Source organism: Micrasema longulum, unplaced genomic scaffold (genome assembly GCF_059751315.1).
Source record: "Micrasema longulum isolate JH-2025_06_02 unplaced genomic scaffold, ASM5975131v1 h1tg001139l, whole genome shotgun sequence".
NCBI lineage: Eukaryota > Metazoa > Arthropoda > Insecta > Trichoptera > Brachycentridae > Micrasema > Micrasema longulum.
The window spans coordinates 297,395-369,483 of record NW_028278327.1 but is presented as its reverse complement, the minus strand read 5'-3'; the positions used below and the strand labels follow the sequence as shown (position 1 = coordinate 369,483).

Here is a 72,089-nt window from a genome sequence, read left to right as displayed (position 1 = left end):
ACTACTATGGTGACAGAACAATGGGTAGTGTAGTACCAAAACTGTACAATTTAATACCAGCTGAAAATCGTGAAGAAAAAAACCTAATTTCATTTTAAAAAATAGTCAAAAAATTATTAAACAGCAAGTGAAACTTAAGTGTATAAATATATTTTATTCTTTAATTATTATTAAACTATGTACTTACTTATAATTTTTTTAAAAAAAATGTAATGTAACCCGCAGACAAGCTTCGGCTTTGCGGGAACAAAAATACAATTATGTATGTTACTTATTTGTTAAAATTAATAAAACTTAATAAAAAAAATATATAAAAAAAATATGCACTCGCGCAACAGACATGTTTACAAGCAATGGTATTTTATGGGTTATGTTTTGTCAAAGTCACGTTACTTCCCTTTTGCATTAAATGTACGCGAAACAATATATTTAAAGTAGGTACATGCAAATTATTTAAATGAATATATTATGGAAGCAAACATCATATATTTCCTTACCTAGCGACCTTTACATTTCTATACTCGGAACTTAAAAAGTTTGTATTGGATGATAAAAAATACCCATCGTGATAATATCTATTTCGGGCTAGTTATCGGATTTTCCTTGTAAAAAACCAATGTCAGTCATAATGCCATGAAAGTTTATAAATGGAAACAAAAAAAGCAAAGGAATAAACGAAATTAAAACTATAAAAAAAAGCTTCAAGCCGCCCGCGTCAGAAGATCTCCGTATAGTATTTGAGTGAACGTAGAATCCATACGTCGCGTCACGCGGGACGTCATCAACCTTTTGGCCAGTTACGGGACATTTTATTTCTTTAAAACTTTAAATAGGTAATTATAAATGAAAAATTTGGCGGCCTCCGTGGTGTAGTGGTCAAGACGCTTGACTCACGCCCGGAAGGTTCCGGGTTCGATTCCCGGTGAGAACACAAAAATTAAAAATGTGATTTTTCTCAAGCCTGGTTGTTCTGTAATGTAATTCACCACTGTAATTGGGCCTCCTGGCCTGTTGTGGTGCAAAAAAAAAATATATAAAAAACATTCGTTTTAGACGTTTATAGTAAAATCATAAAAATATTATTTAAATACTCAATACATTTAAAATCATATCCTCAGTTTGTGAAAATACCCTATTCTAGCGGCGGCCGCTTGACCGATTTCACTTTCTCGACTCAATGAAAAAAAAGTTAAGATATCAAATAAACACAATCCAAAAGCAGAATCAAAATTTTTCATTAATAAAAAAGTTACAGTCAAAGAACATCGGGTGACAACTTTTGCGCCACTGTATAAGACAAATATGGTAGAATGAAAAATATATTAAAGTCCGACACCTCTACCCATTGGTATTCTTTAATCACATTTTAACATTAAATTCAAAGGAGTCTAAGTTAAAATTTGTACGAAGAAAAATGAATAATTTTAATGATTTTAGAAAAATATGTTTGCTTTAACATTTATTTTACAGGGCACATGCTGTAAATAATGCAACGCATCGCTCATTCCCAGTTGATTTTATCTTTGGTGCTGCAACATCATCCTATCAAATAGAAGGTGGTTGGAATGCATCAGGTATAATCTTTTTACATGAAAATTCGAGTTTCAAACCTTATGTAGATATAATACGAAAATTGAAAATTAATCCAAAGCTAACAGATGTAAAATTGTAATTTCAGATAAAGGTGAAAACATATGGGACCGCTTATCTCATACGCCAAATCTTGTTTTAAATAAAGACACGGGAGATGTAGCCTGCGATTCTTATAATCAATATGCGAGGGATGTTGAAATATTAAAAGAGCTTGGTGTTGATTTCTACAGATTCTCATTATCCTGGTCTAGAATTCTTCCAACAGGGTTCGATGACAAGATTAGTGTCGATGGCGTGAAATATTACAACAATCTAATAAACTTGCTTCTTGCAAATGGTATAACACCATTTATAACATTGTATCATTGGGATCTACCGCAGCCATTACAAGATATCGGAGGATGGCCTAATCCATTATTAGAAAAATACTTCACCGATTATGCCAGAGTAGCTTTTGAAGCTTTTGGAGATAGAGTATCAAACTGGCTGACTTTTAATGAGCCTCTTGAAGTTTGTAGGTCAGGGTATGCTACTAATAATAACGCTCCAGGGTTGAATTTCGCAGGTATTGCAGAGTATCTCTGTGCTCATACGTTAATCAAGGCTCACGCTAGAACTTACCACCTTTACGAAGAAGAGTTTAGATCAAAACAAAAAGGTACGCATTAAAAAAAATCAAAAGCTTGATTAAATATGAAGTAATTTTATGAAAACAACCAAGTTGGAATTCTTAAATAAATTTGCTTTTAGGAAGATTGAGTTTGACTCTAAATTCAGATTGGCATGAACCAGAAAACCCAAACTCTGCAGCGGATATTGAAGCTGCAAATACCGCTTTACAATTTGTGGTAAAGTACTTTTAACAGTTTGCATCAAATATGTAAGTCTAAATACTATGAGAATTAAAAGAAAAATATGCTGACTGATGTCGTTGAAAAGACCCATCAATGCTTGGTGAAGCAGTAGCAAATGCATGAAGAAATCTGCCAAAAGTGTAAGTGTATCAATCGATGGATTACATAAAAAAAACATGTTTTATTTACAGGCCGGATGGTATGCACATCCTATTTTCTCGAAGGATGGAGATTATCCAACTCTGATGAAAGAGCGGATAGCAGCCCGCAGCAAAGAACAGGGTTACAGCACATCTCGTCTTCCTTCTTTCACTCCTGATGAGGTGGAATATATCAAGGGAACATTCGACTTCTTCGGCCTTAACCATTACACGAGTGTAATTTCTAAGCCGCCCGGTCCCGAAGATCAATACCCTAATCCATCATTCTGGGACGACATGAGAGTTAATGAATACCAATCTAAGGATTGGCCAGCTTCACCCGTAACATCTTGGTTAAAGGTAACTGATGTAATAACATGGAACCTGTTCATCATTTTTATGCTTTGAAAATGATACATGCAGCATGATTTCGAATACTAAATACTAATTTTAAAAGAATACGTTTTAAGAAACTCAGATAAAAAAAGATAGAGGAAAGAAAATATTTGCTAAACAAAAAAAACTGGTCAAAATAATGCACGTTCTAATTCGTGTTTTACAATAAAGACAAATCATTAAAAGGGGCTTTAAGATCTCCCTAAATAATTTTACAAGTTTGGATAAAAAATGTATGATGTTGCATTTATGTAACAGGGAAATATTACATACTACGAATACCGATTAAAATATACGAAATGAATTAAGAAAAATGAATTGTGTTTTCAAAATGAATATGGGTATTGTAGATAAATGTTTTCATGCATAACTTTAAAAAAGAAATTATAAAAAAATGTCCCTGCAAAAACGCGACATGTTTGTCCCTGATAATAGTAACGTCAAGATTCGTGACGATGAGAACATCGAATCAATAATTGAAATTTAAATTGAAACGGTTACAAACAAAGTTCAAAATTTACATGTATCGTGACATATTACGGGCGTATCCGATGCGATGGCCGTTTTCGCGGGAATCAGAAATTAAAAAGCTAAAAATATTTTTCATGCTACTAATAAGTAGTAAAAAAAATTTTTTTTACTCGACTGTATTTCATAGACCCTTATTAGTTTAAAATTGTTTAAAAAATGTGATATTTCTCTATTGAAACATTGATTGGTGAGCTGTAAAAAGATTGTCAGATTATTTTTGATTGATTGATAACATTGTTAAAATAACTCAAACATATATTTTAAAATATATAATATCAACATGAAATATAAAATGTCAAAATATAACGAAATACTTGAGCGGGGAGAAAAACAAGTAAGGAATGTTTTAAACATCATGAAACCGATTTCAGGTTGTTCCATGGGGATTCAGAAATATACTCACCTGGATATCAAAAGAGTACAATGACCCAGAAATAATTGTTTTTGAGAATGGTTATACTGATTTTGGTGAAATAAACGACGTGGAGAGAGTAAATTACTATCACCAGTACTTAAATGCCATGTTGGATGCTATGGAACAGGGAGCTAAGGTGATTGGTTTCACTGCTTGGAGCCTGTTGGACAATTTTGAGTGGAGGTCGGGATACAGGTATAATATACATTATGGGCTTTTATATTTATAGTTTATAAATAAATGGGTTGGCGATTTACAATTTGCGTGGGTATTATTTAAAAGATCGTTAATCTGTGTTAATTTGTGCGGGGCTCAAAAAAATGCGTTTTTGCGATGGTGGTATATGCGGACGAAAACAGTATGCGGCCAAAAAAACCACAGCAGATAAAAATCCTACCTCTGGGAAGTGAGGAAAGGGGACCAAGGACAGGAATCCGGATGCAAGTCCTGGCTTCTGGGTAGTGTTTCATTTTTTTCGGCGAACACAGCACTGGATAATTTCACTGCATGATGGCGGGGATAAATATATATATATCGATGATTGCGGCGGCGGTCAGATTATGAAAAGGTGTGTGGATGCGGGCAGATGATTAAAAAGGCGAGTGGATGCAGGCAGATAAATTATGAACATGCGGTTGTTTGCATGACAACTATGCATAATTAATTATTATTTACGATACGAAAAATTTAAAGGAAAAAATAAACTAATAATACCACATCATTAGATGTTATTAATTATAAATTTAATTTATAAAGTATTTAAATTTTAGATCTAAAATATGTAAACAAAATGAGAAAGAAAGAAAATATTTTTAAAACATCAACAAATATCACAACAAACCAAAAATTAATAAAAATGCTTTCAAGAATGGAAGAAGTGGTCAATCTAGGACTGAGGGAGATAAGGTCATTAATACCACATGCTACGTAGACGATGCAACCAAGTGGCAGAATCAGAAGATGATTTTAGAGATTTACAACTCACGTTACACAAGTTAATTCAGAGATGTTTTCATATCATTTAATTCAGTACTATTTTCAACATTTGAGATGGAAAATACAAGTTTATGAAATTAAGAGTCCAACCTGCAGGGAATTTCTCAAAAACGACAAAAATATGTGGAGTTTTCAGTCCATGATCGATGACACATACACGTGCTAAATTATTTTACCTGAAATACAGTGCGACGACCGATGAAGCAAGTTATCATTTTATATTGAATATTGAATATGGGACTTATAGTTTTGCACATAACGACGAAATCAACCTCCTGCAGTACCTCAACATCGTTCTTACTAGGAAGACACGTAGAACAAAGGAACGCGATCTATAAAGAGACCACAGGCCGTGGTATCGCCCAGTCAGTCAGCCCCAGTCAGTTCAGTCAAGTTCAACCAGTTCAACTCCTTATAGGCGTAACACTTGCGTGACATAATTCATTATTTATTCGCCATGTAATAAATACGCATTAAACAGCAACCTCATGTCTTCTGTCAATTCTAACTGAGGTAGGAGCTCCAACTCTAAACAAGTCAAATCCTAGGTATAATGACAACATGTAATCATTTGTGACGTAAAGTGTCATTTGTTGCAGTAAAACTTTTAACTGTTATTATAATATTTTAGCAATCAAAGAAACATATCTATAATTTTAAAACTATCAATCTACCATTTTGTAAAACCTTTTTTTTCAGTCAAAAGTTTGGACTCTACCAAGTAAACTTCGATAGTCCAGAGAGGACAAGGACTCCAAAGGATTCAGTCAAATTTTATGCAGAGGTTATAAAAACTAACACCATATCCAGAACGTAACGCGTTGTCATTGCCAATAACATATAAAGAAAACCAATGCACTTTTTTACATATTAAAATAAATGCTATCACAAACAAAGTACTTATTTATACTCAGAAAAAAGTCCCATCTCTTCCTTAAATATGACTTTTTTCCTCTCCTTTTATTTCCTTTTGAATACAATTATGTTATTATACCCTTACCTTACCCTACATCAAACATTACACGAAGGTACGGTGATCGGTCTTCCGCCTCAGTTACCAGTCAAGGAACAATGAAATATTGTATTAAACCACCCTTTAGATTTTTTAAACTTTTTTTTTATTAACAAATTTGACATGTTTTTGTAGAAATCTACTTTTACACATCTAGTAAATGTTATCACTGTAACTCTCCAAAAAAAGAGACTTAACTCTTGTGCTTGGAGAGTGACTTACGCTGTTTTAGTTGTTTATTTATAGGAGTTTATTTAATTTTAAATACGAGTGTATTAAAAAGTAAAATAAAAACATAGGATATTTAAAGAAAAAATATAAAAGAATAATACATTCATACTTATAAAAATTTAATGTTGTTTTTAAACGTGTTCAAAATTTTTATTTAGATTAACTTTAAATTTATATATTGATATATTATTTTTAATAGTTTTTAGTTCATTGGAAAGATTATTATAATTATTTACATCATTAAAGACAAAGCTATTTTGACCATGACTTGTATGGAATTTTAATATTATGTCTGAGTGACCTATTTATCTCAAATTCTTTAATTTTTTCTGCTTTATTAATTAGTATTATCAAATTTATTTTAAAAAGAGTGTCTACTGTATTAACCTTAAATATTTTATATAGACTTTCCGTATTAAATGTTGAGGGTTTCTTTAAAGTTACTTTAATAATTAATCTTTGTTCTATTTTAAGAGGGTTTAATATATTGGCATATGCACCACCCCATCATACAATACCATATTGTAACAAATATTGTACAATTGAGTAATAAGCTATTTTTAAATGATTGATTTATAAACCATTCCTTAATCTAATAAATATGTAGATGCATTTTCTAATTCGTTTAACTAGTTCACTAATATGGTCTTTCCATTTTAAGTTTTGGTCTATGTATACACCAATATTTAATTGTATCTTTTTTATCAAGTACTGAACATGTAAGATTGTAGTTAGTTTTGTTACAATTGCTTTGGTGAATAATTATTTTTACTAATGAATATAAATTTGTTTTGTCAATGAAAAATGGGATAATTTTTGTCTTTTCCGTATTTAAAGATAATATATTTTTGTCAAACCATAATTTCAATTTATTTATAACGTCATTCGCTACTAATATTACATGGTTCCAGTTAACTCCTTCAACTAAAACAACCGTATCATCGGCATATGATATTATTTTTTAATTTAAATTTTTACAAAATATGTCATTGACATAGAGAATAAATAAAAGCGGACCTATCATCGTACCCTGAGGTATTCCAAAATCGCAAGTGTCAATTTGACTATATGCATATTTTATTTAGATCAATATTTCCAGTCGACCTTCCTAAGAATTGAGCACAGGATTTAAATCATGTTAGGCATTCTTAACAACTACTGCTCTACGGGTCAGACTTATTTTTTTCCACTCGACTGCCCTTTTCAAGGATTTTTACCTAAGCTTATTACGTACAAGGTTTGTATTTCTCAAAGTGGATTTTTTCCGCTTTTAAGAAGTATCTATTTTATATTTTAGTGTAGGAATCAGGAGGGATAATCTATATATGATGCCCCATGAAAGCTTTAACCCAAGTTGCCTCTCCGGTTTTATTCAGCGGAACTTGGGGACGTGGGATTGGGAGGCGACTGCAAGCTTATGATAGACTCCTGGAGGCCTCAATGATATCTACTTATAGATGGATATGAAAAAAAAGGTTAGTACTAAAAAAGTGCCTAACCACGACACTTCGCTAACAAAGTCAATTTTAACCTAGTTTTTATACATATCAAAGTTGTTATTCTTGCTGGAAATATATTTTTTCCTTAAAATAAAAACTACTGTTTTACGGTATTCCGTATTAGCCCGAATATAACGCGACCTTTATATTTCGATCAGGAATGAAAGAAAAAAATAAATATAAAACAAAACTTAAATACGTAAGTCGTATTACGAAAAAAAATTGCTTTACTAAGACATACTTGAATTATCTAATTATTAATTAAACAGACCCGAAAATATGACAAATCATGTCTTTTCTTAGTATCGCTATAGTGTAAAACTAGTTCAAGTTCATAGACTCACACAATTCACACAATATAATAGTAATTTATTTACTAGGAACAGCGGTCGCGCATGCTATTCTGACGGCCGCTCGCTCAGTTTGATGGAGTTTTAACTGATTTGAGAGGATGGAGGAATAGGTACATTATCAACGCTATCGCAATATATTATTTAATTAATAATTACAATTTATGCATATTTATACTGCGGAAAAACAATCATTTAGTATCCAAAATCATCTTACAAAAACATGGATTAAAAAAAAAAAGTCTAAAATTCATCCCCCTCACGGCAAACCTTACCCTTAAAAAATATTTTTTATTTTATTTTACGTACTAAAGAACATTTTTTCCGCACAGGGCTGTTATGAAAAAAAAATTTTCTCCATACAAGATCGATCCACCCTAGGTGTTCATGCTCTAAAATAAAGGTGAGTCAGGTGTGAGGAGTGAGGAGTACCAGCTAATGGAGCATGGCATCGGTGTATTTTAGTTACCGTTCAATATTCAAAGTCAAGCTTTCTTTCTATACAAAGTTAATTTGAAAATAGCGTAAACCATATAAATGTTATCATTTATTTACCGAATCACTGATTACATTAGCAATAAGGCAAGAAAATAAACAATAGATTTAAATGCGGACATAATCTTATGTACACAGTTGTTAAATCTAGTGATAACATTTCTTTCTAGAATAATTATCAGATAATACATAATAATATAATTTAATATGAATAAATTTTGTGGCATTTAGGTAAAGAGGTACATGTCAATAAAAAAGTTCCACCCTTAAAGTCGCTCTGAAAATGAAGAGATAAAAATTCGGAAAAAATTTTTCGTTACATTAATAAAATTAGTCAATGTCGTACATTTCGAAAGTACGATTAGGTGAACAATTACATAAATCTTGTATTAAAATTAAGTCGGCCTCGTGGTGTAATGATCAGCGCGTTTGCCTACCATGCAAAAGGTCTCGTGTTCGATTCCTGAGATGGTTGATATAAAATATTTAAAATGATCAAGATACACTGCGATTGGTGTTATCAATGCACGAACAGTCTATGTAGAATAAAATACTGGATATGTCTCTTATTTATTAATGATAAAGTTGTATTTTGTGTAATCTTCAAATGGACATTTTCCCAGTGGATATTGAAAGTAAAATTTGGATAAATATGCTGGATTTTCATACGAAAAATATTTAAACTTACTGTGCGAAGAATAATTATACAAATGAAAGTGATGCCTGTACAAGATTACTGTACAAGAAACAGCACGAGATTAGTACTTATAGCAAAGAAGACAGAGACGCTGTTCTGTGGCTGGAGTTTGTGTAAAAGATACAAAACAAAAGAAGAAATTCGTTGAATCAGTTGGTTATTGGCAGTGAGCAGGAGTGCACGCTAATTAGACGACCGGCATATTTATGATTTTTGATTTATTTTGCTGTAACAGGCCAAAATCATACTATAATTTTTGTAAGTTATTGAAATGGAATTATTTAACAGTATATCTCTATGTTTTTTTTCAAATGTCTGAACTTCAGAATATTTTGCCTTTTGCTTGAGGTAACATAATGTTGCAGCAGCGCGTGGAAAGAATTTAGCACAGCATTTAAGAGTTAAGAGGAAAGGCGGTCTGACTTCACTTCATACAAACGTATTACCATATTTTCTCCCAGGAATTTGGCACATGAGTAGCGTTGCTACATTTTGCTAGGATCTCGTCGGGACGTTCTAGGATAGTGGTAAAAAAAGTAAATATATTTTTATATGCTTTTCTTACGTTTTATATGGTATTTCTATCGGATGATGTACTGGCTGACCATATTCTTCTGATGGTTTGACTTTTTTGAGCAGTTCTTGTTGCCTTTTTATTTATCTGTAGAACCCCATGCAAATCATATTAAAATTTATCTAAAACTCCAATATTGATTCTTATGTCCCTGCCAGCAGACGACATCTTTCATTACTCATTTCGCTGTGGCGATAACGCCCATAAGGGTAGGAATTGAAGATAAACACTCGCATAATTTCAACAAACGACAAAAATAAGTCCACTTCATTTTAACAGAAACACCCGATTCCTACTCGATTGTGGCAAGTTCGGCCTCCGTAGTTCTTTAAATACGGAAATTGCTGAAAGCATTTGCCACCCAACTGCTCGTTCGTAGTCAGTACGGACACGGAAGATTTCTCTTGATGACTTTGTTTTTTTGATACATTCTTTACATATGTAATATATATACAACAAGCGCCCCTTTATCTGCCGTCTTCGGACATACGGTATATAAATACGATAAAAATAATTTTGAAAAGTTACCGATACAGACAATTTTATTCGAATACGCTTTCTAAAAAAACAAATAACACTTTGAGTACCGGCGAAATACACATAGAATTTACCCTGTGCCCGGCCCATTTTTGTGAAGTTTTATGCTTTGTGAAGGGTTTCTTAAAAGTGTCATAATTATAAAAATATTGCGATAAATCAATTGAAACTTCCCATATTTATTTGAAACAATTTAATACGTCATTTTTGTATGATAGTTTTGCCAACATTGGCCTTTATGGAGAGCCACATTGCAGTGTTCGCACATATACAGGGTCTCATTCCTTTAATTGAGCTTTGTTTGTATCCCGGAGCCGTGTAAACACATATTTAAAATAACCACGCGTTGTGTCCCGGCCTCGTGTTTTCACGTGGTTTGCCAGCAGCGAAAAAGTACTAATAAAAGTCACTAGATGTCAATAAAATGCACTCTTTTAGACAGCTGATAAAACACGTGGAAACACGGGACCGGGACACAACGCGTGGTTATATAATCACGTGTTTACACGGCTCCGGGATACAAACTGTTAAATCAGTATAGTTTTGGGGTGCGATTTAAAATCGAGAACGATTATCTCAAACCTCGATTTTGTCGATTTAAATTATGTATAATCAGTCTCACGCGACGTGCAGTTGTCTTTTTCGTAAAATATCGGAGAGGTATCTGCGAGGGAGTGACAGAAAAAATATGTTAAAATACATAATTATAAAATTTCTCTTAATTTTACGCATTTATAGTTTATTTAATCATCACTCAAAATCGACTGTGCAATTGAATCAGTAAAAAACATGAAATAAAAGACGAATGACACTTTAATCTACAAATTAGGAATATCCAGTGACCGGTTTAATCACTTTCGCGACACCTTGCGAGAGATACTTCCTTCCATCAATGAAGTTTCCCTTTCAAGTCGAGACACTGAACAAATTGTCAAAATAGCTAAGGAAACATGAGCTTCTATCTGCAGAAACCAAAAAAGAGACGGGGTTATAAAAAACATCAAAAAAATAATGCCAGTTTTCAAAAGTAAACGTGATAACAGTTAATTGTAATTTTGATCGGTTTTGTTTACGTTTTAACTTTGTAATAAATATTTTAAAATAAGATTGTTTTTATACCCAAAAAAAAAAATTTATAATTCTAGGGAAAATGCTAAAATACCTAAACTTTTGCAGTCTCGCGACAAAGTTTAACGTGAAAATATGTTTTTTTGACGTAAAATTATGTTTTTAATCTGTACAACATATTTTCTACATAGGGTTTTTTTGAAATTCCGTAAAAAAAGAAATCGCGACTTGTGCCTCTACCGAAATGCCACAGAATTATACATCAATGTTTAGTATTTATGTAACTTAGTTATGGTACCGGTTTTTGTTGATGATTGATCCGTAACGTCACAATTCGATCGGAAAATGTGATTATAATAACTTATGATAAAAATTGATTAAAATTGTATATATAGGCTTCAGGCAAAAAAGTTAAATTAAAATTTAGGATTATATTTTAGAAGAGAGATGGTAATCAAAGTATTTGCAATTTTGTGGGCACTGTTTTTGAGGTATGAAAATAAACCGTATTTTGTAAAAAACGTCTTTATTTAATTGAAAAGGTGCGTAGAAACCGCTTATTGTTGTAAACTGAGTTTTATCAAACATATAGAAAAAAAATTACAAATAAGAGCATGAGAACCTTAGGGTTTTTGCTGCGCACGATACGTGATTTTGAGTCTATAAACATAATAAAAACATTGTATATTGCCCTAGTGCGAAGTCAACTCGAGTATTACTCAGTTATATGGTCACCGCATTACAGGGTTCATGTTAAGGACATCGAAAGAGTTCAGCATAAATTTCTGCGTTTTATCAATTTTAAATTAAGTATACCGATTGAATACATAAATTACTCATACTTAAATGATTATTTAAACATCCAAACATTAGAAAACAGACGAAAATTAAATGACTTGCTTTTTTGTTTAAAATAATAATGTCGATGTTCGATTGTTGTGAACTTATCAATTTGATTAATGTACGAGTGCCTGGTCGAGTTACCCGATGTAATACTTTGTTCTTCTGCGGTCCATCATCGACCAATTACAGCGCGAATTCGCAAGTAATGCGGATGCATGTACTCGCGAACCAATATGCTAACAACATCGATGTCTTTAGCGTGAGTCTTGTAAATTTTAAATATCAATGTATATGTTCCTTATCAAATAGAACTTAATATTCTGTTCATATTGTATTTTATAACATTATGTACCTAGCTGCTTTAAACCTTTAATTGTATTTCTTTAGCTTATTAAAAAAAAGAATAGAAATATATATACATATATTGCTTTATTTTTTTTAAAACCAACTCAACTTTTAAACACAGTTCTATATTTTATTACTTTACATTGTATTTTTTAAAAATTTATGTTGTTAATACACTCATCTTTTTATTTTTATACCAACTATACTTCTTAACACTGTTCCTATATTTTATTTCTTTATATTGTGTTTTTTTTAAAATCTATGTTGTTTATAGACTCATCTTCTTTTTTTTATACCAACTTTACTTCTTAACACTGTTCTATCTTTTGTTGCTTTATATTGTATTTTTTTAATTTAATGTTGTTTATATACTTATATTTTGTAAAACTTTCATGTATGTAAAAGCTTTATGGGCGTGAAAAAATAATAAAATAAAAATAATAAAATAAAATAAAAATAAAAATCGTCTTTTTTTGGTGATTTCGTGTAGGTTGGATTCGTTCCAATGTTTCGGTTACCGTTGCAGGAGACATCCTCTAGGTAGAATATGTGTTAATGTAAAATGATGTATTTACATATGTACTAGTAATTTGTACCGTGTCGCGGTCGGGAGTTGGCATATTTAGTGTTATGCTTTTCGTATGTAGTGCTGGAAACCATGTTAAGTTTAATTTAACTCATGTGTGGCTGTGGATTAACATGAGTCTACGTAGGATACGAGACTTGATATATCTCTCTTATTTATTTAAACGACGAAGTTGTATTTTTGTAATCTTCAAATAGACATTTTCACAGTGGATTTTGAAAGTTAAATTTGCATAAATGTGCTGGATACAAAAAATATTTATCCTTGTTACGCGAAGAAAAATTATATAAAAGTGATACCAAACCACTATAATTCTGTTTTACTGTACAGGGAAGAGCACGATAGTAGAACTTATAATAAAGAAGAAAGAGACGCTGTTTTGTGGCCGACGTTTATTTGCACTGTCACAATATTTCACAGGAGACAAAATAAAAGAAAAAATTCGTTCAATCAGTCGGTTATTGGCAGTGAGTAGGAGTGCGCTCTAGTTAAATGACTGGAGTATTTATGATTTTTAATTTATTTTGCTATAACAGAACTAAATTGTATATTTTATTTTTATGAATTATGGAAAAGAAATTATTTATCAGTGTGTCTCAATGTTATTTTTTCTCAAAACGTTTGAACTTCTAAATTTCGTACTAGATTCTATATGATTTATATAATGTGTGTATTGTTTCAGTGCCCACGCGCAGAATAATGCAACCCACCGCGCATTTCCCGAAGGATTTCTGTTTGGAGTTGCGACTGCCTCATACCAAATTGAAGGTGGTTGGAATGCATCGGGTAATTTTCAGATATTTTAGATCCTATACCAAGATTATGAAAATAATGTGTATTTATTTATTTTAACTTTAAATACAAAAACACACGGCAAATTATTGCAAAAACAAATATCTTACAGCCAACCAAAAACTGACAGGTAAAAAAAATAGGTCATGTTAGTGCTTTAAAAAAATATGTACATAAACATAGAATTAAGAATAGTCCAGAAAATGCATACGCACATCAAACAGAAGGCGACTCAACTACTTATAAATGAGTAGGTTTACGTTTTTATCCATTAGTTTCTTTGTAGACGTCGCTCAGTATGCAACTCCTGATTCGAATTTAACCATGCCGTGTTGTGTTTAGTCCATAAATGTATTGCTAAAAAGACTAGACAGAAAGCTGAGGAATATGCAATGATGCGGTAGGGTATACATCGTCATATTTTTTGATATTGAAAATAAAGCGAATGCTATGGTTCTGCAACGCTCAATGAATTCGGTATTGGCATTATGATAGCAAATATTAGCATGGCCAAGAGAAGATAAAAAAAAACCTATGAGAAAAATTCATAAATTATTTTTAATTACAAAAATAATAAACTCTTTTGAGGGTTACAAATGGCTTCCGAAACATGGGGCTTTGTTATTATGTAATATATCAGAACTTTACTACTCTGAGATTTAGTTTTAATGTGAAAAATTGTGCAATGTTTGATTATGTCCAAATGCTTGCAGACAGGCTGGATTTCCTCCCTAGGGAGTTGTTCATATTTAAATTTATTTCAACAGAGAGGGAAAATATTTTTGAGAAGGGAATATGGAAGTTTAGGCATTTACAGGGCTTATGACCTGTCGTTGGCTGGTTTAAGTGGCCACTTTACACACACACACACACCGCAACATTCACCATTCTGCCCATGTTTGAACATCCACATTTCCTCAACTCTTCCATCTATTGACTTTTAATCTGGTAAAAGAAGAAGTATAAAAAATTTGGAAATGGTTTTCAGATGTTGCCTAGTAGGTGATTTGGTTCAGCCGGATGAATCTCACCCACGTGATAAAGGTTTCAGCTCTTTTACTTCACAAAAGTCAACATATTAAAATATCTAACAAAGCTGTAAAATTATTAGGATTTGTACTTAGAACCGGAAAAGATTTTAATAATATAAACACATTAAAATATCTTTACACATCTCTTGTTAGAAGCCAACTAGATTATAATTCTCCAATATGGTCACCTTATCAAATCACTTTCTCAGATTCTATTGAGAGAATTCAGAATAAATTTCTTAGATATATTAATTTTAAGATGGGTTTTTCTACTAATCAATTAACTTATAACAAAATTTTAGACTCTCTTAAATTAACTAAATTGCAAGAACGAAGAACATCGACCGATCTTATGACTTTATATAAAATAATAAAACCAATGTTTGATACCCCCGATCTACTGAAATTGATTTCATTCTATGTACCACCTAGATTAAGCAGAACATCTACAATATTTTATTGTCAAAATTCTCGAACGGTAGCTCAATATAACTCACCTATTGTTAGATTACAGAATACCGGGAATGAATATGCATCACATTTTGATATATTTAGTTTATCTCTGCCTAACTTAAAAAATAAAGTGACCAACATATTTTTATCAAAAAGAGCAAATCATCTTCAGAAGATTGGGTTGGAATAGTTATAATTTGATTGATTAATGTATTTTGTTATTGTATAATTTCTTTAAAATATGTATGTATTTCAAGTAATTAATAATGTGTATAGTACGAGTATATTAATATTTCATACTCGATTTTTTTTATTTTTAATCTTTTTATTTCTAAGCACTCTTTATACTACATATATGTAAATGGCAGAAATGCCGTATATAAATAAATAAATAAATATGGAAGAGTTGAGGAAATGTGGATATTTTGTCAAATAAGAGTAGGGTGGATTGATACAGGCCGAAAATACATACATTTTATTGTACAAAAATTATCAACTCTTTGTGGGTTTATAGTTTGTCTTTTTTTTCCAAATAGAAGGTACTGTTAAACATTCCTTTTTATGTATTACAGATAAAGGCGAAAACATTTGGGATTATTTGACTCATACTTCAGGACATCTTGTCAGTAATAGAGACACTGGAGACATTGCGTGCGACTCTTACAACAATTATGTAAGAGATGTGGAGATGTTGAAAGAAATTGGCGTAGATTACTATAGATTCTCTTTATCTTGGTCCAGGATCCTCCCAACCGGATTCGACGACAAAATCAGTGCTGATGGAATTTCTTACTACAACAAGCTCATAGACCTACTGATTGAGAACGGCATCACGCCGGCTATAACACTGTATCACTGGGATCTACCGCAGCCTCTTCAAAACATCGGAGGCTGGCTCAATCCACTCATGGAAGAACACTTCACAAATTTTGCTAGAGTTGTGTTTGAGACTTTTGGAGATCGAGTAACCGACTGGTTGACATTCAATGAGCCTTTTGAAATTTGTGAATCTGGATATAGCGGCGACGGAAAGGCTCCTGTACTGAATATTCATGGTATTGGGGGCTATTTGTGCTCACACACACTGATAAAAGCTCATGCCAGGGTTTACCACCTTTACAAAGATGTTTTTAAGGCAGCTCAAAATGGTAAGAGAGAATGTTTGTATTTATTTATTATTAGTTACGCCTAGAGAGCTTTTACTAGACAGGTACGAAATTACGATTCAAGCGTTTCATGGTATATTAAGTCAATATGTTATATATATATATTTAAAAAGCATTATCATTTTTAAAAGCATCGAATTACATTATGCTTTATAGATTTACATAAATAAAGATAAAATATATCATTAAAGTTGGTAGGTGAATAATAAAATGTTTTTGAAAAACAGTTTTAGGCAAAAAAAAATTGTTTACATTGTAGGTGTAAGTGTAAATAATAAAAATAAAAAGCCCAAATGATTTTGATTCTAATGATGTAAGTTATTTTAATTTTATCGCCGTAAAAGTTTTCAAACAATTTAAAAACTGACAATGGAAAACGAAACATACCAATTTCACCATAATCGTTTCCGAACCGGTGTTGTCTGACGATTGGAGAATTTATAAAAAGACATTTTCTGATATCATACCTTTGAAACTAATTTTATCTGAGTAATAACTTGATTCCACAGGACGAATTGGTTTGACTGTCAGCGCTGGGTGGCACGAACCTGAAAATCCAGACTCCGCTGCAGATCAGGAAGCATCCGAGCGTGCATTACAATTTCAAGTAAACTTTCTAATATTACACTTGACATAAATACTATATTAATAAAATAAGTATATCTACATTGTTCTTTTGCGTCAGCCGATTCTTTTGATCCTTTGAATTTTAAATTAATAAGGGTCTATGAAATACTATCAAGTAAAAATGAGTGTTTTTGCACTTATTTGTGGCATAAAAATATTTTCAAATTATAATTCTAAATTCTCGCGAAAAGGGTCCATTGCATTGGCCGCGCCTCTAATATCTCTTGATTCGGGTTTATTTTGAACTTTGTTTGTGACTGTTTAAATTTAAATAGAACATCGTCACGAATCTTAACGTCACAATTGTCAAGGTCAAACATGTCCGTTTTAGTAAAGACATATTTTCGACTTTTTTTTCTTTAATAAAAAAGGAACATTTGGGTTCTTACGATTTGCTCAAATATTCCAATTTTGGTAGCCATTTTCGACAAGTTGTGAACAATTCACTCTAAGAAAATGGGAATCAAGTTGTGGTACTGTGAGGTGCGAATCTCGGACGTTTCATTCGTGAGTTCACGATACTAGCTACAGGACCACGAGCCGATTCAAATTTAATTTTGGTTTAAGTTATGTATGAAAACGTTTCTCCACAAGTTTCATATTGATTTTAAAAATACAATTAATTGTTTTAACACCTTTCCTCCTCTATGGATGCGATCGTGGCACCTCACTAGGGCCCAAAACAGTAATATTCTGAGTTTTGAGAATAAGTGTCTCAGAAGAATCTTGGGCGTGCGGTGGTTAAACTTGATTTATTTTTATTTATTTATTAGTTTATACATACATTGTTACAAAAATGGCACAAAAACACTCTGGCAAATTCTGCTTGTACTAGGAGTAGGCTCAGTATATGAAGAGTTGGCAAGCCAGAAATATTAGTATGCCTAATGTTGCAATCGGTTCCTATATGGGCAAATGCCTGTTCTAAGAAACCGATTTGTTGCGGCAAATATGGTTTTCGAATATTTTTCCCATAAATAAAAATAATATCGAAGAAACAGAAAAACAGTTATGGCCCAAAAGAGAAGAAAAGAAAAGAAAAAAATACAGTTTACATTAAATGTAAAAATAAAATTAAATATATGAATATATACACATACACGCATACATACTACATACATACATATACACACATACATAATAAATATGCACATGCAAAAATACTTCGTAAGGAATGAAGTAGTAAGAGAACGGACGCAGCAAACTCCGGTGACAACTGTCGTCTAGCGGAGGCAATACGGTTGACTAGGCCACATACTGCAGATGCCTCCTGAGAGCGTTAACCACGCTTGCCTACTTCACAAGGCATCATGTTCTCGACGTCCTGGACGTCCACTGCTGACTGTTTGTCCGCAGTTTATGCCAGAGCTTCGAGACGAGAACCTGACTTTTTTTATTAATTATTTTATTTAGTTCTATGATAAACATAGTCGAATATATATTTACAACACAATATTTACATCTATACTTATTCTAACGAAATTTATCACTATTGAACACTTACTATATCAATTTATAATATTTAAGCTGTTCAATATTTTCACTTATATTAACTTGGGAGGACGCAAAGGAGTTGGCAGCAGATAGAGATGCATGGAGGCTCTTTGTGGATACTATATGCTCCAACTGGGGAGCGGACGTGGAATTATGATGATAATGATAAAATCCATTTCACATTGATTTATTGATATTCGTATTATGTGATATTTCCCAATTGTCTTTGATAAGTTTGCGAGTTTGTTTTTTTATTGCCGATGTTATTATAACTTTATTTTGATAGCTAAATCGTAATTTGAAATACATCAATTCTAGGTCGGTTGGTATGCTCATCCTATTTACTCCGAAAAAGGGGATTATCCACCCGTGATGAAGGAACGTATAGCAGCTCTTAGTCTCGATCAAGGCTTTAGTTTTTCTCGTCTTCCTTCTTTCACCCCTGAAGAGGTGGAATATATCAAGGGAACATACGACTACCTTGGGTTGAACCACTACACCAGCTCTGTGAGCAAGGCGGCTCAAACTGGTGACCATTTCGAAAGTCCGAGTTATTGGGATGATTTAGGTATTGTTGAGTACCAACCTGCGAGTTGGCCATCGTCTCCTGCTTCCAATTGGTTGAAGGTATATATTTTTCTCTTTAAAATTTCATGAAAACCGTGTAATCGTTCTAATTCTCAAGGCACTTTCTTAATACCCATCCACAATTCCTCTTTCTTCTCTAACTCATATAGTGTCCATGCGGCTCGACTGTGGAATCATCTCCCACCCACCATCAAAGATGTTACTACATTATCTCTGTTTAAATCCCGTCTGAAAAAACATCTCCTTTCTCTTCCTTAATCTCTCCTCCTTTCCTTTTTCCTTTTTCCTCTTTCCTCTTTTTTCCTTTTTCCCATTGAGTAATAGTTTTGATTTAAGGTAATTTATGAACAAATACGTTTATTTCTATTTTCATATACTTTTAGCTTTTTAATATTTTTTTTTCTATTGAATATGTTCTGTAACTTGAATTATAAAAATGAAACTTTTTTTCTATTGATTGGTTGGAAGAAATTGCCATTTGGCAATAAGCCCGCCAATGTACAAATAACATTATGCACAAAAGTTAAATAAATAAATAAATAATCGACATGTAAAATCGATGTAATTATAGAATCGATTAATTACATGAACAAATTACAACAGGGATGTAGAATACCTTAAAGAAGGGAGTTTGGAAGTCAAGGCATTTACAGGGCTTATAACCTGTCATTTGCTGGTTTAACTGGCCACTTTACACTCTGTGTAACATTTACTATGTGGCCTATATTTGAACATCCATATTTATTAAATTCTTCCATTTGTTAATTTTAGTGAAGTTAAAGGGCAGAAACCTTTTTGTTGTGGAGATATTCATCTCAATGAATTTAAGAAATATGTATGTTCAAATATAGGCAAAATGGTGAATGTTATACAGTGAGTAAAGTGGTCACTTAAACCAGCCAATGCCAGGTCATAAGCCCAGTAAATGTCTATATTTTAATATTCCCTTATCAAAAATGTTTTCCCTCTCTGTTGCAACGAATTTGGATCTGAATTGCTCCCTAGGGAGGAGGTCCACCCTATCTACAAACATTTGGACATACTTTAAACATTGTTGATTATACTCTTGAATAAGAAAAAGTATACCAACTGAAAAGTCGTTTTCAGACGTTGCCTAGTAGGTGAAATGGTTCTGCCGGATGAATATCACCCACATGATAAAGGTTTCAGCTCTTTTACTGTGCAAAAGTCAACATATGGAAAAGTTGAGGAAATGTGGATGTTTAGACATAGACAGAATGGTAAATGTTAGATTCTGCTAAAAGTTACTACTTAGAGCAGCCAACGACAGGTCATAAACCCTGTAAATGCCTAGACTTCCATATTCCTTTCTCAAAAATGTTTTCCCCCTCGGTTGTAACAAATTTAGATCCGAATAGGATATTATTTGTAAAATATTTTTTTTTTTTAAATCTTCCACGTGATGTGAATGTTTTCGTTTGATTTTCAGGTTGTGCCCTGGGGATTCAGAAAACTTCTCGTCTGGTTGAAGGATGAATACAAAAACCCCGAGATTCTTATTTTTGAAAATGGCTATTCAGATTTGGGAGATATTAATGACATAGAAAGAATAAACTATTACCATCAATATATCAACGCCATGTTGGATGCTATGGAACAGGGCGTCAATGTTACAGCTTACACAGCGTGGAGCCTTATGGATAATTTCGAATGGTTAGGAGGATACCGGTTAGTGGCTTATATACAAGATACATCTAGTTTTTAGTGGGATTTGTTTATAGGTTCGCTGTTATTTTAAGTGAACTCTTGTTGATGTTGACAACTACATCCTTATGGTCTTGCAATAGAAGTTGAAAGTTGGAATTGCGTTGGATAAAACAAAATCAAAAAGGGGTAAAAAGAAACAAAGGAAATGGTCGGAAAATTAAAATATTTGAGTAAATAGTAAGAACTCAAGTATTCCTCTTTTAAAAAAAATATTGAAAAATCCAAAATTAAAATAAACAGATGAATTAAAACAAGTTTTTGAATTGTTGCGAATCTTAGCAGATCGATTTTGTGTAAGAAATTAAATATAAGTATATGTAGGAGGATGGGTAAGAGCATTATTACAAACTCTAGAGTAATAATACGCCTAGATGGCTGATAGAGTTGCCCATACAGACAAAAACCATTACATGATTATCAACAACGAAGTTCACTACAGTTTACAGCAACACAACGGGCCGTATGTACTCTAGAGTTGCGCAAACCAAAACCGTCCTTTACACGTTTGTTGTTCAACAGTTTTTACTGACACGAAAATTTGTAACTCTCTTGTCCTATGCAATAGAGCTAAAGAGCGCATCTTTAAGCGGGAGCAAATTATTACTCCAAGTTACGAACATAATTTATTAAAAGTGAAACACTTTGTAATTTTCACCACATGAGAGTTCAATATATTATAACGCAACTATAGTAGGGCCAATTTAATAGGTCACATTTGACATTTGTCGGTTTTAGTTTCATAGTGAGTGACCTGCTTAAAAACATCGATTGAAGTTAATGAATCGATTCGGACTTCAAACATTATTATGTGAATTGAATTCATTTACTATGAAAAAGTACTTATAGGTACTGTAATTTTATTTTTTAAATCATAAGTCAAATCCCTGTCCCATTATTAAGTTCTATCGTAAATTTAAGGAACAAAATAAGATAAGTACATAATTTAACAAAATTATCAACATTCGATTTTTCTGGGTAACATCCTTAGTGTTTAAAAAGAAAAAAGATTTACTGATGCATCATTGTAACGACGTTTACAACAGAAAAAAGTTTATCATGTTTAGAATGGTTTATTAGTGAAAGTAAATCGTAAAATTACCTTCTTTTGTCATTATTATAATAAATATGTAATCGTAATTGAAAAAAGTTAAGCAATTGTGCAGTTCTAAATTCGAAAAACTAAATAATTTTTTATTAACGCCCTTACAAGGTTGTTGAATTTTGATGAAGTGTCAAATGTGACCTATTAAATTGGCCCTACTATAGTTTCAGGTATTCTGAATTACACCCATTGGTAGAGAAACCCCCACGCGGATGCGGGGCGAGAAATTGCGGGGGCGAAACCTTAGGGCTTCTACGATATGGACTATATTTTAAATTTAATATAATAAGTGAATATCCTCAATATGCGGTATGCAGTGTCAATCGGTCACAACCCCAACGAATGAGATGAATTAGGAATGGATGCCACTAACCTGGTTCGTTCTTGATGGAATTGCGGTGGTCCGACTGGTCAATTGCAAGCGACACCAACACTAGGACAGGCCTCCAATCTGGAGCTGAACACTGGTGGTTGGTGGAAACAAAGTCGATGATGCGGCACGCGTTCAACAATATAAACGCGCGATTCACTACTCGAGGTCTAAATGTGCGAACAGTTGTTGTAAGTAAAAAGAATTTCGAAATGTGACAATATACATTGTTAACAATGCATACCCACATAATTCGCAACCACCCATCATCTGTGTATATATTTTAGTTTGGTTTATATTTACACCTGATGATGGGTAATTCAGAATACCTGAAACTAGTTGTGTTATAATATATTAAACTCTTATGTGGTTTACAGAGTGTTTAATTTGAAAAATTTTTTTTTTTTAAATTCCACAAAGTAAATGCTGAAACAATAAATAACGCTTTTTTAATTTTTAAAATTTCCAAAAATAAGTCACTTTGGTTTTAGGATAAATTATAATATGCTCTATTTAAAAAGAAAAATTAACGTCGTTGAAATCATTGACATATGTATGAGTAGAATGATGAAATTGAGGTCCCGGGGTTTGCCAGTATTTTTTACTAGGGGTCGCGTATTCGAAAGGTTGAAAAACGCTGATTTAGGATGTCAATATTTAATATGTTTTGTATTATTTCAGAGAAAAGTTTGGACTATATTCGGTGGATTTTAACGACCCACAAAGAAAACGAATTGCAAAGTCATCAGTAAAGTTCTTCAACCAAATATGTACGTCAAAGATGATCGAAAGGGTCTAGAGATACAATACATTGATAAAACATCATCTACTTCTTCTAAACTATTTTAATCACAGTTGATCATTTAGTGAAATAAGCACAAAGGAGCATTTTAATTTAAAATATAAATTAACATTATTTTATTGTATTTTTTATTGTTGGTAAAACTTTAAATATGGCGTTAAATTTGATGCTTTTTAGTAATTGAACTCGGTGAGTATTTGTGACCTTCATTTTTCAATGAGGAACTTCAGCCCTACGGGAAATTAGATACAAAAAATGTTTTCTTACTCGCGTTTAAAATTAGAGCATTAAATTTTACGGCAAAGTTTCTTAAAAATGAACGAAAAAAATATTTTTACTAACTACTTCGAACGACGTCACTAGTTCATAGGAATCAACCAATGATAAGATAAGAGAGCTGTGAAAGATTTCTGGTTAACTTACCGTCAAGAGACCAATCGACAGAACTGACCGAGAAGAAGCGGAAGAGAACTTAATACGTCGCACGCGGAGTGATTTCAGAAATACAAAACGTAAAAAAATTATAGCGCTGTTTTTCTTTGGCTTTTTTTAATAGTCTATTAACTAATAAAAAAATTAAAATAAACACTGAAATAATTTAAGTAGGTAATGAGCTTACCTATTGTTTTCCTATGGTGACATAAAAATGAGATATTCTGAATTTACAAAAAAATCCCCTTCGTAGATGGTCGACTTAATTTATTATTCCTCAATCATTGGCCACCATTTTTCCATCTTTTTCAATTATGTACTGCTTTCATATATCCACTTCAGCCTCGTGGTCAGCGCGTTTGCCTACAATCCAAGAGGTCTCGGGTTCGATTCCCGACATGGTTGACATAAAATATTTATTTTTGGTAAAAAAATAAAAATATTTCGCGTCTGGTGTACCAACGCAGTGCCGTATGCACGATGGTACGGAGTTGGAATTAATTAATTAATTATTTTTTTTCCACATGGTAAACATGGATTAATAATAAAAATAATGTGACCTCACTGGGGTCACCCGTGCCGAGGACACTCAACAATATCCTTTAAAAAAAAAAAAATTTGTACATGTGAGGATGTACGAGTACATGAATTATTTATTTAATTATACTTTTTAAATTACATTTGTATTCATATACACCAACATATTATGACTTATTAGGATATGGCCGTGTTAAACTATAACAATTAACAACAAAAAAGTATAAAGTAAATAAAACAATATAAAAATGTAAAAAAATAATACAAATACAAGAAATAACATAAAATACTTTGGTAATAATAATAATTCCGTATGGTACAATATTAAAAATAAGAATGAAATATTAAGAAATATCAATCCAAATTCACCTACTCCATGAAGAAGTTTGGAAATAAAAAAAGAAAAAAATTTCAGGCGTTGCCTAGTATGTAGGTGAAATAATTCTATTAGATGAATCTCACTTGCATAAATAAAGGTTTCAGCTCTTTAACTTCACAAACATAACAGATTGAAGAATTGAAGGAATATAGATGTTTAACAATGTTAAATAAATTCATAGATAAATAATTCAGATGTACATAATTAGTGATTAAAACTGTCGGAACATTTTGTTAATTATATCTGTTTATTAAGTTAGTCTTCTTTGTTTCATTTCAAATGTAAAAATATTAAAAAAAAAAAGTATATTGTTAAGTGTCCTCGGCACGTGTAACCCCAGTGAGGTCACATTATTTTTATTATAAATTATAGTTTATAATGGAAAAAATATGAATAAATAAATAAATATGGGCAAAATGGTGAATGTTACACAGGGTGTAAAGTGGTCACTTAAACCAGCCAATGACAGGACATAAGCCATTTAGATGCCTAGACTTTTATATTACTTTCCCAAAAAAAAAAATCATCTTTTTTGTAATACGTTAATAAAAGAAATAACATTTAAAACATAAGTTTTATAAAAAAACTTTTTTAAAAAGTGATAGAATATAAGTCATACATATAAAGTAACAAACAAAAACTATTATACAAAGTATTAATATCATTAAAATTAATAGAATATAAATAAAGTACAAACATATAATTATTATAATAATTTACGCTTGGTATATAACGTATAAATGAAAGCAATCAATAAAGTATAAAATAAGGGTTTAAACCATACAATAAATATCTCGAGACATCAAAAAATACAAAGTGAATATAAAAATAAGCAAAAGGAAGAAATTAAAGCAAGAAGAGATGCAATAAATTATTCCATTCAATAAATTAATGCGTGCCAGAAAATTTTCACTATTGCTAATGATAATGATGATACATCCGTTTTACCCCCTATCCAGAATACTTTAATATTTCATTGAAAATTTTCTGTCATTTTAATTTCATCTCTTTCCTACCAACTCGTCATAATGTGAAACATTGATATCGATCTATTTATGACAACGAAAACATTATCTTTAAAATATAATTATCCAAGTAATGACAAAATGATTGAATAATTTGAAATATATACGCAAGTTAACAAACAATCATCGATCAAAGTCAAATAAAAACAAGAATCATTTTGATGATTGCATATATAAAAATAACGATATGATTCTCAATCTATCGGAGATTAATACAATAGGTATACTTAAATTAGTTCAATTTGCTATTCACAAGGTTGTGGTTTGTAGTCAATAATAATATGATGGAGTTATTTCAGATACTGTTCATTTTCTGCGCATTATTTATAGGGTAAGAATAAAATACCACCTGTTTAAACGACTTTATTTCACGTCTACTATATTTTTTTTATTCTCTTTATTTTATCATATTGAATTTTTTGTATACTTTGCCCAGCTAACAAGAGTACATACCCATACATAATAAAATATTACTTCCTCTAAATGATCAAATTCGGTCAAACTTTCCGGCGCGTCGGATGCCCGAGACAAGCTTCCGCGCACCAGTCCGAAGACTTTACCAAATCATCCATAGGTAGTAGCGACGGGCGGTATGTACAAAGGGCAGGGACGCAATCAACGCGAGCTGGTGACTCGCTTTTACTAGGAATTCCTCGTTATGGGAGAGAATTGCTAACCCCAATCCCTATCACAAAGGGGTTTCATCGGGTTACCCGGGCCGTTAGGCCAAGGAGGACACGCTGATCCCTTCAGTGTAGCGCGCGTGCGGCCCAGGACATCTAAGGGCATCACAGACCTGCTATTGCTCAATCAAGAAGATCACATAATATCTAAAACTATGACGGGATGGCCCGTTTTGTCGAGGCGAGGTTACAGCGCTGCGCGTGGAGGTCTGAATTTGGGCTTGTGTGGGCACGGCGCGCGCTCAGTTCAGCCGTATCTCCGGAACGAGTTGGTCGATTTTAGTGATCGAGCTGTTGCAGAGAGCTGAAAATATAAGTAAGACGTTGATAATACAAGAAATATAAAGTTAACATTGAAAAGCAGAAAATATTGAGATACTGTGAAAATGCCGCGGGAAAATGAACTCCAAACAAAATGCGTGTACCACGACGTACAAATGCAAAACGTTGTCGATATGCCAATGGATAAATGTTGTATAAAGTAAAAAAAATCTGTCATATTAACATTCTTTCTGACAAACAAAACAAAAGCATTTCCTAATAACGAGAGTGACGTATGGTATGTAATTTCGCATTTGCAAAATAAAGATCAACGGGAGTATCAAGAATACTCCCTTTATATATCCCCGATAAACTTGAGTTTTTTAAATTAGCGTTTAACTATTAGTAATTTTGTGTTTTTTGAAATTTTATTATTTTTATTTTAAGCAATAAGAGTAATCATTATCTTTCATAATTGAACGTAGTTATGCAGAAAGCAGGCAGTCCTCAATTTAGAAATGAGATTTTGGTGTTATCAAGTTTGGGAAGGTCAATTCTATGCTCTGCTTAAAACAGCCAGGCCGCTTTCATACCAAAAACTGAATTAATGAAATAAATAAAATTTCATGATGTCAAAAATAAAAATGAATGAACGTTTCATATTAGTACATTCTGAGTCTGCAAAATGCATATTTTAGGTTGTGTAGTCAGCCAGACTTTCAAAAATCACCAAAATTCCTTTAAATCATAGCGGTATATTTTCTTAATTTATTTAAAAAGTGAATAACGTGATTCCTAACAATTAAGTATCCAAATATAAACAAAAATATTATAATGACATTACACACATCAGAGTTTTACTAGTAGTGGCTGTTTTCTGCAAAATACACATGTGTGGTCAGCCAGACTTTAAAAATCCTTTAATCTTGGGCATGTTCATTATTGAATTCTTTTTTGTAATATGTAAAAATGAATGTAAGCATTATTTATAATTTGTTAAAGTAAAAAACATTGCAACTGTTGTGTAAATTCGATTACGTACCCTTTTCACAAAAGTGCTATTATCTCAGTTTCACTTTTCTATAGCTGTCTGCTTTTTGCATACCTTCGTTTCTTTGGTATTTTATTTTAATTTTTGTAGTACACAAGCCCAAAATAATGCAACTCACCGCAAATTTCCTGACAATTTCTTATTCGGAGTGGCCACAGCTTCATACCAAATCGAAGGAGCTTGGAACGTTTCAGGTTGGTTCACAAAAAACCCTTTCACCTTGGATCTGGTCTCCTCCACAAGTGCTCTCCATCGGAACGGGTTTCTGGTTATCCTTCTCCAGTTTCCGTTCCTACCCTATCCTTTTTCAACCAATCTCTGATTTTATTTGCCACTGTGTCACATCCATTGGGGTAGTCACTGGTTCAGAGCTTTTGATGCCTTTTAAAATACGTAATAACTATCAATATATTACAACAGAGATAAAGGACATTTTTGAGAAAGGAATATAGAAGTCGAGACATCTATACTAAACAACCCAATGACAGGTCATAAGCCCTGCAGATGCCTAGACTTCTATATTACCTTCTCGAAAATGTTATGTTGCAATATGTTGATATAAATAGCTCTCTAGAGGGTAAAATCTATTTCCCGTATACAAAAATTTAGATAAACTTTAAATATTCTTGATAAATCCGCCTGGTCCAAGTATAAATGGTATAAATTGAAAATATTTTCATGCTTGTCTAGTATGTAGGTAAAGTAATTCAATCAGATGAATCTCATTCGCATCAATAGAGGTTAAAGGTCTTTAAGTTCACAAACATCAACATAAGGAAGAGTTGAAGGAATAAGGATCTTCAAATACAGGCAGAATGATGAATGTTACACGGTGTGTAAAGTGGCCACTTAAACCAGCCAATGATAGGGCAAACGTTCTGTAGGTGCCTAGACTTCTATATTTTCTTCTCTAAAATGTTTTTCATCACTGTCATAATATGCAGATATTATCAGCTCTCCCTAGAGTTAAATACAGTTCTTGTCTACAAACATTTGGACAAACTTAAAATATTGTTAACTTAAAAGTACTTTTCTATGTGTATCGTACATTGCAAACCATTTTGACTTACAGAAACATACATTTCTTATTTTTATTTTTAACAAGGCTTTCAAGTTTATGATAAAACGATAATAAAATATACATATTCATCACTGTATGCAACAATAATAAAAAAAATGGTTTTACAATGCGTACCTACGCAATATAAAAAAATACGCCTTTTCAGACAAAGGAGAAAATATTTGGGATCGTCTGGTGCACACAACAAATTATGTGGTCGGCGGAACTACAGGAGATGTTACTTGCGACTCATATCATCTATACTCAAGAGATGTAGAAATGTTAAAAGAACTTGGTGTTAACTACTACAGATTCTCGTTATCCTGGTCCAGAATTCTTCCAACAGGTTTCATTAATAGAATAAGCACCGACGGAATTGCATACTACAACAACCTCATCAATTTGCTTTTAAAAAATAACATTACTCCGTCCGTTACATTATATCATTGGGATCTTCCCCAACCTCTGCAAGACATAGGAGGATGGACTAATCCCATGATGGAAAAGTACTTTGAAGATTACGCCAGGGTTGTTTTTGAGGCTTATGGAGACAGAGTAAAAGATTGGATCACGTTCAATGAACCGATGGCAGTGTGTCTGGGAGGTTATGGAAGTAATTCTAAAGCTCCAGCGGTGGATATTCCCGGAATCGCTGATTATCTCTGTGGACACACATTGATAAAGGCTCACGCTAGAACCTATCATTTATACCAAGATGAATACAAACCTACTCAAAATGGTAAGATACATAACATAAAACTTTTATTTAATTTGACGGTTCATCCCGATAAACCAAAAGGGCGTTTCATTTCAAACTACACATAAAAATACGTTTGTTAATTTTTTGCTATTTTTGTTTGCGCAATTTGAAAACTATAGCAATATACGCTTTTCAAAATCGTATACATTTTTTGTCGTATATATTTTGTGTAATTAAAACTTACATCTGCAATTAAAACTAAAAAAAATGGCCAAAAATTTAATTTTGCTCCAAACATTATTAGAAAATGGCCATTTTCATTATTTGCTTAACTGTAGGTATATAAACGGTTAGAAACCATAAACTTTACAGCTCAGCCATTTTAGTTTTTTGATCAAATGAAAAATATTCTGGATTTGGTTAGACCATTAAGTTGAGCATCAAGTTGAGCGTGTTTGTTTTGCTTTATCATTTTAAGGACGAATCGGTATCACTTTAGATACGAATTGGCATGAACCAGCTGATCCAAACTCAGAAGCTGATAGAGAAGCAGCTGAAACAGCTCTTCAATTTACGGTAAGAACTGTTCATAAATGAATAATATATTTTATTTTATTTTTAAAAAATAGTTTACATTTGGTACATTTTAATACATCACTTTTTTCATGATAACAAAAATCCCTCATAGGGATGGCCTGTGCGTGGGTAATTCTAGAATACATTATGAAATCTTATGTGTAGATGCATATGTAATATATATAAAAAAACGTAAAAAATAAAAATTGAAAGTTACATTCAGGTTGTTTTTTAAATGTCAGTAAGTGGAAAATAATAAATAAAAAAAATAAAAATACATGTAGAGCAAAACATTATTAAATAAGAGTTGATAGTTAAATAAGGAAAAAATACGAGAGCAAATAAAAAGTTTATCCAGACAAAAAAACAATGACATTTATATTTTAGACTCAGTTTATAAATTAATTATTAGAAGAAAAGAGTCTTAACTTATCATTTTCCGTTGTGTCTTTAAACTAGGAGTTATAAAGTTTAGGAGCAAGGATATGGATGCATTGCATGCCTCTGTCCGAGTGTTGATTTGCAAAATGGAATCTCCAACACTTGATTTCTTCTTTGACCATATATATAGATATCTGTACATTCAAAGATTATTAAAATGTATTTGCTTAATTTTAAGCCTTTTACGCGGAAATGAGTTCAAAGAGCCAGTAGATAAAATGATAGTATTTTTGTCCGTAAGATGTCATGTAAATCCATGTTTTCATTATGACTTATAAAGTTATTGCTTTCTTGGGTTGTTATCTATACGTTTAAACCTATTTTGGAAATAACAAATAATTTTATATTCATTTTAGGCTGGCTGGTATGGTCACCCAATATTCTCCAAAGACGGAGACTATCCAGAAGTGGTAAGAAAGAGAATAGCCCAGCGCAGTAAGGAACAAGGTTACAGCACTTCTCGTCTCCCTGTCTTTACTCCAGAGGAAGTGGAGTACATCAAAGGAACTTCTGACTTTTTTGGACTGAATCATTACACCAGCACCATTGATAAAGCTACTGCATCAAGTCTTAACTATCCCAGCCCATCGTTTGCCGATGATCTTAACATTATTCAATATAGGGATCCTAATTGGCCGTCATCAGCATCGGATTGGTTGAAGGTATAGTGCAACAATGTTTTGAGTATGTTCAAACGTTTGCAGGAAGGCTGGATTTCAGAGTGGGAAAACATTTTGAAATCCAGCCTGTCTGCAAACATTTGGGCCATACTCAAAACATTGGGACTAACTGGTTAAAAAAGAGGTATAAAAAATTGAAAATTGTAAGTAAATTGGTTTAGCCAGATGAATGTCACATCTCATAAAGATTTCGGCTCTTTTACTTCACAAAAGTCAACAATTAGAAAAGTTAAGGAAACTTGGGTACTTAAACATAGGCAGAATAGTAAATGTTGCACAGTGTGTAATGTGGCCACTAAAACAAGCCAATGACAAGTCATAAGCCCTGTATTTACAGGCATTTGCCTAGACTTCTATATTCTCTCTCAAAAATGTTTTTCCTCTCTGTCGCAACAAATTTAGAAGGTATAGTGATTTATCAAATATTAAGTTATTTATTGTGTATGCAGATAATTGGTAGAATTCCCCATTAAAATTTGCTAAGGCATCCAAAATAAAAACTATTATATTAAATTCAATTCTAATTCTATTTTTTTTTAATGTATTTCACGCGTTTAGTCTTGTAGGACATTATCAAACATATCAAAATATGATCAACTTTTTACTTTCAACCCACATAAAGCTGCTCAGGTTGAAGTGGCTGCTGGACACGTACAAAGAATGCCTGGTGCGCGAGTAACTAAAAGAGTCACGACTGGACATCCAGGAGGTAAAAGGATTGGAAGACCCAGACTGAGGTGAGAGGACGACGTAAAAAAAGGTGAAACACAGCTTCTCCGAGTTGCAAATTGGAAAATTGCTGCTGAGGACATGCTGAGTTGGAGGCAAAAGTTGAAGGAAGCCAAGGCTCGATCTGGGCTGTAACGCCATCGAAGAGAAGAAGAAAAAGAAGGAGAAATAGAAGATAATTTGTTTTGTTTTTCTGTTTCAGGTTGTACCCTGGGGATTTAAAAAGTTGCTTGTATGGATTAAGGAGGAATACGATGATCCAGAAATTATTGTTTTTGAGAATGGTTTTTCTGATAGAGGGACTTTAAATGATTCTGATAGAGTAAATTATTTTCACCAGTATTTAAATGCATTACTGGATGCTCAAGAAGAAGGAGCAAGAGTCACAGCTTATACAGTATGGACTTTGATGGACAATTTTGAGTGGATAGTTGGCTACACGTAATATGAAATATTGGTATAATTACTATTTATAAGTTCCGTGATTTCTAAATTATTTATGTTCAAAGCATTAACTTTGTGGTCAAACATTTAATGAATGTTGGTAAATATTAGTATTAAACCACTTAATGACTTTTTATGTCTACCGGTTTCGAGACGTACCCGTATCTTTGTTAAGAGTCTCACTACACCAACATTCAAATACCAAAATACACTTGCATCTTTACCGTCACCTTTCACATTTACGAAAAAATGCATAAATATCACGCAGAGTTACGTCACGAGCTTTGGTCGGTAAGCGATTGAAACACACATTTGAATGGAGAAACATCATTGACAAGAAACAAAAAAAAACATGGGTTTAACTGACGTTAATTGTGCGAACCGCTGATTTGCAGGCATTCTGCGACATGTTCGGATTTGTTTGTAAAAATGACAGTTTGCTTTTATTTCTGACATTTAAAGTTGAACCCAGCACAATAGGGAAATATCACGTACTACGAATACCGATAAAAATATATGAATCAATTTGGATATTGTGTAGAAATGTTTTCATGTTTATCTTTAAAAAGAAATTATCAAATAAACATATCACTAGAAAATCGCGACATGTTTGGCATTGATAATTGTGACGCTAAGATTTGTGACGGTGTTCTATAGAACACTTTTATAAAAAAAAATATATAAAAATTCAAACGGTTAGGAATAAAATTGAAAATTAACATGAATCGTGACATATTAGGGGCGTGGCCAATGCAATGATCGTTTTCGTGGGAATTCAAATATTTTTCATGCTAATTATAAGTAGCAAAATAATATTTTTTTACTCTACAGTATTTCATGGAACCTTAATACTTCTAAAACTTAAAAAAAATTAATTGATATTTCCCTATTACAATTTGTACGGCAAACACGCTAAATGTCGAAAAACATAGCTACCCCAAAAACCGGAAATCTGTTGCCTGTGGCAATAGTGATCGCTCATAGTTGCCAAAATAATATAACAACGCTGTAATTGAACGTATTTATGCAGAGAGCAGCCACCCATAGAAAAGTGACTGAGATAATAGCACTTTTGTAAAAAGAGTGAATAATCAAATTTTCCCAACAGTTGGAATGTTTTTTTTTATTTTGGCAAAAGATAAATAATGCATGCATTAGTTATTTCATAAAACAAAAAATAATTTGACTATGTATAGGTATAAGATCATATTTAACGATTTTTAATCTGGCTAAGATGTGCATTTTGCCGAAAACAGCCAGCCCCTGTAATACTTTGATGTATTTTATGTCATTATGTATTGATCATATTATTTGATATTTATATTAGGGTACTTTATTGTGAAGAATCACTTAATTTAATCGTAAAAATAACATTAAAAATAATTTAGTTATGTTTTAAAGGAATTTTGGTGATTTTTTAAAGTCACATAACCTAAAATACGCATTTTGCAGAAAACAGCCAGATCTTAAATTGAATGAAACCTTATACAAACTCTGAATGTATGAGATGACATTCATTTTCATGACATTTTGACATCATGAAATAATCAGAAGTTGATTATTACAGTTTTTTTTGTAAAAAAGCGGTCTGGCAGTTTGAAGCAAAACAAAGAATTGACATTCCTGAACTCGATAACACCAATATTTTCAAAATTGTGGACTGGCTGCTTTCTACATAACTAAGTTCAATTAATTGACTGTTAAAAACAAGTGGTCACATATTTCTGTGACGTTGCAAAGCGGTTCATTTATATTAAAACCAATAATATTATTATTTTATTCATTCATTTTATTTTTATTTTTATTTTATTTTTATTTTATTAACAGAAACGGCAAATCTGCCTTTTACAAACATTTATAATACTAACATATTTGACTTAATATATATTTAAAAAAAAAAAGCATAAATTTCTTTCTTCTAAACCTAAAAATTATGCAAAATTTATATTTTAAAAATAAACCTTAAAATTATACAGCATATTCAGTAGCAAGTATAAATAATAAAACATTCTACAGAAGAAATTTTGAAGAAATTTCGCCCTACAATAAAGTCCTTTTATTTTTACCACCTGTAAGAAAAAAAAAACAAATTTACCATAGCACTGACCTTCCTCATTCATTCATAAAATTTTGATGGACACAATTTTGAATGTTACGTAAAATTTTGCTTTTGGTTTTTAGGGAGAAGTTTGGATTATATTCCGTGGACTTTAACGACCCCCTAAGAACAAGAACTCCCCGAGCTTCTGCCAAGTACTTCGCCGAATTGACAAAAACCCGAGTTCTATCAAGAGTTTGAAATTTTAAAAAAATAATTATTTGCTTATTTTCTGATGTGAAAAACATATTTTGCTCTTAAAAGCATTCCCATGGATTGAAGGTGATTGATAAATAGTGATGACTATTTTTTTTTTAAAAACCGTTTTTTTGACCAGCAATTTTAGATGCGACCCTCATTAATTAGAATTAGTTTAACTAAAAAAAAAGTAAGTAATAAAAATGTTAAGGTCTAGACTCTTTTTACATCGTTTTTGCCAGACAGCACAAAAACCGTTTCACTTAGATTCGTTCAATAATATTGAATTATTTTTCAATCCGATTTCAAGAGTTTATTTATTTATGCTTTATTAAGTTAGTTCATAACATCTTAAGAACTGATATAAACTTTTAATAATATTACAATTTTTTTTATCAAAATGTCTAAATTACATATTTTTTCAAATTAATTTCAAATATTTTTTTTTTCTATTTCCTTTATTTCTTCAGGTAACTCATTGTACAGCTTCAATCCCTTGTACAATGAGTTTGGAGATTCTAGCAGATTATATAAAAAATATTTCAAACACGGAGGTTTACATTTTTGCCTTGAGATTATTTACATTTCGAAAATGTGTACATTTGTGTTATTATTCAACACATGATATTTTCTTTTTAAATAAATCATTTTTTTATCTGTATTTTTTTAATGTTTTCACGTAATTTATGAACAATATGTTGTCTTTTGCTATATGAATATTTTTATTTTAAATATATTTTTTTATTGCCAGTAAACCAAATAAATAAATACTCAAGTTTTTAATTCACGCTATTAATAATTATTACATTTATAACATCGTATTTTGATGCCTCTTATCGACTCGTGTCACATGTTTATAAAAATATTATGTGAAATCGGTCTTCTTTAATAAATCATGCCAGTTGCTTTGTCGACCACGTATAAAATGTACGAAATTCAATAGATTTCGCTACATCAGAGTAGTTAGTAATATTTATTATTTAATAATTTATTATGGTGTTAGTAAAACGATTGTTAGTTTTAAGTGCATTATTTATTAGGTAAGTGTCATTGCAATGGTAAATATTATTATTTTTGTTGTTTATTCAGATAAAATATTAAATTATTTAGAAGTCGAAAGTAACGCATTTATTACCTACAAATTGATCTCAAATAGTTATTGAGAAAAAAAATTCAGTGAAAATCGGAATTCAGTGATTAATTATATATTTCTCCATATTTGATGTCATACCAGTCTTCTAGAAAGTAAAAAGAAACGTGTGTCAAAAAGTCTAATTAGTATTGACCTGTGAAAATGTTTTTAACCCATTTAAAAAATTAAAGTAATGTAAATATTCATCCACAGAACACTTCACTGTAGTTAGGAGGACTTATTTATTTATCTTAAATGATTTAAGTACGAGGGTACTAACATGATTGTTTAGTATGAAACAGCATTTATCAATATTATTCTTGGCCGATTAACTTTCTTTCCCATCCTTTCCTTGACCCATTCTTATGGTACCTACCTAACATCAAGATATAAGATTTGGATTTGGAACATAAGAAACAAAATTTTGACATTACAGCACATTGCATAATAATTCTTTATCATTATTTTATATCGTTAAATAATTCATAGTTAACTTTCATATTCGGTGCACTAATATTGAAGAACATCCTCATCGCGTCAAAGGTAGGCCCATCCCGTGCTCCTTTCCTTTATTCAAATATTCAAACTTTGGACAAAATAGAATGATATTTGTTTTTTCATTATACATTCCGCTCTTCGTTAAGTCCGATTTCATTACACTTTTATAGTTCAAACGCTCTAAGTAATGCGACTCACCGAAAATTCCCAGATAATTTCCTATTTGGAGTGGCTACAGCAGCGTATCAAATTGAAGGAGCATGGAACGAGTCAGGTAAACAACTCATTTTTGTCTTCTAATGTGCGTTCTACGTCATCAGAACCAAATTGATTATATTTTGCTTTGCTTAAAATAAACCAAAACAATATATTTTCAACATCAAATATACACGCTGATCATGGCTTCCCAGAAGCCGGAAACCTATCACCACATATAATTGATAGGCTATTCTAAACTGCTATTGATAAGAACCTATGAAGTTTTTATCAAAACGTATTTTTATACATTTTCAAGAAGTTTCGCAGTACAATTTAATGCTCTATTTTTTACCGCGTTTAAGAAAATATTTTTCATCAAATTTCCCGTAGCACTGAACTTCCTCATTAGATACCCTTTTTAATGAGAAACTGTTATAATAGTCCAAACATTACATACTTGTCATTGACTTTTTGCGGTTTCATAGCTGCAGAACAGAATATATTTAATATACACATGTAATTAAAGTTTCATACGTTAACATATTACAAAAGAGATGGAGAACATTTTGAAGAGAAAAATGTTGAGGCCAGGCATAGGTATACGACCTGTTATTGGTTGGTGAAATTAGCCATTTTACACACTGCGTAACATTCGATCTGCCTATTTTTGCATACCCAATTTTTTAAAATTCTTTCATCTGTTGATTTTGTGCAGTTCAAGAGCTAAAAATTTTACTGATGCAGGTGAGATGCATCTGTCTGAATAATTAATCACCCACTTAACTAGGCAGTGTTTTTAAAATATTTTTCAATTTTAATTCTTCTTTTTTTTATAACCGGCTTGTATCATCAACAATATTTTGAGTTTGTACAAAAGTTTGTAGACATGTACCGGATTTCAACTCTTAGGGAGTTATTAAGATTAGCATATTACAAGCAAAGCAGTTATAAAAAAACTCGGTTTAATTATTGAGGTAATGAAAAGATTAGAAGTCTTTGATAAAGGATAAAATTAATGATTTACAATACTTTCATACTTCCACACTTTGTATATGGATTAATAATATGGTCGCAGTGTAGTAAACAAATCCAAGAATTAGTGAAAAGAACAATGAATAAAGCAACAAAAGTAATATTTAATTTATTTAAATGTAATAGAACTACAGATTTATATAAAATTACAAAAATGCTTAGTTAAGATGAATTTATTTACTCAGAAAATGTAAAGATGATATTTGAGATTTTTTGAAGATTTAATTTGTATTTTGATCTTCTTTTATTCAGGAAACATACAGTACAATTCCAACTAGTGATGTTTCCATATTATATTATCATTATATTTAAGGTTATCAAATATTATTTTTTTCAAGTACAATAAAGAAGGGGAAAAAACATGAATGAAAGTAGTTTAAAAATTAAAATCAAAGTAAAAAAGTTATTTTCAAAGTTTGTAGTGAGTCAACAATGTTTGATTATGTCCAAATGCTTGCATACTGGCTGGATTTCCTCCCTATGGAGTTGTTCATTTTTTAATTTATTTCAACAGAGAGGGAAAATTTTTTGAGAAGGGAATATGGAAGTCTAGGCATTTACAGGGCTTATGACCTGTTATTGGCTGGTTTAAGTGGCCACTTTACACACTGTGTAACATTCACCATTCTGCCCATGTTTGAACATCCACATTTCCCCAACTCTTCCATCTGTTGACTTTTGTGAAGTAAAAGATATGATAGAAAGACGTGATAAAGGTTTCAGGATAAAGGAAATATTTTTTTTTAAAAAGAATTAAAAACAGACTCAAATGCAAAAAAAAAAACATTTTAATAAAGGAAAAACGTGAAGAAAAACGCGAGGAAGTTGAAAAATAATAAAAGAAAAACGAATATTAAATTTAATTTTACCTACAATATACATTCAAGAAATACAAGAGCGTCAAATAATTTAATTTACAAATAACCTAGGAAAAACAGAAAAAGAAAAGTCTTGTGTATCCAGCAAAAAACTTCTACAATTCACTTTCTTTTACTTATTATTTTAATAAAATGGCGTTGCATAATAAATTTGATGCTTTTGCCAATGTCATGTTGAATAATGTCATGTTGAATAATGACTTAGAGATCTATCCCCTCAATTCTCCCCCTTTTAATGTGTTTCTCTATTCATCTTCACTTTATTTCCTTTTTCTTTTTTTAGAGTTATTTACGTGTTTAGTGTTATAGTTATGATTTTATTTTTGTTATTTTCTATAATACCTTATGTACTTTTGACTGTGTTTTATAAGATCCGTCTGGGCGTTTATTAAATAAATAAACAATTTGTTTATAATAAAAGAACGCTGTTTTGCGGCACTTAAGTAAAAAGTGGCCACTTTACACATTGAGTAACATTCTCCATTCCGTATTTCTTAAATATTTTCATATTTTAATTTTTGTTAAACCAAAGAGCTCAATATATTTTTAGACAAAGGAGAAAATATTTGGGATCGACTGGTAAACACAACAAACTATATAAAAGAAACAACCACAGGAGATGTCGCCTGTAACTCATACCATTTGTACCCAAGGGACGTTGAAATGGTAAAGGACGTGGGGTTCAGCTACTACAGATTCTCATTATCATGGTCACGAATTCTTCCAACAGGAATCAACAACAAAATAAGCACCGAAGGATTAAACTATTACAATAACCTAATCAATTTGCTTATCGACAATAATATAACCCCCGTCGTAACATTGTACCACTGGGATCTTCCTCAACCCTTGCAAGATATGGGAGGATGGACTAATCCCACGATGGAAAAGTATTTTGTAGATTTTGCAAGGGTTGCTTTTGAAGCTTATGGAGATAGAGTAAAACAGTGGGTAACGTTTAACGAACCTATGGCAGTGTGTCTCGAGGGGTACGGAAGTAACACCAAAGCTCCAGCTGTCAACCTTCCCGGTACTGCTGAGTACATTTGTGCACATACGCTCATAAAGTCACATGCACGAGTCTACCACCTTTACCAAGACGTATTTAAAAATTCTCAAAATGGTAAGATGACCGATTTTCAAAAAATCAACAACAATACTTTTTAAAAAATCTTCTCTAATCTTATTCAATACATTTTCAGGACGAGTGGGCATCACTCTTTCTATAGGTTGGCATGAACCAGCTGATCCAACTTCCGCAGCTGACATTGAAGCAGCTGAAACAGCTCTTCAATTTTCGGTAAGAAAATCGTTTTTAATTAATTTATTTTTTTCATTTTATTTTATTAGAAAGCTAACAGACATTTATAATATTAAAAGATGCATGGTATAAATACATTTCATAAGGTCCGATTAGAGGCCAATGACGCCGCCAGTGTGTCCGCCAACCATACAAGAGGTCTCTGGTTCGGTGTCCAACATGGTTAATATGAAAGATTTATTTAAAAGGGTGTTTTCACACTAGAATATTTCATAGTACCTGGACTGGTACCTGAAGCATAAGACTGATCATCTTTCCTTCATGTAACCAAAAAAAGATTAAGACACGCTGCGATTGGTGTACTAATGCAGTGCCCATGCATCATTAGGTGTGGAAAGGGTATGATGATGAAGGCCCAATTAGAAGCTACCTCTTAACTCTTGTGTGGCTGTGATGTCACACTAGTCGACATACGATACAAGACTTGATAAATCTCTAATTTTTGAAAATGATTAGGTTATATTTTTTGTGATCTTTACATTGACATTTTTACATCAGGTTCGGAAAGTAAAGTTTGTATAACTATGCTAGATTTTAAGACAGAAAAATATTTATCCTTGCTACGCGACGAATGAATGTCCGCCAATATAGCAATACATCTGTATAAGAGAGCACGAATATAGAACTCGTAATAAGGAAGAAAGAAACGCTGTTTTATGTCCGGTGTTGTGTGAAACAGATTCAGCCGGTTATAGACAGTATTGGGAAACGCACGCATGTAACATGAGCGGCGCTTATGATTTTTAATATATTTTGCTGTACCAGGGCAAAATTATATGTTTTTAAAAAATTCATTATGGAAAATGAATTATTAAACCGTTTGTCTCTACGTTTTTTTCCAAATGTCTGGTATTTAGAATATTCATTTTTTGCTTGTGGTAACACAATGTTACATCATCGCGCGTAAAGGAATTATTTACCACAGTCTTTTAATAGTTTTATTAACTATAGGCAACACAAATAATTTTTCACAAACAGCTAATGGTACACAACTTAATATTATTGATATGTAAATGAAATTTATATTTTAGAGGTTTAAATAAATAAAATAACTTTGTTTTATGAACCACTTTTTTTACTGTCACAACCGACAAGTTTCAGCAACTACACGTTGCTCTCTGCAGGGTTATATTATAATAACTAAACATATATATGTAAAAGAAACAGTGAACAGATTAGTGGGTGTCGATAAGGATAGAGGAGGGGGTTATTGCGTTTAAGGTAGGGTTAGATTTTATGTTTCATAGAACGCAAGCGACGTTGGTTTGTTGGCTAGCAACAAATTGGTGGCCATTTTGTTTTATTTGACAACATAAACACGACGGTTCGATCGGATGCTTTTGTAGCTGTGCTTGGCTTTGTTTGTAAATAACTTTGATATTTACATTATAATAAATAAAAATCGACTATGGTGAATTGCAGTATGTTTGGTTGCAGCAGTAGGAGCGTCAAAAGTGTTAAGGGAGTCAGTTTTCACAGGTAATTGATTCCGAATATTTTCCCATGATTTATATTGATTTTTGACATTTATTGTCCCGACACGTGTATTATGTTGCTTAAAAGCTTTCCTTATATCAACATATTTACTTCAGATATTATTTTTTCTCAATTTAAAAGATAAATTTATTAATTAAAGTATGTTAACTGTTGATAATGACAGTTGATTACGGGCAATATGTCGGGGCCGCACTAGGCATCCATATAAAGTTTGAGTTTTAATCGAGTAGAGGTCGATTCAAATTTTACTCGAAAATAGCAATGTTAACCTTGAAATTGCATCTAAAACGACGTGTCCAAATTTCAACGACTCGCCGTTTCGGAAATGTGACGGACAAACAAACAATCTCAACACATGACTTTGGTTCAATGAAGTTGGGATTTATGTATCAATAATTATAACATAAATATATTGTGAATAAATAAATAAATAAAATAAACACAAACATGTATTTTCAGTTTTATAAAATAAATATACTCGAATTATAGAAAAATATATTGATATAACCCTGCAATGATAAATACACAGGTACATATTTATAAGTAATTACACTGCAAATTAATGTTCATTTGGCAATTCTCGACCCGAGTACGGCCCATTGTTTTGCTGCGAACTGTAGCTAACTTAATACCCTATAGTCATAGAATGGTTTTCCTACGTTTGGGCTCCTCTCTAGTTTACGCATTATTACTCTGAGATTCAATCATAAGTTTATATTAAATTTTATTGGATAAGTTATTTCTTCATTGATAATTTAATCTATTTTTGACTATCCTCATTACCTTATTCTGTAACATTTGAATGTTTTGGATTTTTCCATCATTACTAAATAAAAAATTAACTGATGAAAAGTGATTTTAATCTGGCCATATTATTGTTTTATTGATAAGAATACTTGTATTTATGTATATTTCTTAAACGTTCCCGTAACTATTTTTTTTTATGTAAAAGGAATGTGATTTAAAATTTATTTTTCCATATGAATATACTAACATTTTCAAACATTTAGTGGAATAATTTGTTTTTGTGATTCAGACATCAATCTTTATTTTTGTTTACAACAAACAATATTATTTTTACTGGTGATCGAACATTGTGCCCTTTGAAATACCAAAATAACGAAACTTTTCCCTGCTATGTATTGTTATGTAATGTATTGTTACTTTACAGGCAGGGTGGTATGGTCACCCAATATTCTCCAAACAAGGAGACTACCCAGAAATATTTCAAAGGAAAATAGCCAAGCGTAGTAAGGAACAAGGATACCGGACTTCTCGTCTCCCTGTCTTTACTCCCGAAGAGGTGGAGTACATAAAAGGAACTTTTGACTTCTTCGGGCTAAATCATTACACTACCACCATTGATAAAGCTACTGACACTAGTCTAAATTTCCCAAGTCCATCGTATGCCGATGATCTTAATGTTATACAATTTAAAGACCCCAAGTGGCCCTCGTCCGCATCAGACTGGCTAAAGGTATGATACCTTTGGATCACTTTTTTTATTTTTTTTTATTATCATATTATATTATATAACAAAATTATAATTTATACCAAGTTGCTTTGACTGCCTAATTTGGGTTATTTACCCCGTTCTAAGATAGTAAAAAATATAAAAAACAGTAATCAATATATTGAAACAGTTATAAATATAGAGGACAAAGTGAATAACAAAGTAAAAAATGGAGTAAAAACATGGTAAAAAATGTAGTAAAAACATAGTAAAAGTGTAGTAAAAAAACAAAACAAAAACATATTTTAAAAAATATATGGTAAAAAATATTAAACATATATAAATATGTATTTATAAATATTTTAAAACTCAGTAAAATGCGAAATAAAAACAGAATACAAAGTAAGAAACATATTTAAAGTCATAGTAAAAAATGAATGTATGTGTATAGCAAAAAGTAAACTATTATGAACGTAGACGCTTCTGACCAACGACCTCCACAAATTTTATCTCTATTCCATTTCGATGGATGGATCCTTTTTTTATCATCATGATCATAATTTTACTTACATATTTAATTTTTAAAGGCTCTAAATTCTTGTCAGAAAGATACATTCAATTTCTGTAAGTTTTTGCCGTTTTGAATTTTTAAATGCAGAAATTACCAATATAAGCTATTATATACGTAAATAAAACACCGAAGTCCACTTTCGCCACATAAATGCTTTTTTAAGTTGAAATAAAAATCTTTAAATCCACTAAGATTTAATGCACAAACATCAGAACCAGGCACGCTATTTTAATATGTACTATTAAAATGAAAATATATTATTTTACATTGGTTATTTATATAGTAAGTATGCCATTAACCATGTTCACAACGTTTACTTCAGATGTTTACTTTATTTAATTAAAATGATTAAATATGAAATTAGGATACGAATTATTTAAGGAAAATGCTAAACTAAAGTTTATGTCATTTTTTTTGTATTTCTAACATTCTGAAATATCCTTTACAATAGTTTCGTATATAATATTTTAAGTTCATTTGTTTTATTTTGTAGGTTGTTCCTTGGGGATTTAGGAAGCTTCTACGGTGGATTACGAACGAATATAATGATCCAGAAATTATTGTTTTTGAAAACGGATTTTCTGATCATGGAGATTTGAATGGCATTGAAAGAATCAGCTACTTCCATCAGTATTTGAACGCATTACTAGATGCTCAGGCAGAAGGATCAAAAGTAATAGCTTACACTGTGTGGACTTTGATGGACAACTTTGAATGGCTTTCTGGCTACACGTAAGAAAATTGAATTCAAAATTTAATGGCCGTTTTTGCTTAAATTCAAATATCGTCGAGTGTCTGGCTCAGGTTGTTAACTGCATTTTAGTTGTAAGATATTGTAATTTTAAAGATAAACGCTCATCCCAAATCAACAATTCAAATAAAACCACACCTTTAATATAACATATTAACATTTAAAAAAAATAGTTTTAAAACAATAATTTTTCAATGCCATTTATAAAGAAATCTACCAACTTATGCCACCAACTCGACATTATACACAGTTTGATAAAAAATACAGAATTTTTAAATATTTTTAATTTCTTCTTGAATATTAATATTGTTTCCGTCTAAGTTATCACAGTCGTATATAATACACTTGCCACCGTGGTGTAGTGGTCAGCACATTTATCTATCATGCAAGAGGTCTCGGATTCGATTCTCGGCATGACAATATTTATTTAAAAAGGTGTTTTTACACTAGAATATATTATAGTCCCTGGACTATCACCTGAAGCGTAAGACTGATCATTTAACCTCTATGTAATAAAAAATTATCATGTTACGCTGCGATTTGTGTATCGACGCAGTGTTCTTTGCACCATTAGGTGCGGAAAGAGAATGATGATGATTATATAATACGCTTACGCCAGAAATTTTGTCAATCCTCAAAACATTTCCACAACGCACTTTTTTGTATGGCTTTCAATTCCGTCAGCGATTCGGTCTTTATTTCCTCTATGGTCGCGAAACACCGTCCTTTTAATTTTCGGGAAGAGGTAAAAGTTTCAGGTAGCCGAGTTCGGTAAATACGTTGGCCGGAGCACCAATGCGGTCTGGTTTTTGTCAATAAGTCTCGAGCGAGCTGTGAGGAGCGAGTAACTCCGTTATTTTCGTTGTCAAATAATCTCGAAAATTCATAAAAAATGCATCTTACTAGTTTTTTAGTAAAAAATAAAAATAAGCGCTCAAATTGGCCAAAAATTGACAAAATAAATACAAACATTTGTAGGACCAATCTAAAAATAGGCTCTTAAAGTTAAGCACCGTATTATGCGGACGATAAGACTCATCAGACCATAAGATACACCCCAATTTTTGGTTGAATTTTCAGAGTAAAAAAGTGCGTCTTATGATCCGAACAATGCAGTATTTTTTTATGAAACCTCGTATATTGTAATGACTTCCATATTCCCTTCTCTGAAATGTTCTCCATCCCCGTTGTAATTTGTTAATGTTAATGACTCTCTAGGGAGTGAAATTCAGTCTTTTGTCTACAAACATTTGGGTAAACCCAAAATATTGCCATAAAAAACATGTTATTATGATATTTTCATTTTATAACTTTATCCAAAGTTTTTTTGTTTTGTAACCAATTAATTACAACGACCTTAATTTTCGTTTTCAGAGAAAAGTTTGGATTATATTCAGTGGATTTCAACGATTCTTCAAGAACTAGAACTCCGCGATCTTCAGTCAAGTTCTTCACAGAATTGATGAAAACAAGAGTTCTGTCAAGAGTTTAAACTAAAAATTAAACAATCATATTAAACAAATCTGTTTTTTAATGTAATAATGTATTTTTTCTTGCGTTCATTGATAGTTAAAAAAAAATATTTAAATGATTTGTTACTGATTGATAATGCGAAAAAATATAGAGAAACAAAAAGTAATAATGTTTTATCTGATACATATTTGAGAAATCTGTAAGGAAGGTAGTTTATTTTATGTTGATTTTCGACTTTAGATTGGTAATACTTTTTCTTCTTAAACTAACGATTATAGTAAAAAAAACTTTTGTGCTTTACAATAATATTTAAATAATACAACGCCTTGCACTCAAACGACGCTCGCAAACTATGGAAATTTTCTTTAAAAATTAATGTTAAGTTTACCAAGCGTATAGGACGTGATAATTCGTGAAATCATGGATTAACTACGTGACAAGTTTGACGACAACATTGTTTCCAGAAATGATCCTTAAATGTGTCAATTGGCCTCCACAATCTCGTGATTTGACGCAATTGGATTGTTTTCTATGTGGCTACGTTAAGTCTATGGCCTATGAAAACAAAGCAATAACTTTTAAAGCCTTAAAAGCCAATATAACACTATTAAAAAAAATATCCAACAAAAAGGTGGCCAACAATAGGGAAATATCACATACTACGAATACCGATAAACAGTCGTGAAATGGATAAAAAAAAATGAATAGTCGTTAAATGTTTTCATTCATAATTTTAATAATAAAATTGTTAAAAATATGCTTTCACAAAAATACGACATGATTGATCTTGACACTCGCGAGGTCAAAATTCAGTTTCGTCTACAATGTTTGGCATTTTTGCTTATAATTTTCACAGTCCGTTATTGTCGCGTGGTTTTTAAAATGGATTTTGACGTTGTGAATGATAATATTCGTTGTGCATCTGGGCACTGTATAGTGTTTATAGTATTTCAGACACTATACATTAAAAATAGTTGTAAAATCACTAGTATTATGTAAAAAAATGAGTATGAAATAATCTACGATGGTTTATCATACAAAGTAAGTACTAGAATGACAAAACGTCAAACTTTAATGCGAATCGTGATGTAAAAGGATCGTCGCTAATGCAGCGAAGCATTTTCGCCCGAATTCAAAATTATAAATTAAAAAATATTATTATGCTACCAATTTGTAAAAAAAAGTACTAACTAGTACTAGTAGTATCAGGCGCTATATTCAACAGTACGGAGGCTATCTCGAGATTGGATATTTACTCAGTGAAAACCAAATGCCGCCTACATAACGCCTACATGAGGTCTATTCTCCTCTTTGCACGCGAATCGTGGCACCTCACTAGGGCACAAAACAGCAAAATTCTGAGTTTCGAGAATAGATATCTCAGAATAATTTTGAGTGTGCGGTCGTCTGACTTTGTAAGGAATAAAGTAATAAGAGAATGGGCGCAGGAAATTCCGGTGACAACTGTCGTAAAGCGGAGGCGATACTGTTGACTTGGCCATGTACTGCGGATGCCTCCTGAGAGCCTTAACCACGCTTGTCCACTTTACAAAGCATCAGTTTCTCCACGTCCTGGACGTCCGCTGCTGACTTTTCGTCGGCAGCTTATGTCAGAATTAAGGGACGCGAACCTGACTTGGGAGGACGCACATGAGCAGCCGATAGAGATGCATGAAGGCTCTATGTAGACACTATGTGCTCCAATTGGGGAGCGAGCATGAAATGATGTAGATGATGATGATATACGCTCAGATGGCCTTTACATGACAGGTAAAAAATTACAGTTCAAGCGTTTCATTGCAAAAGTTAATATGCAATATATGCATAGAATAATATTATACCAGAAGGCGCGTACAATTATGTTTGCATACATCACACTCTGTCCAAAAGTCTCACATCCCTTCTGCGCGCATGCGTGAAGTGGCCGCGTGATGTTACCAGACCGCGAATAATATAGCATCATAACACAAATATAAGATTATTTTGTGTAATGTAATGTTATATTATGTTTTACCACGAAAAGTATTTTACTGACTAGACTATAAAAAAAAAACAGGTCGGTACTTTTACTAGGCAAACGTAAAAAAAACAATGAAATAATTATTTAGTAGTTAAATTAAATAAATAAGTTCAAAGAAATAAATGTGTTCCTATTTCTTTGTTTATTTAACACATATATATTACATTGACTTTTTAAATAGATATAAGGGCGGGTAAATTTCCTTAGGGCAATTCCTTCCTACCTATCCAAACTATTCAGTAAAAAAAAAAAACAGCATGTATATTTTTACTAATTCTAGGTATATTAATATACGTACACTTTTCTTGATCGATACAGAAATTAACTAAAAATCTACCTTAACTTTGACGTGAGGAGGGAAATAAGCTAGAGAAGGAATAATATAAAAGGGTTTTTTAAAAATGTAAATATACTTGATTGAACCAATGGCGGGGCTCGTACTTATCTATGACCCTTTTGATGAATTTGGTCAGGATATTTAAGCAAATATACCCATTTTGTATTATATGATATATACAAGAGCTAATCTTTTTATTTGGGATTGACGTCCGAAAGATATGAGCTTTGCTCTTATATTTTGTACGAGTAATACGTATATTATGTAAGTAAATCTTCCATACAAACATAGGTGTCAAGGTTAGAAGAACGTTACTATAGTCAAACCGAGTTATAAAGAACGTTGATATTTAAAAAAGCTACAAAGATTCGAAATTCTTCGTTTAGGTAGGTTGGTTAGACAGAATATTCAATTATAAAACAATAAACATGCCCGCCCCTTACCGAAACTTTTCATGAAGACTAGTGTTTTTATTTAAATTTGTTGCAACAGAAAGGGAACACATTTTTAAGGAGTGAATATGGGAGTCTAGGCGCTTACAGGGCTTATGACCTGTCATTGGCTGGTAGCCACTTTACACACTGTGCAACATTCATCATTATGCCTATGTTTGAACATCCAAATTTCCTCAACTCCTTTATTTGTTGACTTTTGTGAAGTAAAAGAGCTGAAATCTTTATCATGTGAGTAAGATTAATCCAACTGTCATATTTCACCTACTGGCAACGCCTGAAAACAATTTTCCAATTTTGTATACCTACTTCTGTTGCAACAAATTTAAATATGAACAACTCCCTAGGGAGACAATCCAGCCAGTCTGCAAGCATTTGGACATACTAAAAACTAGTGTTTTTCTTCAGTTTCTTATATTCGCTATCATAAATATATGTTTTTAAATTAGCAAAACTTTCATGTTCCTTTACAATCAGGGAAAATAAAAATAAAACCATAGAAACGTTGGTGGGGAAAATGTATTTTCCCTTTTAAAATAGCGGAGGCGCAGTCCCAGGGCTTTTACGATATTATTGAACGGAATGGACTGTAATGAAATTTAATGAAAATGAGAGAGTATCCTCGTAGCGATGCGGTATGCGGTGTCAATTGTCCGTCACAGTCACAACCTCCAACAAGTAAGATGGACTAGGAACGGGAGCCACTAACCTGCTCCAGTATTTCTCATTCCCGCTTCACTTGATTAGATCCGACACTTGACACTAAGATACGGCACCAAATAAGTAACTTCTATAGGCTTTCTGCAGCGAGCTTCGGCACTACACTGGCGCGATTGGATGGACAGTATATATAAAAGCGGCGCGGCGATTAACAACATAATCACGCGGTTGGACACAAGGTCTAGTTGTGGCGGGTGATAAAGGAATACTGAGCTATGGTAGGCAAGATTGTAAGTAGATTGAACGTTGAAATTGTGACAATAATTGATACCTAAATAATATGTGCAACCAAAGATTTCAAGCTTTTATTGTACCCCTCACTGCAATATTATCAGTTTGTCATCAATCAAATGCACATGGGCAGTAGGTCCACCTTACTCTAGCTTCCCTGCATGACAATTCATTGTTAGTTACATACTGGGACCGCGGCAATACTTTCAGAATCCCCCATCAAAAGTAACAATTAATTTAAGGGCATTCCAAGCCCTACCCACTTACCCGGATCCATTTTAAAGGTCTTGTGGCCTTTTTTCAGATCGCATATTGCAAAAACTTTTTTTTGGCTTCGATGAACGGATTATAACCTTTTTAAAATTTTTCACTAATATATTTTTTAAGAAAGATTTGCGTTTGCTTAGAATTTATATTTACTGCTTTCAATGTCCCTATCACCGCCAGTGCACCTCAGCACGTAGAGTTAATTTGTATGCCACCTTCAATCCAATTTTCCCAATTCTGATGGCAATAGGGTATGTTAGTAGATGGCTTGTAAGTAAACCGGGAGAAATAATTCCATTCTGTAACAGTTCGTACAGAGCGACCATTTCATATTTTTAAAGCCTGTTTCAAAGACACACATCAAATTTTATGTCTAGAGACGTTTGTCGTCATCGTCATAACGAAGTTCAACTAGTTATTTGATTGATAGCATGATACTTTCGATTGGCGAGAGGAGCCTATGGGTATCGTCACAGCTGTTTTTGTGTGTACATTATGAAGTTCGATTATTTAACCAGGGGTCAGAAGATTACAGGGGTCTCATGTCGTAGACATTTAAATATGTATACAATATCTGACGACAATGTACGAAACAAAAAGGCAAAATGATTCGTTATAAATTATAGAGTGCACGGCTACGTATATAACAAATTGTGGGATGGAGAGGATGCTATAAATCAAATTTATATTCTTTGTTAATTTTACAAAAAAAAAAAACACTTCATAACTTATAATTAAAAAGCGAGTATTTTATTTTAAGAATTTTATGTAAATACAGTGGAAGAAATGAATTAATACGTGTTTTGAAAGATAAAAAAATACTTTTTTAGCAAATTTGAGAAAAAATATATTTTTTTTTGATTTAATTGTGCCTATTATTTTTTTATTTTAATTATTTTAAATGTTTAATAAATTACAAAAAAAAACAAAGTAAATACATAAAGCGAAAGTACACACGAAGAAAACGAAACGAATACCACATCAAAAAAAGGGGAAACTCCCCTTATTCTTGGTGTAAGAAAATGCCCCTTAATATTTATTCGTATTGAATTTTCGTTATTTGTAAATAACCGTTCTATTGCGGGTTTCAAACTTGGGACCCGCGGTAAAAGATTACAATTTGTATTTTTTTTCTCACAATGATATAAAAGAAATGTATCTTAATCGAATATTTACTTATTTTATCAATTCACTTTAAATTTAACTGTATGATTGCGCCGAGGAGATTCTATCTCTGATGTCACAGAATTACATTAGTCTGAATTGAGGATAGCAAATCAGTGCTAACAACAAACCATTCTTGGCCTCAATCATCTCCGAGCAAGGTATAAAGTGAGATGACGGAGTTTCTTAGCCATAGTCGAATCAAGCCACAATCATGTGTGTTATAAAAGGAATATTGTTACTAACTAGTGCAGTGTTAGTCAGGTGAACTTTTTATTACGTATTACAGTACATTATGAAAGTTTGTATTCGATTCAATAAAATAAGAATAAAAAATTAAGGTATTTGTAAAAATTCCTGTATGTAATTTGAATTCGGCAATCTTCAGACGATTTTGATATTGTTCAATGTGATTTATTATTAGTGCAAGTGACTTTGTTAATTTAAATACTTTTCAAGCAAAGATGATGTTTTTAGGCAAGAAATTTAGAGGAATGTAAAAGGATTGTGACCTGTATTAAATAACTAAATGTGTTCTATACTGTGATTTACCTCTGCTCTTATTGGACATGTGAAGGTGTAAAATAAATAAAATAAAAAAATGTTGTCATTGTAACATCATAATCGATCTTCGCAATTTTCTTTGATGTTATTAATCTGAACGTATAATTTATATTGTGAATAATTTTATGTACTTTAATATTCAATTCAAGTACCAATTTATTTATTCATAGTTTTTTTTGTTATCTTAATTTGAACTTACTAAAAATATTCAGGTGACAACTAACAATTTGTGCTTGTATTTTTGTATATATTTATTTTATTGAGTAAACAAACAGTACGTACAAAATAATTTTACATTTTTTTGTACGAGTATATTAGTGAACGCACACACCTAAAAAGTTTTTTTCACTGAAGACAATAATTCAGATTATTTATTTATTGATTTATTTATTACATACGCTGCATAAGCCAATTGCAACAGTTACATGAAGAAACATAAATACAAGAAACTGAACAAAAAGAACATAAAACTAAGTAGCAAAGACAAACAAGGTCAAAAGAATAATGGTATACAATATATTCATAAAATCGAAAGACATAAGACTTCCAGCTAAACCATGCCTATCCAATTTCGTCCCATACTGTTTTAGTCGCGAATAGATCTACGAAAAGCCGAAAGATCTATCTCAAATAATCGTAAGTCATGTGATGAATTGACTAATCTATACATTCTGAGCATTGGGGCATAAAAACAAAAAATGCTCTTAGAAGATTTAATAAATAGCAGATTTTGACTTCTGGTGACATGGTTGGGAACATGAAAAGGAATTGATTTCAACAGAGATGGGACATTTCTTATAGCATTAAGTATTTTGAAAATGCATATAAGGTCCATCATAGTTCTACGTTTCTCTAATGAAGACAGATTAAGAGATTGCTCTATTTCAAAATAGAAGTAATTACCCCTTTGTAATCCGAGCAACCATGCCACTTTTTTTAAAAAACGGTGTTGGACAGACTCGATATGGTCAATATGAGTCCTGTAGAATGGAGATTATGTTTATTATAACAAATATATAGCTTAAGGAATGGGAAGCATATATTATGTAATAATAAAAATGAATTAAATATGTGCTTCTCTCAATATTTCTATGACTTTCGACATAAATTTACGTTCATTGTCATGAAAAATATCAACCTCGGCAAATCTACAGTTTGATTGGCGCATATTTTAGGTATTGCAGATTGCTTTAAATAGTTCGTTGAAGCGTTGTATTAGTAAAACAGAAGATTTTGTCTTGTCGGTCTAAATGGCACACGGAATGTAATCTTTTCACGAAGATTAGGATAGTATTACGTAAAAGACATATTTTAAACACGCAAATACTATAAAAATAAAAACTTAGAAATATAGTTTTTTTTCTGACATTCAAGATAGTAGATTTCATTAATTAAAGACAGTAAAGCAATTATTTATTTATATCATACTAGTGGATCCAACAGACGTTTTCCTGCCCGAGCGTTGGTTTGCCTGCTATTAACTGGTTGAACTAACAGTTTTCAGTAAATATTTTGGACTTTTTTAGCTATTTATATATGTGTAATAAGGGTTAGTTTTTCGTTTTATATCCTCATGTGATTGGCTAAGAGGCCTCGTCGTACTCAAATCAAAATCATGCAAAAATCACTACTCTAGTGCCATAATCCACGAAGAAAATACGTGAACACGTGTTAACGAAGAAAAGTCAGACCGCGTTTTACCTTGAGCATTCTAAAATTATGACACTCAACTCATTCTCAACATGAATTTAGTCATTCTTTAAACGCTAGCCGGGTTTTGACGTGACATTGACAGTTAATTCAATACCAAAAGAAAATAAAGAACTAAGATAGACCAGATCTTGTCTTGAGGCAGTAATTATTTTAGTTTTTTTGTTCTAGCTTTAATTTTATTATGTTGCATTTTATTTTATTTGTACCTGTACCTATTTAGTATAGGAAAATGTGTTTACCATTGTTGGAATGGACTGTATAAGTCCGTCAATAAATAAATAAAGAATTATAATAAAAGAAAAATGACTGTGTAGTGAAGAAGGAAAAAGACTTCTTATTGACATGTAGGTACCTAGGTACTTGTTTATTATTGAATTCCAAAACTTAAAATTTTAAATATTCAAATATTGAATTTAATTGGGTTAATAGGTACTTGTTTATGGTTGAATTTCAAAACATAAAATATATTTTTTTTTAAATAAAAAAATATTTTTGCAAATGTCAAACTTTGCGCTACTAACCATCAGTGGTACATTTTGTGTAAGAATTCGTTTTTCAGAAATGTATCAAATGCCAGTTAAATTTTATTATTTAAGCATTACTAAAAATCCATTAAAAATAAGAAAATATGTAAAAATTAACAAATTAAGTATCCATTAAAAATAACTGATGTTCGTAAACATTAAAATGCAAACTGTTTTATTTACGAAAAAATAACATTCACCAAATTTTTTTGTATATTCATTTTAGTCAAATGCAACCCTGGAAAACCGATGAAAACACATATATGCTTCTAACTTATTTTCCACTCAATATATTGAAGATGTTATTATTTGTAAACATAATTCACGTAAATTGTATTATTTTGCGAAAAATTGCATGTAAATTGGTCCAGTAGTTATTGAGTCTATGAAGGACAAACATACATACATTTATTTTTATATATTTCGATATTATTATTTTCTCACTAGGTTACTTTTTTACGGTCGTATAGTTGTTTTTTTCAAACAACGTTTGATTGATACACTTTTCTTTTACATTTTTAGTATCCATCCTGCAAACAGCTTAAGAAGGTTTCCTGAACATTTTACGTTTGGAGTTTCCACGGCTGCTTATCAAGTTGAAGGAGCCTGGAATGTTTCAGGTGAATGAAGAGTCTTATTTAAATACAAATTATTCAATAAGCTGGGATTCAATTTACCAATTACCCGCATGCACAGCTTGCTGGTACATACAGTGATGATTTAGATTAATTCGATTTATTTATTTATTCCATTGAATTTTTCAAATCAATGTTCCCTCCCATTGTCGCGTATCGAAGTAAACATGTTATTTTGAAACATGCCCTAAATACTCATTAACCAAAAATATTTAAGTCACTTAATAGCGATTATACGATAATTAATATAATCAGATTTTATACAATTTTATCGGCCTCGTGATGTCATGTTCAGCGCGTTTGGCTATCAAGCAAGAGGCTTCGGGTTCGTTTCTGACCAGGTTGATATTAAATATTGATTTAAAAGGGCGTTTTTACGCCATAATATTTCATAGTTTTTGCACTGGTACCTGAAGCGTAAGACTGATAATTTTATCTTCATGTAACAATTTTTTTTAATGATTGATGTACCGATGCAGTGCCCTATGCACCATTAGGTGCGAAAAGGGAATCACGATGCATATAATCAAGTACTGAATATTGAAAAAAAAAGTACGAAAGTACAGAGGATATGCGGTTGCACAGCGATTTGATTGATATGTTTTTAATTGCAGTTTTATTGTCACTATCTCGCAGACGCAGATGCTTTCCCAAATTCTGTGCCAAAAATAAAACTACAGGTTGGATTGATTATGCGCACTTAAAATCGTCAAAATCGAGCATTTCCGCACTCCAAAACTGAATTAATTTTGGATTTTTTTAAAAAGAAAGAGTTTCAGAAAGAAATATATTCATAAATAAACAAATTCTGAATTAGCACGTTTATCAGTTTTTAAAAATAGTTATCATGTTTGAATACCGTACATCCGTAGACGGCTTATAAAATTAGGCGCTTTTAAGGGTTTTTGGATGGTCTTAGCTCCTGTAAAAGACCCTTTTTCTTTCAATTTATCTTTTTTAAAATTATATTTACATTTTTGGTTTGAGATTTCGCCCTTCTCACAGGGGTACATAATTCGTTCTGAGCCATTAAATTAGCCACCGATGTAATTGTAGACGAAGACTTTAAACTTGAAAAAAACTGTAGTAAACATGAACACAATACTAGAATATCAGAAAAATATCAAATTCAAACTTTTAAAACAAGAAAAGGACAATCGAGACTAATAAACCATGGACCGAAATTATACAATGAACTTCCAGATAAAAGTAAACAAAAGACTCAGACAACAAAAGATGTTAAAAATATTAATATTAACAGTGGAATGTGAATTTTAAAAGTAAAAATATTTTGTTATTTTAAATTTAAATAAAAAAATGTACATAAAAAAAATATACATAAAAAAAATAAATTATCAAGTATGATGTTTTAAATTATAATTCTTTAGATAGTGGAATAAAATATATTAATTCACTTATGCGATGATGTAAAGCATCATATTGCAAAAAAGGAAAAATATAAACATTCTCTAATATGATGATGTAAATTACAACATTCCTAATACAGTATATTTATAAATTCTATAATACGACGATATAAATTATAATCTTTAATGGAAGATAATGGAAGAAAATATCAATTCTCTTATACGATGTTAATCATAATATTTCAGAAAACGAAAAATATATCAATTCTTTAATACTGTGATGTAAATTATAGTATTGCTAACAAGATAGATTACATAATAAATAAATTCAATAATCCGATGATGTAAATTATAATATTGCTAATAGGGTATATTACATATGAATTTCCTTACACGATGATGTAAAAGATAATATTTCAGATAAGGGAGAGAATATTTGGGATCACCTGACACACCACAGATCTACTTTAGTCACCGACAGAAGTACGGGAGACGTTGCTTGCGATTCGTACAACAATTACAAAAGAGACGTGGAGATGCTCAAAGAATTAGGAGTAGACTTCTACCGATTTTCCATATCTTGGTCACGCCTTCTTCCATCAGGATTCAGCAACAAAATAAGCAAAGACGGCCTCGCTTACTACAACAACCTAATAGACGAATTGATTATAAACAATATTCAGCCAGTTGTGACGCTTTATCATTGGGATTTGCCGCAAAGGCTTCAGGATTTGGGAGGCTGGACTAATCCCGCAATGGCCGATTATTTCGAAGATTATGCGAGAGTTGCGTTTGAGAGTTTTGGCGATAGAGTCAAACAATGGTTGACGTTTAATGAGCCAAAAGATATCTGTTTATTGGGTTATGGGTGGGATAACAAAGCTCCGGCTTTAAACTTCAAAGGGGTAGCTGAATACATGTGCGCTCATACGCTGCTCAAATCTCACGCGAAAGCATACCATCTGTATAAGGATCTTTTCAAGTCTGAACAAAACGGTAAGAAAAATAAATCTTATGATACGTTCAGTGAGTGAGAAAATTGCCGTGTTATTTTGTTTCAACACCATGATTGCTTTTGCAGGTAAAGTTGGTTTAACTCTAAGTGCTCACTGGTTTGAACCAGCAGATAATTCAACTGAAAGTGTAGAAGCAGCAGAACGTTTGAGAGAATTCCAAGTAAGCTACAATATCTACATATTTTTATAGTTATAGTTTTCAGAAACTTTATTTTAAGCACTATTTTTATTTTCATTAAGGAATCAATTTATTTGAAACACTCACAGATATTTCACTGCTTTAGTGTTTAGAGTTTTTTATAAATGTTAATTAAATAGGTTACTGTTTATTCCTTTCAAAGAGCGTGCATAGTATTCAAAGTTGCACTAGCAATTTCTAAATTGGTTCCGAGCTCCTTGTGCATGCCACCATCCTCAGTTATGTGAACATCCAAATATTTAAAGCTGACAACTTTTTCGATCCTCTGTCCATTATTATAGAGAGTCTGATCAGGGTTAGGACAGGATTTGTGGCGAGTTTTTACTATACGGTTTTAATCTTTTTTCTTACGCATATATTCTACATTACCAAACCCAAACAATGTTAGTGCCCCTCTCATTAATTATGTTCGTCTCCGATTTGCACTCTCGTCGGATTTCGTCATTCGTAACCACAAATTCCTCTAAAATATTTTGGATTAGCGCTTTCACTTTGCTTTGATCCTTCCTCTGTCAGTTCCACATGTCACTTCTATACATACGTTTTAGAAAAAGAACATTATTGTATAGTACACTATCAGTTTAGTTTCGAGTAAACTTGCAAGTAAATAATAAAACAATTATGGACAGACTAAATCATGATCTTAATAGTGTATCACTGTGGCTAAAAATTAATAAATTAAAATTAAATGTTAACAAAACTAAATATATGAATATAGGAAACAAAAGAATAGAAATTACACCATCAATTGTAATAGAAAATGAAAAACTTAATGAAGTCACTGAAATTAAATATTTAGGTGTAATGTTGGATTCAAAACTAAGGACTCCTGCAAAACTATTTACAAAGCAATTATTGAACCACACGTTAACTACTGTAGTAGCATTTTATTTTTATCAAACAAAGAAAACATAGATAAACTAACTGTATTACAAAATAAAGCCTTTAGAATCATTTTGAAAAAAAACAGATATACGAGGGTAAAGTCGATGGTAAATGAAATGAAATTATTAACATATAAACAAATAATATTTTACAATACAATGATATTTGTTCATAAAATTATAAACTCTAATAAAAAAACAGAATTTTGGAAAAAAATTGATCGGAACCAGCATGAACACAATCACAATACTAGAGAAAAGAACAAAATTAGACTTCCATTTAGGAAAAAGGCAAAGTCACAAAATTCAATTTTATTTAAAGCAATTAAAAAGTATTACGAAATGGAAAAAAATATTTATGAAGAAAAAAACATATCAAAATTTAAAATAATGGTCAAGACATATGTGATAAACAATTTATAAATTAAATATATTTGCAATGTTATTATTAGAACACACATAACAATATGTATGATATGTGTGCCCTATTTTAAGATTTAAATAATAAAAATAAAAAATAATAAAAAAAAAAATAATAAAAAAATAAAAAATAAAAACGTCGTCTCTTTAGGGAGGTAAGCGTTTTGCGTGTATTTTAAATTAAGAAAATAAAACGCATTTTGATATGTTATTGAATCTTTGTTTGCGTAAACTGCATACGTTTTCAAACCCTTTTAAAAATACAATCAGTGATTTCAATATCACCAAGTGATCCGTTTTAATTTTCAGCTTATAACGTCGATTTGATTTAATAAACAAATAATTTATTCAGCTCGTAAAGATTATTTAAAGCTTACTTTTTAGGGCAGGGTCATGGAAATCTAGTTATCCTATTAATAAACTAAGTAAATCAATTAGATGTCGGTTGATTAATTTAAATTGCATCTAGATATTCTAAATACTTGCATTAACAATTCTTCAGTAATCAATCACCATTAACTATATTAGTAAACAGTAATTTTACTATTACTAGAATAAAAATAAATAATATATGAGTTTATCTACTGACATTACTTGGTGGAATTATATTTTAAGAAAGATAACGAAATGGCACGTTTAATTTTAAACATTTTCTGATTTTTAAGCGAATTCGTTTCACTGTAATGAATAACATTATCAGACTGATAACAGGCTAGGACAGGGGGGCGATAACTATAGGTATAACTGAAGATAAAGTTTTAAGGAAAGTAAATTAATACTTATTGAGGGCGCCTTTACCCCGGTATACTCGTAGATATCTACGCTCTGGGCTGGTATTCCACACGGTATTGCGGCCGTAGAAAAACAATTTATCTCGCGTATTTATTTACAAAATACACGAGATAAAGTGCTTTCTACGGGCGCAAGAGCGCCCCAGAATAGCATTGCTGAAAGTGACAAAAATCCTGATGAAGCGAGTACTTTTTGCTTTAGTTCGGATTTACTTCAACTTTAAATTGTTTTTAGTTGGCTAGACTGGCTAGTTATTATCACAGTAGCCTAGTTAATTTTAATTTGACATTGGGCGCGCAGTAAAGTTTGACACAGCAGTGACAGTGGTTAAGATTTGAATTTTTTTATTTTATTTATTTAACTTTTCGTACATAATGTTATTTGTACATTGGCGGGCTTATTGCCAAATGGCAATTTCTTCCAACCAACCAATAAAATAAAAGTTTATTTTTTATAATTTAAGTTACAGAACATATTCTATAGAAAAAAAGATTAAAAAGCTAAAGAAATATAAAAATAGAAATAAACGTAATAAATTACCTTCAATCAAAACCATTACTCAATGAGAAAAAGGAAAAAAAGAGGAAAGAGGAAAGGAGGAGAGATTAAGGAAGAGAAAGAAGTTGTTCCTTCAGACGTGATTTAAACAGAGAAAATGTGGTAAAATCTTTGATGGTGGGTGGGAGATGATTCCACAAATTCGAGGTAGATACAGCGCATGCGTCAGATTTTTTGACGTATAATATGTCAATAAGCCTGATAGGGAAACATTATTTTATTTAAAAATTAAAAAATTAATACGGGTCTATAAAATACCGTAAATAATAAATCATTTTTTTGTACTTATTAGTAGTACCTGTAAATAATATTTTTAAATTTATAATTTTAAATTCCCGCGAAAACGGTTCATTGCATTGGCTACGCCAAATGTTACGCTGCGGTTAAATATTGAATTTTGTTTGTGACCGTTTAAATTGAAATAGAACACCGTCATGAGTCTTGACGTCACAATTGTGAAGGCCAAACAGATTGCGTTTTTGAGAATACTTATTTTTTAACAATTTTATTTTCAAAGTTATGTATGAAAACATTTTTCTACAGTATCCATTTTGATTTTGAAAAGACAATCAATTTTTCTAAATCCATTTAACGCATTTTAATCGGTATTCGTAGGATGTGATATTTCCCTATTGAGATAACACAAGGTGTAATGGAAACACTTCGGAAGACATGTCACCACTATAAAAAAATTGTCTTCCTGAAAACAGATATCAACATGTCGGTAGAACCGGCTTTAGTATTTCAAGGTTGATATAGTAGAAAAGTTAACTGTTAAAAGTTAGTTGATAGTTAGTTGAAATGAAATTTAAAATAAAATTATCTGCATGTATAAATAGTGTAGCGAGATTTAAAAAAAAATATATACGTAGATTAATAAACGTATTACTTTACAATCGGTACACATATTATTTATATTATTATTTATTACATTACTTAATATTTGTTTTTTACCATATATTTTACTTTATTATTTATGTTAAAGAAACATTATGTATTCTTAGCACATAAATATACTTTATATGATAATGATTATTCAATTCTTGCATTTGATTAGCTATGCGTTTTTGATTACGTAATTTCAGTTTTTTTTATAAATTAGTATAAAACTATTTAAACTTTAAAACATAAAAAAAATCTCCATCTTAGAACAGGCTGAGCCATGTTAGATGGATACTATCTTAACCAGAGGACGCTCCGTATTCATTTTCTAATTCACTAGATTTTATATAGATTCGCTGGTATTATACAAAATATGTACACTTATTAATACAATAAATGTATAAAATAAAATAAATAAATGAAAAAATACTGTCACGATACATTAAGATGAAGACAGCGTTCAAAATCGTAGTCACCGGAAGCGTTGCAAATATTTTTATATTTATCAATCAATCTGCGTTTGAAATTGCTAAATATATAAATACAATCACATTAATAACATTTACACCTAATGAATATTATTTGCAACTGGTGGAATACTTAAAAAAAAATGTATGGGTCGATACTGAGCTGAATAATAATCTCCCTGTTGAGCTGAATAATAAAATTGGGTAGGTAATTTTATTTTGGAGCCAGTAAATAATTCTAAAAATAAATACCCAACAATAAGAACACGGAGATATTATATTGCACTGAAGAGATGAGAAGTAGTATCTACTGGCTTTTACTGCTTGCTTGTAGTAAGGGTTCTGATATTTATAAATGATATTGCTTTAAAAGTTAAATTTTCATTTTTTATTTTATTTGCGGATGACCTTAAAATTTCAAAATTATAAAATCAATTCATGACTGACATAAACTACAAAATAACCTATATTTTTTATTATCTTGGTGTCATAAAAAAGACTTATTTTTTAAAATAAATAAATGTATGTCTATTCAATTTACAAGAATAATATGTATAATCGTTTTCAATTATTCAATCGACAACACGATTTTAATGAACGTCGAGACAATTCAAGATTTTGGGATACTTTTTGATAAAAAACTTAAATACAACCATCACATTTTCAAGAATGCGCCCAAAATCTGTGGATTTATTTTGCAAATATCTAAGCCATTAAAATAATATTTTGTAAATCATTCATTTGTTCGTAGCTTGCTTGAATTTAATTCTAGAATATGGTCTCCTAATTATAACATTCATATAACGCGGATTAAATCAGTACAACGTAAATTTTTAAAATCGTTAATATTTAGAGTTGGATCAAATACTTTCATAATTAACTACTATTCATACCTTAAGTTGAGTATTAAGAAGGATTTTGGATGGTTTGATATTCTTGCAAACATTAATATCTAACTGTATAAATGCCCATGATATTCTTGTTCAGATTAACTTTAATGTACCTCACCGTAATTTGCGTACCAATGCTGTCATTGCTGTGGGAAATTATAAAACCAACATAGGATTCTTTTCCCTCTGCCAAGGATCCTCGGAACAGTGAACAAAATATCATTAAACGGTACTGTCGATGTGTTCCCACAGCAAAGGCTTACAAGAAGCAAGAAGTGTTGTCACTCCTGATTCACGATGACACACTTACTATGTTCGCCTAGATTATGCCAAATTTATACCTTTGTAAGTTTTAATAGATTTTACGATTGTTTGGATTAAGTGTTATCATATTTTATATACTCATTAATGCCAATCTGTTAGGGCTTTCATTTGCCTGTTGATTTGCTTAAAAAAAGAGTGTTACTTTATTTATTTATTTCTGCACCACAGCAGGCCAGGAGGCCCAATTACAGTGGTGAATTACATCACAGAACCCCTAAGCTTGAGAAAACTCACATTTTAGTTTTTGTGCTCTCACCAGGAATCGAACCCCGGAACCTTCCGCTTGTGAGTCAAGCGTCTTTATCACTACATTACGGAGGCCGCCGTTACGGCTTTTATAGAAGCCGTACCCACGTTTCTTATGAGATAATCTTTAATTTACATTTCTGTCAGCAATGAGGAAGTTGAGCGGTACGAGAAATTGTATGTAAAAAATATATACTTGCACGCGGTAAAAAATAGAGCATTGATTGTATTGCTAAGTTTTTCGAAAATGTACAAAAAAAAAAAATACCACTCTAAACTGTTTTTCAAAATAAAACAATAATAGAGGAATGAGATAGATTTCCGGTTTCTGGAAAGCCAACTCATCAATCAGCAAAACTCTCCGACGACAACTTGTGACGTCGCGTGCGGAGTAATTTGAAAATTGATTCATTCTTAACTTTGGCTTAGTTTAATAATCTATTAACAAATAATAAAAACACCAAACTTCCTCATTGGACATCCGTGTTAGGTAATTCATATTTTAGATGTTTTGATTATTTTGTTGTTTGCGTACAGGAAATGCATAATTCGCCTTCTGCATTGTCCTTAATACGATGGAAGGTCAGGCGATAGTAGGATTTTTTTTCGGATAAGTTCCACAAATATTTTAAAATGAAGCGGTGTCACTTGAAACATTCATAAAGTTGGTCAATATTTACGCACTTTTCATTTTTATAAAGAAACTTTTAGTTTTTTATTATTTTCTTCTGAGAGGGTCTCCTGAGCCACCCCCCTGGAGGTACAACTCAAATCTGCTGTTTTATAGGTTGGTCTCTATGCTCATCCAATCTTCTCCAAAGATGGGGATTACCCGGCTGTCGTGAAGGAAAGGGTTGGACGTCGCAGCCAGGAGCAGGGTTACAGCTCTTCTCGTCTTCCTTCCTTCACTCCCGAGGAAGTGGAGTACATCAGGGGAACGTCCGACTTCTTTGGAATCAACCATTACACAACATTGATGTGCAAGGCCGCCACTCCGGAAGACAAGTTTGAGGATCCATCGTTTGAAGACGATCACCAGGTTTCTACGTACCAGGATAGTACATGGAGAACTGCTTCATCAAGTTGGCTCAAGGTATCATTATAATTGTTTTGTATTTCAAATATACTTACGCGTGTATGTATTAAAGAAGCAATCAAATTTCGCCACAGAGAGGGGAAACCTTTTTGAGAAGGGAATATGGAAGTCTAGGCATTTACGGGGCTTATGGCCTGTCATTGTCTAGTTTAAGTGACCACTTTACAGACTGTGTAACATTCACAATTCTACCCATGTTGAAAAATCTACATTTCCTCAACTCTTGACTTTTGTGAAGTTAAAGAAGTGGAATCTTTATCATGTGGGTGAGATGCATCCGGCTGAACCAATTCACCCACTAGGCAACGCCTAAAAACATTTAAAAAATATTTTTCATACATCTTATACCAGTTAGTTTAATCAACAATGTTTTGAGTATGTCCAAATGTTTGTAGACAGGCTGGATCTCCTATCTAGGGAGTTATTTAGATCTAAATTGGTTGCAACAGAGAGTGAAAAGATTTTTGAGAAGGAATATGGAAGTCTAGGCATTTACAGGGCTTATGACCTGTCATTGGCTGGTTTAAGTGACCACTTTACACACTGTAAAACATTCGCATTTTCATATTAATTATTTCACATTCCAATGACAGGTCATTAGCCCGGTAAATCCCTAGACTTCCATTTTCCCACTCTGTTGCAACAAATTTAGATCCTAATCTTTACCGTCGACGAAGCTTTGAGACGCTAAAACATTGGATTGAAATAGTTCTTGTTTTCTATTATTCGGTTCCATGGAAACAATCAATAATAAATCTTAATTTGTTAATTGAACTCAAATTGATGTCACTTTTTCTTTGTAATTACAGATATGAGTTCGTAAAACTTTCCGTTGTCCAAAATAATCAAATCATAAAAATAATTAAGTAAAAAGTTTAATGGTATAATTAACCCTACTCTGCCCAATGTAGACGATCAGATGCATTTTTTTTTTTTTTTAATTTCATTTATTAGGTAAATCAACAAATGTACTTGAAAACATTTAATTTATAGATTTTATTCGATACAATTTTTCATGCATATAATATCTTAGATTATAGAATTACGCAAAACAGATTTTCAAAATTCCTTGTTTTTTTTTTAAATGCATTAAAAAAAATCTTATTCAATATGAAATAAGTGAATAATTATTATTAAACATTTGTAAATAACCACTTAAGGGCTTTTCTATATCTACCGAGTTCGAGACGTGCCCGTCTCTTCGTCAGGACACCAATTAAACCAGCATTCAAAACCCACTATACACCTTGACCATAGTTGTTGCACAAAAATATAAAACCAACACGACATGAATTTTAATAAGCACATGCACTAATTAGGACAAACATGCACTGATTAGGTTATGAAAATGTTGAGAGGGAAATAGTTAATAATAAAAAGAGGGAGAGGACGAAGAGAGGGACGTAAGTTTAATTTACAATGGAACATGGTTATATACAAATATTTAATAATATTTAGTAAAATGTTTGACCGAAAAGTTAATGCTTTAAATATTAAATCTTGAATCCCGCTGACTCAAAAAAATACGTAGGTGGCGGTGGTGGGTCATATTAGACCCAGTTTTAAAAGTGTTTTTTTTTGTATTTTTTGTCTGTTTTTCAATATATCTTTATCATAATAATTTACTCTGAATCTTTAAAAAAATGTGTGGTAAAGTCTTGTAAACAAATTTTGATGACTTTGTTTAGAAAAATGATGTATAAAAATAACTTTTTACACAATCGATAATTTTCAATACTGCTGGTATAAGTTAATTTTATAAAATAAGTCGTTCATGTGTACTTTTTAAATAAGATTTATCCTAAGAGATTATTTGCAAAAGTTGGATTGTGATTATTACATACCGATAATCGGAGTATAAAAGTGATTTCATACATTTTTATCACTCGGCGACCAGTTTTATATTGTAAACATACAAGACTTATTAATTTATTTCAGAAATGGCCACCCGGGTAAAATTGTTTCATAAAATTCGAAACAAAAATTCAGTGACACGTGTTTTGTCAAAAGTAAATAATGTTCAAATTGTGATTTCTTTGTTTTTTGTTTAGAAGATTTGAAGTAATAATTATCTCTGCAACATTCCTTGTTAGATACTAAGATTTTCACAAGTAATATTATTTTTTGTTTTTCTTACATTCTAGAATTTTCGAATCTTTTATGCCCGATGTAGCATATTGTCTACACAACTAAAATATGACGGTAGTCAGATGGCAGAAGGAACCATCTGTATTTTCGTCTATGTTTTAGTTTTCAAAAGTTTTAATTAATATTTCGGTAAACACACGCAGATTTTTTTTTAAATCAGCATCATTTAGAATGGTAATTCACTATTAAAAAGCAACACTAAAATATTTTAGTTTTTTTTTTATTATTTATTTATTTAGTTCTATGTATTACATAGTCTAATATATATTTACAACACAATATTCACATCTATACTTATTCTAACATTATTTATCACTATTATACACTTAGTATCCTAATTTATAATATTAACTGTTTCATATGTACATTTTCATTAATTATATTCACTATTTACACTATTTACTACCTAATATTTTTCACATATGTACTTTTTACATTTAATTTTAAATATATTTACATTAATTTCATTTTTTATGCTTTCTAGCATTTCTTCATATAGTTTTATTCCCTTGTACATAAGGCAGTTCTGGGACATTGCTTTTAATTTCTTTTCCAGTCTTATATTTTTAGATCCTCTTGTTGCATAGTTATGAAAGAACTCATTATTTTTTAGTTTATTTTGAAAATATCTCGGAACTATTCCTTTAATAATTTTGTTTATTTCATTGGCAACATTGAATTTTATTATTTGATTAATTGTCATGATATCTAGAAGTTGAATCATTTTCTTAACATTTGTTCGTCTCCCACATCTTAATATTATCCTCATCGCTTTGTTTTGTATTATTTGGAGTCTTTTTAGATCTCCTTCATTACTTAAATATAAAATACTGGAGCAATAATCAATGTGGGGAACGATAATACTTTTAAATATCAGCAGAGAGGTTTTAATGTCTAATTTATTCCTTATCCTTCCTAACTGGGATACCTTGGATAGTTTGTGGATTAAAGTCTTGAAATTGAGACGCATTCCAGCTCTCCTGAACATTTTTGAAAATTACAGATGGTTCCTTCTGCCATCTGACTACCGATGAATAAAAATTATTTTTCTAAAATGTTTTGAGTATGTCCAAACGTTTGTAACCAGGCTGGATTTCCCCCCTAGGGAGTTATTTAGATCTAAATTTGTTGCAACAGAAATGGAAAACATTTTGAAAAGTGACAATGAAAGTCTAAGCATTTATAGAACATAATCCAGCCAATGACATGAGCTCTGTAAATGCCAAGACTACCATATTCAAACTGCATTTTCTTATAGAACAAATTAACTTTATATTTTTGTTATTTTTTTTTTAATTTACCTACTTTTGAGGATCGCAGGAAAATAACTGACCTGAATTTAATATATATTAATATACCAACGCGTAGAACTAGACAAAATATTCTTCATTATTGTCACCCTTCTCAAATCAACTATCTTTGTCACTCACCTATACCGCGTATACTATACATAGATTAGTAAATGAATGAACCTCTCATATTGTTATATTTTTAACTCGAGTCTCTGTGAATTTAAATCTTCTCTTTAGAAATATTTTATGATGTTCTATAGTAACGATTAACGAATTATTTGCAAAAGCTATCTATGCTAACGATCTGGTGTTAAATAATTTTATATTCATATAAACCGACTTTTTTATATCTTTTGTATGCTGACATACATAAATGTATATATATTTATTTTTGTTATTTTTATTTTTGTTTTTATACCCATGTTTTAATATTGTTTTTTAATTTTTGTATATCAAACTAAGTCATTAAATTGTTCCATTTTATATTGTAAAAGGAGCTTGTGGCGTGTAATAAATAAATAAATAAAACTAAATAAATAAATTCCTTTCGCAAAATGTTTTTTCTCTCCGTTGCAACAAATTTATTAAATTTTTACTATTTTTAATAATTTTTCACAGTATTCACATACATAAAAAACACACAAGTGTATATTTTTTTTGTTAAAATTAGAAAAATCAGGCAGTAAATTGTTAGTTCATGTTTATTATTATGTTTGATGTACTTAGACATAATAATACTATGATAATAATGAATAATTATTTCACCTTTCACATTTTAAGATAAGCGGTTTAAAGGTGAATTTAAATTAATTTATTGGAAGAGATAGGAAAAACATTTCTGAGAAGGTAAGTCTAGGCATTCACTGTCATTGTCTGGTTTAAGTGGCCACTTTACACACTGTCTATCATTCACCATTTTTCCTATGGTTAAACATTGCAATAAAAGGGTTTCTAATGTTTGGGATGTTCGTCCCGTTGTATTGCTATAATGTGTAGCTAACGTTGTTGTCAATAATAGTATATGTTTTTTCTCCGTATAGGCGACTCTATCATGTCATTACTTTAAGGTTTTACCAGTTTTCTGACATCCATTTGTTATACATGACTAAAAATCTTATCATTCCTCTTTCACCAGGTGGTACCTTGGGGATTCAGAAAGCTGCTGGCATGGGTGAAGGAAACGTACGGTAATCCTGAGGTGATCATCTTCGAGAACGGGTATTCCGACTGGGATGGATTCAACGACACGGCAAGAGTGGATTATTACAGGGAATATCTGAACGCCATGTTGGACGCCATTGCAAATGGAGCTAACGTAACGGGATATTCAGCATGGAGTCTTATGGATAACTTTGAATGGCTTTCGGGATATACGTAAGTAATAAAAAGTTGTCTCCATGTTAATCTAATTTTTTTCTAATAATTTTACGATTTTTATTTTATATTAAGATATTACTTTTGATTTTTATCCTATTTTCGTAGTGTGATTTTGGAGTATTCGTGAATCTTAATGATAATTTTGTTTTGTATTGGGAAGGATTTGGATACCGAATAATAAATTATTTAATTGAATTTCGAATCACGAATACCTTGATCGCATAAAAAGACGTAGTTTTTATCCATAAGCTAAAAAGGGGCTAACCGGGTTGTGGTCCTGTGGTAAAGTTGTGGACTTACAGGTTAATGGTCCGAGATTCAAATTCCACTATCCCATAGTACGATTCCCATTTATCTACCACAAGTTATCTACGTCTTGTAGGAAATGGTCTGTAAAATGAAGTATTTGTTTAATTAATAAACACTCGTTATTTTTAATTTTAAAACAAATTAAACATCACATTTATTTTTTGGGTGTAGTCCTTCCACGGCCTTCAATGGTCTATGAACATGTCTAGAGTATTATAAGCATTATTTTGTTTAAATGTGTATCTCTTCCATCAATTGCGTACTGGTTGTTAATTAAATCTGGCGCGTTTGCAAAACTCACACAAACGCATTTAAAATCTACAGGATGTTGATTTTAAAAAATATTGTATTAAATTTTAACCAAATGTACTATCTTTATTATTTATCAATAAGTGTGTATGTGTATACATATTTTCTCCAATATAATTGGTACTGTGCATTTTAATTACACTGTTTTTATTGTTCTTATAATGAACAGAAAATATTAAATGAAAAACATGCTTGTTTACAAATGAATAAATAAAGTGTGTCATTTTCTTAAGTGATTGTTTTTTTCGCCATAATCCAAAAGATATTTTTAAAAACATTTAATATAATATCAAGATTTGTAAAATCGGTATTCTGTACATTAAAAATGTTTTTGAGTAAGTTTTGTGAAAGTGCCAGCACTAGATAATCGACCTAAACATGATTTGATTAAATGAAAATATATGTTTACAAACCAGTGTTTTTAATCCGTACCTCAATATAAATATGTATATCGAATAGGTACATATAATAATATTTTTACTATTAAGAATCGCAGCGAAATTTTGACGAACACAGAAGCATCCTGGGTATATTTTATTACCATATCATTAGCAACTAACAAAGCAATAGTTGTCTACGTCACGCTCATAAGCCCGTCTGAGCGCGAGAGAAACAGATATTATTTTGATAATGCGTATGCCATTCGATGTCAAACCATGAGCTTATTTATAGATACTACACAATGCGTTTGTGTAAGTATTGCGAATGCGCCAGCTTTAAAAAAGCCACCGGTACCATGAAATTTTCTCCGACATTTGAATAGATAATTACAAAAGAAAAGATAAAAAAGGAAATAAAGTTGAATTCATGTAATAGAACTACTACCCAATGAAGAGATAAAGAGGATTAAAATAGTATGATGAAAAACCCAAGAAATAAGAGAAATAGAATGCTTTAAAATCTTTAAAGTAAAAATCAATGTTTATATTTCGCGTTATGAAATGAAAATGTTCTTGAGGTATATATTTTGAACTAAATAAATAAAATTGTACCCAAATAAAACATGTAGTTACATTAACAATAAGGTGCTTACTCGTATATTATTTTGAAATAATTATGCAGCTTTTAAAAATGTTTTCTATTTATTTTTTATAAAATAAATATTTGCGTTCTTATGATTTACCCAAATATTTAATTTTCAACGAGTTGCAAATAACCCACTATTAGAAAATGGGAATTAAGTTGAGGTAGAGTGGGACTCGAACCACGGACCTTTGGTCTGTGAGTCAGAGATACTAGCCACAGGACCACAACCCGATTCAATTTTAACCATCATATTAATAATAATATTTTATTATTTCAGGGAGAGATTTGGCCTATACCACGTGGATTACAACGACCCTAGAAAAACTAGAACACCAAAAAATTCAGCCAAATTCTACACTGAAGTTATTTTGAACAGAGCAATAGACTTTTAAAACATTTATTTAATATATTTTATAAGATAATATTTGAAGACATGCGTGGATAAATGAGTTATGTGTAAAAGTTTAAAAAATCAACGGTTTTACGTAAATAAATATTGTATGTGCCAACTCTACCATAAAAAAGTTTTAAAAAAAAAGTATTTTGAGATCGTCATTTGAAGGTGCTATTTTATTAATAATTGTATTGGTGTTCAAAACTTTAGCCCCAGATATTTCTGCTTTCTGTTTTTATCACATAACCCCTTTCTCCACTCATGTCTTCATTTGTCGATTGAGTTTTTAGCTTTATTACATTATTTATTGACATAGATATAAGTTTTTACGTATGTTAATTTTTAACTTATAAATAATCTTATATATCGCATATTCATGCATATTTTCGTTTTTATTTATTTATTTACCAACCCCTTACTTTTCTGTACAAATAAATAGTGATAAAACGGACAGTTAATTGGCCGGATATCGGATACTGGGTAACCGGCAAGCCCCTAAGCCAGACAGCCGGATATCCAGCTCATTATCTCATAAAGCATGCCGGTACTCGAATTACTCTCATAATTAAAAAGAAAAAATTTAATATCCATACATAAAAAGCGGTTAAACCATTATCATGATTTTAATGATCCCTTATAGATAAATGAGCTGCATATCAATATGTTTTAAGAGTTTTTTAATCAAATAATTATAATGGTTACGGGTAGTATCACCTCTTGCGCTTTATTTTTTTCACGCAAATATATTTTTAATAAAAAAAAAATTTTGAAGAACATTTTTTATTTGCGGGTTAAATTTTTTTTTAGGGTGTATACTAAACCTTCGCAAACACTTTTAAAATAAAAAAAATACAGTTTTTTTAAAAAATGAGGAGGTCTTCGTTTTTCTTAAATACGGTCGATATCAATAAATCAATTGGCTGGCGTTGATATCATGATTTTTTTTAAAGATAAATTTAGTTTAGGTATCCGCTACTATCCGGTATCCGGCCGGATATTGAGCCACTATCTGGTATCCGGCCGGATATTTAAATAAATTCGGGTAGGCTGGGTTCAGGATAGTAACGAATATCCGTTTCATCTTTACAAATTACATACCTTCAAGAAGCAAGCGGTGTTATCACTCCTGGTCCTGGATTAAAGATGACACACTTTCCACGTCTGCCTACGTAGATCAATATTTTATCATACCTCATACCTACCGTAATAAAATACATTTTTGAAAATTGTTTGGGTTAAGTTCAGACAGTGCATATAATTGTTTTATGCAAATCCATGAGGGGTTTTTGTGAGCCTGTCAGTTTGCTTAAAAATGATAACAAAAAAGTTATCAAAATTCAGATATGAAGAACATTTTAGAGAAGAATATATGAAAGTCTAGGCATTTACACCATTTATCCCCTGTAAATGCCTAAATTTCCACATTCCCCTAGAACTCCTTCATCTTGTTTTTGATATCCATCAATGATAATTCCTTTATCTCTATTGTGATATTTGTCTATTTAAGATAATATTATTTTCAGAAAAAAATACCTTAATATGAGGTGTTTACCAATCAAATTTCCGTTTTATGTAGAAAAACTAATTTTTTTTGAAAATTATTTAAAGTGCATTGAATTAATCAAAATATTGTCTATGCTGAGAAATATCTGTGATAATATTTATTTATTTTTTTACATACATAAGTTTATTGCACATTATTTGTGACAATTAGTCCTAACTCCATGGGACTAAAAGTCCTGTGTTGAGATGGGACGAGCAATTATATAACACAGACACATGAGTATATCACCACAAATAAAGGATTAGAAACATAAAAAATAATTGTAAAAAATATTTAAAAAAACATTTATATGGCACATCATTATGGTTAACAGTAAACTCAAGCATTCGGAAAATCATCAAGGAGTTTCCTACTCAAATCCCTCCCACTAAGGAAAATCCAGTTCTTAACTCCTTTCTTGAAAATAATTTTTGTCCTTGAGAGCTCAATACGTTCTTCCAAAATATTGATCACTCTCGGTGCGATAAATGAGAGATGTCTCTGAGCAAA

General features: G+C 31.4%; 5 protein-coding genes across 5 annotated transcripts in view; all 5 read left to right on the top strand.

Annotated features, from left to right (window-relative positions):
- LOC148276839 (myrosinase 1-like) overlaps nucleotides 1–5,802 on the top strand; it is a 6,294-nt gene extending 492 nt beyond the window's left edge. Inside the window, exons 2-6 of the mRNA XM_088233680.1 lie at nucleotides 1,679–2,251; nucleotides 2,344–2,441; nucleotides 2,639–2,947; nucleotides 3,886–4,124; nucleotides 5,625–5,802. Of these exons, the coding sequence (XP_088089806.1) occupies nucleotides 1,679–2,251; nucleotides 2,344–2,441; nucleotides 2,639–2,947; nucleotides 3,886–4,124; nucleotides 5,625–5,742 (1,337 nt within the window). The 3' untranslated portion in view covers nucleotides 5,743–5,802. The remainder of the gene's footprint in view (nucleotides 1–1,678; nucleotides 2,252–2,343; nucleotides 2,442–2,638; nucleotides 2,948–3,885; nucleotides 4,125–5,624) is intronic.
- A 7,336-nt stretch (nucleotides 5,803–13,138) lies between these two features.
- LOC148276838 (myrosinase 1-like) lies at nucleotides 13,139–23,312 on the top strand. The gene is made up of 7 exons (XM_088233679.1): nucleotides 13,139–13,143; nucleotides 13,845–13,948; nucleotides 16,011–16,586; nucleotides 17,114–17,211; nucleotides 19,044–19,352; nucleotides 20,764–21,002; nucleotides 23,195–23,312. The coding sequence occupies exons 1-7, from the start codon at nucleotides 13,139–13,141 to the stop codon at nucleotides 23,310–23,312; spliced, it is 1,449 nt and encodes a 482-aa protein (XP_088089805.1).
- A 2,859-nt stretch (nucleotides 23,313–26,171) lies between these two features.
- On the top strand, nucleotides 26,172–34,612 carry LOC148276837 (myrosinase 1-like). Its single transcript, XM_088233677.1, has 7 exons — nucleotides 26,172–26,278; nucleotides 27,774–27,877; nucleotides 28,910–29,482; nucleotides 29,922–30,019; nucleotides 30,817–31,122; nucleotides 32,072–32,310; nucleotides 34,495–34,612. Exons 1-7 carry the CDS (start codon nucleotides 26,172–26,174, stop codon nucleotides 34,610–34,612), a joined length of 1,545 nt encoding a protein of 514 aa, XP_088089803.1.
- An 882-nt stretch (nucleotides 34,613–35,494) lies between these two features.
- LOC148276836 (myrosinase 1-like) lies at nucleotides 35,495–45,462 on the top strand. The gene is made up of 7 exons (XM_088233689.1): nucleotides 35,495–35,649; nucleotides 36,410–36,513; nucleotides 38,898–39,470; nucleotides 39,550–39,647; nucleotides 42,337–42,642; nucleotides 43,683–43,921; nucleotides 45,315–45,462. The coding sequence occupies exons 1-7, from the start codon at nucleotides 35,603–35,605 to the stop codon at nucleotides 45,430–45,432; spliced, it is 1,485 nt and encodes a 494-aa protein (XP_088089815.1). The 5' UTR covers nucleotides 35,495–35,602; the 3' UTR covers nucleotides 45,433–45,462.
- A 5,274-nt stretch (nucleotides 45,463–50,736) lies between these two features.
- LOC148276835 (myrosinase 1-like) lies at nucleotides 50,737–70,417 on the top strand. The gene is made up of 7 exons (XM_088233681.1): nucleotides 50,737–50,868; nucleotides 53,928–54,025; nucleotides 55,828–56,403; nucleotides 56,489–56,583; nucleotides 62,873–63,178; nucleotides 67,757–67,995; nucleotides 69,920–70,417. The coding sequence occupies exons 1-7, from the start codon at nucleotides 50,819–50,821 to the stop codon at nucleotides 70,032–70,034; spliced, it is 1,479 nt and encodes a 492-aa protein (XP_088089807.1). The 5' UTR covers nucleotides 50,737–50,818; the 3' UTR covers nucleotides 70,035–70,417.
- Nucleotides 70,418–72,089: the final 1,672 nt, after the last annotated feature.

Excerpts from the sequence above, each read along its gene's own strand:
- LOC148276837 (XM_088233677.1), top strand. The coding sequence starts at position 26,172 with ATGATCAAATTCGGTCAAACTTTCCGGCGCGTCGGATGCCCGAGACAA. Across the intron at positions 29,483-29,921 it reads ATACAAACCTACTCAAAATG|GACGAATCGGTATCACTTTA; the intron begins GTAAGATACATA and ends TATCATTTTAAG. Across the intron at positions 30,020-30,816 it reads AAACAGCTCTTCAATTTACG|GCTGGCTGGTATGGTCACCC; the intron begins GTAAGAACTGTT and ends TATTCATTTTAG.
- LOC148276836 (XM_088233689.1), top strand. The coding sequence starts at position 35,603 with ATGGTGTTAGTAAAACGATTGTTAGTTTTAAGTGCATTATTTATTAG. Across the intron at positions 39,648-42,336 it reads AAACAGCTCTTCAATTTTCG|GCAGGGTGGTATGGTCACCC; the intron begins GTAAGAAAATCG and ends GTTACTTTACAG. Across the intron at positions 42,643-43,682 it reads CCGCATCAGACTGGCTAAAG|GTTGTTCCTTGGGGATTTAG; the intron begins GTATGATACCTT and ends TTTATTTTGTAG.
- LOC148276835 (XM_088233681.1), top strand. The coding sequence starts at position 50,819 with ATGTGTGTTATAAAAGGAATATTGTTACTAACTAGTGCAGTGTTAGTC. Across the intron at positions 50,869-53,927 it reads ACTAGTGCAGTGTTAGTCAG|TATCCATCCTGCAAACAGCT; the intron begins GTGAACTTTTTA and ends TTACATTTTTAG. Across the intron at positions 54,026-55,827 it reads AGGAGCCTGGAATGTTTCAG|ATAAGGGAGAGAATATTTGG; the intron begins GTGAATGAAGAG and ends ATAATATTTCAG.
- LOC148276838 (XM_088233679.1), top strand. Across the intron at positions 16,587-17,113 it reads TTTTAAGGCAGCTCAAAATG|GACGAATTGGTTTGACTGTC; the intron begins GTAAGAGAGAAT and ends TTGATTCCACAG. Across the intron at positions 17,212-19,043 it reads AGCGTGCATTACAATTTCAA|GTCGGTTGGTATGCTCATCC; the intron begins GTAAACTTTCTA and ends CATCAATTCTAG.